General features: G+C 54.8%; 14 protein-coding genes across 14 annotated transcripts; 8 read left to right on the plus strand and 6 right to left on the minus strand.

Moving 5' to 3' along the window:
- Positions 1 to 5,235: 5,235 nt before the first annotated feature.
- Positions 5,236 to 6,178, plus strand: COL26b_001824 (uncharacterized protein; the record flags this gene model as incomplete). The annotated part of the gene is made up of 2 exons (XM_053174761.1): positions 5,236 to 5,582; positions 5,665 to 6,178. 2 exons carry the CDS (start codon positions 5,236 to 5,238, stop codon positions 6,176 to 6,178), a joined length of 861 nt encoding a protein of 286 aa, XP_053041384.1.
- Positions 6,179 to 7,867: 1,689 nt separating this feature from the next.
- Positions 7,868 to 9,237, minus strand: COL26b_001825 (uncharacterized protein; the record flags this gene model as incomplete). Its single annotated transcript, XM_053174762.1, has 3 exons — positions 7,868 to 8,664; positions 8,723 to 8,865; positions 8,930 to 9,237. The coding sequence occupies 3 exons, from the start codon at positions 9,235 to 9,237 to the stop codon at positions 7,868 to 7,870; spliced, it is 1,248 nt and encodes a 415-aa protein (XP_053041385.1).
- Positions 9,238 to 10,362: 1,125 nt separating this feature from the next.
- Positions 10,363 to 13,391, minus strand: COL26b_001826 (uncharacterized protein; the record flags this gene model as incomplete). Its single annotated transcript, XM_053174763.1, has 6 exons — positions 10,363 to 10,595; positions 10,648 to 11,466; positions 11,517 to 12,831; positions 12,889 to 13,011; positions 13,067 to 13,254; positions 13,316 to 13,391. The coding sequence occupies 6 exons, from the start codon at positions 13,389 to 13,391 to the stop codon at positions 10,363 to 10,365; spliced, it is 2,754 nt and encodes a 917-aa protein (XP_053041386.1).
- Positions 13,392 to 14,062: 671 nt separating this feature from the next.
- COL26b_001827 (uncharacterized protein) lies at positions 14,063 to 16,910 on the minus strand (the record flags this gene model as incomplete). The annotated part of the gene is made up of 3 exons (XM_053174764.1): positions 14,063 to 15,865; positions 15,945 to 16,005; positions 16,588 to 16,910. 3 exons carry the CDS (start codon positions 16,908 to 16,910, stop codon positions 14,063 to 14,065), a joined length of 2,187 nt encoding a protein of 728 aa, XP_053041387.1.
- A 2,730-nt stretch (positions 16,911 to 19,640) lies between these two features.
- On the minus strand, positions 19,641 to 21,419 carry COL26b_001828 (uncharacterized protein; the record flags this gene model as incomplete). The annotated part of the gene is made up of 3 exons (XM_053174765.1): positions 19,641 to 19,678; positions 19,798 to 21,162; positions 21,230 to 21,419. The coding sequence occupies 3 exons, from the start codon at positions 21,417 to 21,419 to the stop codon at positions 19,641 to 19,643; spliced, it is 1,593 nt and encodes a 530-aa protein (XP_053041388.1).
- Positions 21,420 to 27,516: 6,097 nt separating this feature from the next.
- COL26b_001829 (uncharacterized protein) lies at positions 27,517 to 29,571 on the plus strand (the record flags this gene model as incomplete). The annotated part of the gene is made up of 1 exon (XM_053174766.1): positions 27,517 to 29,571. One exon carries the CDS (start codon positions 27,517 to 27,519, stop codon positions 29,569 to 29,571), a length of 2,055 nt encoding a protein of 684 aa, XP_053041389.1.
- Positions 29,572 to 42,681: 13,110 nt separating this feature from the next.
- COL26b_001830 (uncharacterized protein) lies at positions 42,682 to 44,266 on the plus strand (the record flags this gene model as incomplete). Its single annotated transcript, XM_053174767.1, has 2 exons — positions 42,682 to 43,127; positions 43,198 to 44,266. The coding sequence occupies 2 exons, from the start codon at positions 42,682 to 42,684 to the stop codon at positions 44,264 to 44,266; spliced, it is 1,515 nt and encodes a 504-aa protein (XP_053041390.1).
- A 944-nt stretch (positions 44,267 to 45,210) lies between these two features.
- Positions 45,211 to 47,934, minus strand: COL26b_001831 (uncharacterized protein; the record flags this gene model as incomplete). The annotated part of the gene is made up of 5 exons (XM_053174768.1): positions 45,211 to 45,367; positions 45,441 to 46,172; positions 46,351 to 47,305; positions 47,473 to 47,565; positions 47,622 to 47,934. 5 exons carry the CDS (start codon positions 47,932 to 47,934, stop codon positions 45,211 to 45,213), a joined length of 2,250 nt encoding a protein of 749 aa, XP_053041391.1.
- An 810-nt stretch (positions 47,935 to 48,744) lies between these two features.
- COL26b_001832 (uncharacterized protein) lies at positions 48,745 to 49,342 on the minus strand (the record flags this gene model as incomplete). The annotated part of the gene is made up of 3 exons (XM_053174769.1): positions 48,745 to 48,837; positions 48,890 to 49,220; positions 49,281 to 49,342. 3 exons carry the CDS (start codon positions 49,340 to 49,342, stop codon positions 48,745 to 48,747), a joined length of 486 nt encoding a protein of 161 aa, XP_053041392.1.
- A 1,519-nt stretch (positions 49,343 to 50,861) lies between these two features.
- COL26b_001833 (uncharacterized protein) lies at positions 50,862 to 52,562 on the plus strand (the record flags this gene model as incomplete). Its single annotated transcript, XM_053174770.1, has 2 exons — positions 50,862 to 51,140; positions 51,165 to 52,562. 2 exons carry the CDS (start codon positions 50,862 to 50,864, stop codon positions 52,560 to 52,562), a joined length of 1,677 nt encoding a protein of 558 aa, XP_053041393.1.
- An 889-nt stretch (positions 52,563 to 53,451) lies between these two features.
- On the plus strand, positions 53,452 to 54,724 carry RPS4 (40S ribosomal protein S4; the record flags this gene model as incomplete). Its single annotated transcript, XM_053174771.1, has 3 exons — positions 53,452 to 53,465; positions 53,639 to 54,061; positions 54,373 to 54,724. The coding sequence occupies 3 exons, from the start codon at positions 53,452 to 53,454 to the stop codon at positions 54,722 to 54,724; spliced, it is 789 nt and encodes a 262-aa protein (XP_053041394.1).
- A 5,148-nt stretch (positions 54,725 to 59,872) lies between these two features.
- Positions 59,873 to 60,365, plus strand: COL26b_001835 (uncharacterized protein; the record flags this gene model as incomplete). The annotated part of the gene is made up of 2 exons (XM_053174772.1): positions 59,873 to 59,881; positions 59,931 to 60,365. 2 exons carry the CDS (start codon positions 59,873 to 59,875, stop codon positions 60,363 to 60,365), a joined length of 444 nt encoding a protein of 147 aa, XP_053041395.1.
- Positions 60,366 to 60,455: 90 nt separating this feature from the next.
- Positions 60,456 to 61,507, plus strand: COL26b_001836 (uncharacterized protein; the record flags this gene model as incomplete). Its single annotated transcript, XM_053174773.1, has 3 exons — positions 60,456 to 60,603; positions 60,659 to 61,057; positions 61,116 to 61,507. The coding sequence occupies 3 exons, from the start codon at positions 60,456 to 60,458 to the stop codon at positions 61,505 to 61,507; spliced, it is 939 nt and encodes a 312-aa protein (XP_053041396.1).
- A 1,373-nt stretch (positions 61,508 to 62,880) lies between these two features.
- On the plus strand, positions 62,881 to 66,635 carry COL26b_001837 (uncharacterized protein; the record flags this gene model as incomplete). Its single annotated transcript, XM_053174774.1, has 2 exons — positions 62,881 to 65,638; positions 65,698 to 66,635. The coding sequence occupies 2 exons, from the start codon at positions 62,881 to 62,883 to the stop codon at positions 66,633 to 66,635; spliced, it is 3,696 nt and encodes a 1,231-aa protein (XP_053041397.1).
- Between the last annotated feature and the right edge of the window lie 1,691 nt (positions 66,636 to 68,326).

The following is a 68,326-nucleotide window of genomic DNA, read 5'->3' on the forward strand; positions in this document are numbered from 1 at the left end:
ATCGTGGGCATGAATAGAGTTTCCAGATCCCCGTTTCAAGCGGACATTGTCAAGACCGAAGTGGCGTGGAGGCCCGTATCAGAAGTGATGGAGGATAAGGTTTGCTGAATAACCGTCGTCGGTGCTTCTACGGCGTAAAGCCAACCGCCTTTGCCAACGACAAAAATCCGCATGAAGCCTGCGATGACCGCCTCGTCAACCGCCACGAGGCTCAGTCATTTTTTATGTTAGAAGAAGTGCATGATCTGCGGCGCTTGATTGCAGAAATCCCATTTGGTCTTGTAGGGCCGGGGTTGAACGTAGTTCGGCGCCAGCCGCCAGACTTGCAGTCCAAAATCGAGTACACAGCTGTGGTCGAGAATAACCTAACAACGGTGAAGGCGGTGTTTCCGACGTGGGGTGAGTAATCGCCCAAGATCATGGGAACAAAACGGAGCGTGGTTGAACGAACCTGCAAGCGTCTGTTCAAGACCCCAGGCCTGGGGTCTCGCTCAAGGCAATGCCCAGCAGGTCAGCTGTCTCTTGCAGGCGAAGCGCCATGGACAGGGCCTTGAGGAGATCCGCATCATGTATGTGGGCATTACGGCTGATCGGAGGGCCAAGGCCCATCTACTGCTGTGATTGTGGAACTTGATCCAGGCAAATGGAGTGAGGCGAGCAGCCAGAGGATGGTCTTTCTATCGAACACAGACATAAGGTTGGGAAGGCGGCTGCTTTGCCCAATAAGGGTAGCCAAGTGCCCGAGGTTAGACGGCAGCGGCACCATGTGGCCTCAGAGGGCTCGGATGATTCGACCCAAGACGAAAGACGACGTGGAAATAAGAGAAGGAAGCTGTGCTTGCGTGCTTCTGTGCGTTGCTGGCCTTGCATGGCATTGGGTGACGGTGGTGGGCTTCGTCGGACAAGAGCTGCTAGCGAGAGGGACCGGTGGGGAATTGGCGCTCTGGGCAACTCTGGGGTATCGGATACGGCTGGCATGTTGTCTCGCAGATCAGTCTCAAGAGTGGATGTCGAAAGGATGATTGGGCCGGTGATGGCCGCCGCGAACTGCATCGAGCCGCATTTTCGCGTATTGTTTCCGATGTGGTGGTTTCCTCGGGGAAAGCTTCACCTGGCTGCTGTAAGTCTGTTTCTTCTAGAAAAGCAGCGCGGAATTTTGAGTCAGGACATGCGACGATACAGTCCAGGTCTGGAGCTTCAGCGATGAAGCGAAAACGAAGCTGTACGGAAAGGAGCGACCCAGACCCAAGATAAGACGGAGAGCAAGGGCACCGGGATCGCCGTCTGCAGCACACGGCCCTCTGGGCTCTGACGGACGAATGACAGGTCAGCAGCGGACGGCAAAGACGGCTGGGTACGGGTATTTGTTGGCCAAGTTAGCCGTGCAGCAACATAGCCAAGGATGACCGGCAAGCGGTTGGAGCTGTAGAAAGCTGTACGAGCTGCTGTCGGGTTCAAGGTCCGCCAACCGCAACCAGCAGAATGCCAAACGTTAGAGACTGTTGCAGGTTAAGATGGAGATGAAGCACCGTGGTGGTGGCGACGGTGGTGGTGCGTGTTGTTGGTGATTCATGACGTTGGTAGAACTGGATCGGAGATAGCGGCATCAGGGAGGAGCCTGTGAAGCACACCGAATGGAATGGATGGCCAGCGGATAAGTGGCCCATGGCATCGTCTGGACTTGGTAGGTAGCACGGCATCCGTCATCTCAGGGTGGTAGAAATGACGCCCATGGTCACGATGGGTGAACAAACTTCGATTATCTGAAGGGATAGGGCGTGTTGATTGCCTTTTGGATGAATATGCAGCGCGGGCATTGTCGACCGAAGTGAGCTTGAGAGGGCGTGATGCGGTTTCTGCAGGGCAGTAAGCTGGTCGATAGGACGGTAGGTTCTCTGGTCTAGATGGCCGGTTGGTTGGTTGAGCCTTGAGCTTGCGGGCAGTCCAAGTAGGTTCGGTCAGGTTGCATTCTCGCGCAGGCGACACGGCCATAGGGCAGCTTTGTTTGACTTTTTGGCTTTGAATGCATCATGGTCTGGTGGTGAGAGGATACCCCGGCCGGGGCAATGGCAGAAACGGGAAACGCAGCCGTCAGATCTGATGCTGCCGCCCGAGTGTTTGTCTGGACTTTGGTGCGGCATAGACTGATGCGCCAACAGCCCGCGGAGACGAGACTTGGAGCCACAGGTAGATGAAGCATCTGACGCTAAGGAAAAAGCAAGATGGAGATGGAGGAGGAGGTTGGTGGTCTGGGAGAGGTGAGGTGCAATCAACGTGGTGCGAGGAGAAGGAAAGACATGGAGCCTAAGATACCTACCTAGATACCCAACAAGTGTGACGCGGAAAAGGTGCAACTGTGAATTGGAAGTGTGGAGGAAGGGGGGAAGACGGGACGTGCCTACCCAGCTAACAGCTAACAGCTAACAGGCAGGTAATAAGGTAGGTACCTACCTAGGTAAGGTAGGCACGGTAAGGTAAGGAAGCAAAGAAGAGGGGCCCGGCTGCGGATAGCTTCCGGAGATGCACCACCACCACGGCGGCTCCTTCGCCGAATTGGCCCGCAGAAATTCCCCGTTCCTGCCTTGGGGGATCCGCCGACTCTGTGCGCCGGCGCGTGGTATTGACAACTGCTGGCTCTCGAGGGGAAGCAAGGAAGAAGAGAAGGTGCCTGCCTGACTTGCCTTGTCTTGCCCTGTTCATGCTGCCGACTGCATTCGCATCGCAGGGCTGATTTGATCTGTCGGCATCTCATACCGCACCTTGCCGTACCTGGCCTTCCTCACGGATACCTTTCCCAAGTAAGCCGTCTCTCTCTCTCTCCTGTCCAAACTGACTCCAGCGCATCAACCCGACTACGACTGAGGTCCACGTCCCATGCGCTGTGACGAAGCACACCTCACCTCTCCTCCAGCAAGGGAATCTGACGCTTGACAGACCTCCCGACCCGACCCCCCCGTCGAACCTTGTGTTGAGCCACCTCACTTACACACGCTCCAACGTCAACGTCTCTTGAGCTTTTTTACCCTCCAAACCATCAGGCCAGTCCTGCCCACGAGCTCCATTTCTCCCCAGGGATCTTTCATCTGTCATATTCAGAGGCCAACAAAACTGGATTTCGCCTCCCTTTGCCTCAACGACAGCAACCTTATCCCCGCCGTCCGTCCCCTGTTAGCCTTTGACGAGATACTTGCAGCTACCTTCCGCTCAACTCTATTGCTTCCATCCATACCTTGCTCACCACCACACTACTGCGGTACGGTACACTACGGCGCATTCCCCTTACCTTGGACAGCAACCAGCAGCCTCTGCTGGTTTAAGCTCGCCAACTCGCGTCTTGAGGACCGACATATTGAGTCGTATGGCCAGTGCTCTTCTGCCTTTCGTCTCTCGACCCCGACTCAGACGAGTCACGAACGACGTCAAGGAGCCCCGTCAAACTCTCCTGGGAAGTGCCCGGCCACGTGCAGCTCGCCAGTCCTCTTTTGTCTCTCGTCTGCTTCGACGCCAACGGACCGCATACTTAATATCGACCATGACTTCGACCTAGACACGACGGGCCTAGATTCCAATCCTAATAATATCATCTTTCGAACAATATCTACTTGGCGATACACGCCCCGGCAGTCTGGGAATACAAGACAGGCACACCACAGGCAAAGATCGTCCAGTCTTGTCCACTTTGCCTCGAGATCCACAACACACGGCTCCCACACGACAGACCAACCATCCCGCAGGGTGCAGCCAATCTAATCGGGCACCTACACCACAAAGATCAGTTCTCTTGACTTCCCTTGGCGGGGCCCCTGAACACCACCTACCTGTGATTTCGTCCGGACCTCGCGCTCTCGTCCTATCTTCCCATCTCCGTCAGTTCTTACGCATCCTTTTGCACGTCGACACTTACGTCGCTCGCTGCCCTATATCTGGAGACAACTGCTCTTAAGAGGGAGCTTGGTCTTGCGGGTTCCCCATCCATCCGACCCTGTCACCCCGTCTTTTCTTGCTCGTCTCCAGATCGTCTGGCACAAGCAAAAGATCCAAAACAAAACCTCGACGGCAGCGCTAGCGGCACTGAGACAAGCCCTCGAAACTTGCGCCACCGGTTTGTCGTACCAGACCCTGTCCCGCCCTGCCCTGCCTTTGCCCTGTCTGGTCTTGGGCTTGGTCCTGTCCTGTCCTGTCTTGTCTTGCCTGCAACCCGCACCACCACCACCAACAACAACTCTGCTGCAGTGTGCGGTCTGCAGCTTGTACAGCAATCCCACTGTGGGTGCTGCACCTTACATCCTGCGAGGAGACACAAACACGCACACACACACCAACGGGCCCGGCACACCCTTCTCTCTTCCTCATCATCCGTCGGTCGACTCGGCTGCTCCATCACAACAAGCGTTTAGCGTCTCCCCCCAGCTCCACGTCTCGCCCTGGGCCTGGCCCTGTCCTGGCCTGTGCATCGACGCATCCACGCCTTCCACGGGTCCTTCTGCTGCTGCTGCTGCTGCTGCTGCCCGCTGCTCCCCGTTCTCTTCGCTGTGGTCGCGGGCGGGCATCTTCGCCTACCTCTCCGTAGGTAGGGTCTCCGTACGGATCCCCTTCCTTGGAGCAATATATATTGCATAGTGGTCAAACACGCAACTGACCGCGCGCCAGCAAAAGTGAAAAAGACCCTTGAAGCAAGTCTAGACGTGTCCCAAGTGGGCTCTTTCACGGCTTTAGCAACGCCCTCCTTGCGCCCCCAAGCCCGTCCGATCCCATCGAATCCCACCAACAAACATCATTTAGGCAGTGCTCGCCCTGTCACCCTGTCACTAGAGCTGGTGCAGACTGGCGCATTTCTACCGGCACGTCGACCCTCACCATCCAGCGCCGCCCCCCTCCTTTCCCCCCTCCTGGCCTGGACCCTCATCAGCACACGCCCATCCGCTCTCTCATTTCTACCCAGCTCGTTTTCCCATTCTCGATTCCTCCTCGTTCCAAAGAGTCGCCTCTTCTCTTCCAGGACAACATCGCGCGACCATGGACTTCTCCCACCAGTACTTCGCTCAGGCGCAGCCTTACCAGTTCATGGGCATTCCGCCCTTGACGCCATCGCATTCCAACTCGGCAGGTTCAGACGATTTTAATACGACATCTCCACCCGTAAGTCAACGAATTCCTTTCCCTTCTGAACCCCGAATACCCACCGATCACTGGTGGATTGCCGCTTAGCGCACTGCGACATGCACTTACACAATCATGACCGAGCAGGATGTTTACGCCGAGTACCCCAACGACCAGCACTTCAACTCCTTTGAAAACTATGCTCCCGCCCAGTTCAACCCTCAGCATACTTCCTTTCCCGGCCCTCCTGGCCCGCCGACTCCTCCGAACCATCTGCCCGTGCAGCAACCCCAGCCGCCTCAGCAACCACCGCAGCACAATGGCATGCCCGCTCCCCCCGTCCAGCAGATCAAGCCTCAGCCTGAGGTGGTTGTCCACAAGCAGGAGCCCATGGATGACCACTCCCGTCGCGGCGGTTCCAACTCGGACGACGAGGACCTGACGCCGGCCCAGTCAAGAAGGAAGGCCCAGAACCGCGCTGCGTACGTACAACCTTTGTCGCACACCATGCATGAGCAGCTCATTTCTCACAAGCAGAGCATGCTAACATTACCATCGCAATAGTCAACGCGCATTCCGTGAGCGCAAGGAAAAGCACGTTAAGGACCTTGAAGCCAAGCTTGCGAATCTCGAGGCAGAGGCCCAGCAAAAGTCCACCGAGAACGAACGACTCAAGCGCGAGATGCAAAAGATCAGCACCGAGAACGAGATCCTCCGTGCTACATCATCAATGAACGGCCACCACAGCTCTACATCGCCGGAGCCTCGGATGACGGGGCCGATGACGTACAACCCCAAGGACTTCTACACCGACCTTCTAGCGAAGCACAACAACAAAACGCCAAGTCACCGAGTCGCGATATCATCTGAAGGAGAACGCTTGCTAGCGGCTGGTGCCACGTGGGACTTCATCATCAACCACCCGCTGTTCAAGCGGGGGTTGGTCGATGTAGGCGACGTAAGCGAGCGGCTGAAGCATCAGGCACGCTGCGATGGCCAGGGCCCGGTGTTTTCGGAGCGCTCAATTCTCGACGCCATCGAAGGCAGCGTCGCGAGCGGCAGCGACGAGCTCCTGTAGCTGCCCCCTCTCTCCCCAGTGGGGAGGCGGTCGACGAGGGTGCTTTGTCAGCACCAACAGACATAACGAGCCTTACATCCGGCCAGGTTCGGCGTTTGGGTAAACGGAGTCAATATGGGGGGTCCGCCTGCTGAAACGACAGACGATATGACGGCGAGCCCGCCGCGAGCAGGTTGGGCCTTCAAATGCATCGCTGCGATTCATGTGTCATGCTTTTTAACGGTCAATGTCTCTTTTATTTGGGGGAGCACGAGGTACGAGTCACAAAATATTTGTAGACAACTTGGCGTCTATTGTTTTATTTACACGGAGAATCTGGAAGAAACACACAATATGAGACGCCGGCGTGGCCAAGCAACACACAGTCGACGTCGCCAGGCTGGGACAAACGGAGCATGGTCGTCAATGGGGAAACGGAGGATGGGGGCGAGACGGGGCAGAGCTGCCGCAGCGGGGCGTCGCCTTTTCTCCGGTACGCTCGGAACGTTCTGGCAAATTGCATGCTTTTGGGGTTACCACTCTGGTCTGATTTGCTTCTCTTTCCCCTGCTATTTTCTTCCGGGGGTAAAACGCGGGGGGGAATAGGGGTTCGAAAGGATTCCAAGTTTGCATGCTTAGGCATCCCGCTCCTCTTTGAAGTCATCGAAAGAAAGTCTCGAAGAAATTCTACACAATTTCGGTGCCTAGCGTGGTGTTCTTCGAGTGTGATTCATGATGCTACCTCTCGTCTGGCTTTACTAGGGCACCTCGGCCGTCCTCCTGTGGCGACATGTAATTGGTGCCTTTTTTCTGGCCACAGCAGACCAAGCCTACTGCCGAGTTCTTTTGTGTCGCTAGCTGCCAATAAGACCGGTGCATATCGGTTTATCACCGCCAAGTCTATCTATGATGACTACTTTCATCGGGAGTTGTGCGTGAACAGATGCTTAGCTTGAGAAATCATATTCCGGGAGGGTAGATTAATGGTATCTCATCTACTTGCAAAACATTGCCGCAAACAAAAGACTACATATGCGACGAACAACAACAAAATCTGTGCCGGTAGCCGTATAGGGAGATGATGATGGCGCTTTGATGCAACGTCATGATCTCTCAAGTGCCTCTGACTGGCATGATGTGTCTTCGAAAGACATACTACCCGCCAATAGGTTTCCGATAATTCCCACTCGCCCCGAACTCCTGAACTTGCCGTGCCGAAGATAGGGGGGGAGAATATGAAGAATACAGAAAATAAGAAAAGAAAAGGAGAAAGCTCGCTGGAAACTCGTGGGAATCTCGCAGAAGTTGTCCGAAAGAGAGGTGCAAGGGAGAAAAACAAGACGTAACATAACGTTCCGCCAGAAACCCTCACTCCCTGTTTTTTTTCCCTTTCCCAAATGTCCACCGCCATCAAGTTGTTCGTTTCCCTTCCAGCCCAACCCCGCCGTAGTCCATGGTTCATCGTGTCGTGTTTCTCATCCATGCATTCCAAAACGTCTTCGTACTCGAGCTCGGAGGAAACTCTGCCTGCGCTTGGAGCTTCTCCTCTCCCGGGTCGAATTTCCCCCATCCAACAACAGAGGGGGAAAGCCCACACGCCAAAAGAAGCTTCCTTTCACCAGAAACCTTCTCGCTATTCAGCCCCCTTAGGCCCCACCTGCATCTAGACAAGATCTAGAGAGACAACCGCAAGCCAGCAAGAAAAGTTTCTTACTGCACCTTCTTGCCCTTCGCATCGCCGTTGGCCTCCTGCCCCTCGACCCACGGGTGCTTGATCGTGAGACACCAGATGTCGAGGTAGTCGCAGATGGTGACGATGACGTCCACCACGAAGCTGCCGTACACGCCGACGGCCATGCCGAGCATGAGGAACATGAAGGCGACCTGGTAGACGTCGTCGCCGAGGGCGCTGGGCCATCCGAAGCCGGTGCGCTCCTGCAGCAGGGGGCCGAGGGCGTCGCCGACGCCGAAGGCGAGCGGCAGGCCGAGCACGTTCCAGTAGGGGAAGTCGAGCTTGACGAGGTGGGCGGTGATCATCTGGCCGACGGAGTAGGCGTTGACGACGCCGGCGAACATGACGAAGGGGACGAGGTGGGAGTGCAGGATGGTCGGATGCAGGGCGAGGTAGGCGACGACGAGGGCCCAGATGCCGAAGAAGGGGAGGAGGCCGAGGAGCGCGCCGCGGGAGCGGTCGCCGCGGGCGCGGCGGGCGCGAATCACGTTGCGGGCGGACTCGACGGTGTTGAAGACGAGGACGAGGGCGCCTTGGACCATGTACCACTGGGTGAAGGAGAGGTCGTAGAGGGCGGCGGGGATGGAGGGCGAGGCGGGGACGCCGAGGGTGCGCAGCATGGACTGCTGCCAGAAGGAGGCGCCGCCGAGGTAGCCGGTGAGGGCGTAGACGCCGACGAGGATGAGGACGCCTTCGACGGGGCCGTTGACGATGCCGAGGGTCAGCGTCTTGGTGTGGTATTCGTCCCAGGTCTGGACGTAGAAGGTGAGGAGGGCTGGTGAGGGAATGTTAGTCTTTTTTCCTTCGTATATGTGCGGCGGGTGGTTACGTACAGGAGAAGAGGATGCCAACAGTCATCCAGCCCTGGCCCATGTTCTGCGAGGCGGCGAAGATGAGGACTTCGAGGGACGTGTTGAGGGCGTCGACGCCGTGGTCAAAGAGCTCGCCCAGCGGGCCCGACTGGTGAGTTCGGCGACTATTCGCAACAAACCCTGTTAGCTTGGATTCGCGAAAAGAAAGACATGGCAGCAGAAACTTACGCCTGAGATCCATCCACCGCGTCAAAGGTCTGGTAGAGGAACAAGCCCGCGGCCCACGAGTAGTACACCCAGCTGGGGCAGTCCTGGTCAAGCGTCGGGTTGTACCAGAGGAGCGTCAGAAGATTGGCGACAACAAACATGAAGCCCGTCAGGGTAATCAGGTTCGGCGCCATGCTCATGGGGAACATCTTGATCACCACGTTCGTGTAGAAGGGCTTCAGGATGTACTTTGACGTCAAGGAGTGGTCGACTCCGGAGTACTTGTACTCCTTGAGCGCCGGGAGGCGGTCCTGGCGCACGTAGACCATGGTTTTTGTTGTTTTTGCGTGTCTTTTCCGTAGCTAGCCTTCCTTCTGGTGAGAACCGTTGTCTCGAGGGTTGTCGTGGAGATGAGGAGTTGAAGGAGAAAACTCTCAAGGTTGTGTTGGTGGTTTTGTCCGCAAAGGGCAGGTTTCGATATGCAGGGCCAAGTGTTCCCAAAGTGGGCTGGCAGCAAGGGAAAATTTAGGCGCGAGAACACGGTGGAAGTCCCGTTCGATTCGATGGGTCCCCTCCGATACTTCTCTTTTGTTGGAGCGGTGACGACGATAGCTTCAAAACCGGGGAAACGCGGTTCGTCGAGCTGCGGGGTGCGGGTTTGCGCGCGGGCTAAAAGAAAGGCAGAGAAGGCGGGGAGATTCCAAGTGGGAGGAGACCAGAGGTAGTCGGAGACAAGAGCTTGGAGAAACAAACGTCACAAGCCGGTCAGATGCTCTTCCCGAGACCAGACACACTTGACAAGAAACTACAGACGACGACGGTATTCCTAGTTGACATGTGGTCGCGTGGGCCGCCGGCCGGGAGAGGGAAATTTTCCTGCTTGGACAGCTCACACGCGCAGCGCACACACTGCGACAGAGGAAAAAAAAACAGTCCTCACAACGTCATTTCCCGGCTCCCCGAGCCCCTGGTAAGGAGGCTAACCCGTATTCGGCTTAGGATTGGCCCGTGCCAGTTGTCAAGCCCCAGCCGTCCTGCCGCTAGACCAATCACTGAGGGCTTCGAGATCGACGACGGGATGCCCTGAGGCTTGACGACAACAGCGACTTCATTGACAGGGCTCCAATGTCATGCAGGCCTTGGAACCTCAAAGCCACACAAGGACTGTTCTCAAAAGATCAAGATAGAAATCCGTTTTATTTCCCATCACGCAAAATACACCACAACACACGAAATCTAGCAAAGTCTTCATGATGCCTTTTTCGTGTCTTCATTCTAGATATACGCGAGCCGCCAGTCCTTTTACACGCACACGCTATCATGCGCTGACCTCAGCTCCCCCTACTATGGCGGCGGCTGCGCGAGTCGGCTATAATAAAGTCCTCGTCTGTGCCGTACGTCTTGCTTGGACCTCCGACCATGTATCGACCCCCACGAACTCCAAACAAGTATATTTAAGCGACAGATGCAACAACAAGAGACGCCACACCCTCTTCTTCGCTGCGGACCGTGATCTTGGTCGTGACACCGGACTTGGACGAGTAAGCCATCCGCACATTGGCAACCACCCTGCCGCCGCCAACAGTCTTTCCAAGCAACTTGAGAGTATGTGTCGTCTGGTTGACTGGCACATCGGTACCCTCCAAAGGTTGCAGCGACAACACCTTGGCCAGCTGCTCCGTTGCCTCTGCACATATTGTTAGCTCTGTTCGTACTCTGGATGACCATGTTGAACTTACCCGCTATGCTCTTCATGCTGCTGAGCTGCAACGTCTCCTCAGCCTCCTCGCCGGCCGCGCCAACCTGCTCCCAGATGTGGTTGAAGTTGCTGGCGAATGTCGGCACAACGTAGTCGCTGCCAGCCAGATCGAACTCGGCCACCTCGTACTCGTCGTCGTAGCCAGTAGCCTCCGGCTCGTTTGTTGTAGGGTCGATCTCCTTGCTGGTGAACTTGAGAATGTTGGAGAAGCTGCTGACGGGCATGGAGCCCTCTCCGCCGACCTTCTTGAAGGCGACGTACACCTTGCCGGGCTCGTCCGTAGGGAGCTTTTCGGCTTGGATGATGAAGACCTCCTCGAGCTCCTCCTCCTCGGAAGGCGTTGCCACGACCGACACGTTCTCCAGAACGGTAGCCTGGAGAGTGTTCTTGATCTCGTACTGGAACACAATGTGCTCCTTGAAAATGTGCTTGACAACGGTGACAACGTACTCCATCTCCGACTCGGTGAGTTCGACAACAGGCGATGACTTGAGCACGCTGCCAAACTCCTTCATCTCGGGGATCTGCATCAACTCCTGGGCGTAACGCTGAGCCGCAGCGGTGGCTGACGCAGCAGCCTCCGCGCCGCTGGTGGACGTCTTCGTCGGGCCAACCTTGGGAGGCTTGAGCGACGGGGCAGTCGCCGTGAGCTTCTTGGTGCGGTCCTCGGCATCGGCCTGCTCCCGGGTGACAACGGGAATCTGGGAGATGTCGAAGGGCGTATCGAACGCAGACTTGTCCTCGGATGTGACGTACATGACGAGCTGGTGCTCGAAGTACGGAAGAGAGAACATGCTGTCTGTTCAGGGGTCAGCTTGGGTGCAGTAGCGTGGTTTATGATTGACTTACCGTTCTTGACAAACTTCTCGGAGATGGTGTCGTCCTCGTGCATGAGTCTGAGGTTGAGGGCAGCACGATCTCTGACCTCGTCGTCGACGTCGTCCAAACATCTGGTGAGGAGAACCTCGACACTGCGCTTGACCTCGGGGTCCTTCTGACCAACACCAAACTTGGCGAGAGCGGTGACGGCGGCGGCTCTGACGATGGCGTTCTCCAAAACCACTCTGTTGTAGATGTAGCGGATGTACTTGGTCGGCTGGGAGGTCTTGGGTCCTTCGAGACCGAGGAGGTGCAGAATGCGGACGGCAAGCTTAGTAAACTCGCAGTCCTCAATGAACTCACAAAGGTGAGCGAGCGCATCCTCCTTGGACTCCGGCACAAACTTGATCAGGTCAAACATGCTCTCGACAACAGCACGCTTGAACTCGTAGCCACCCTCGTCACGGAGGATGCCGCTGAGGAAAGCAAGCATGCCAGCCTGCTTGCTGGGGAACTTCAGGCACAAGGTGCGGATAGCCTCGACAATGGTGATCTTGAACTCATCGGTGATCTCAGACATGAAGCCAGAAATCTGCTTCATCAGGCGGTCGACACTGGCCTCGTTACCGGTCTTGAGCAGGGTGGTGATGGCAAAGGTGGCAATCGATCGGTTGCTGTTGGAAATCAAGAGCTCGATATCGGGGTTGCAGACGTTGACGGCGTTGGGCTTGAAGGAGGCGAAGTTGTGGAGGATGCGGAGGGCGGCGAACTTGGTGACGGCGCGGGGAGAGGTGAGGAAGAGCTGGAGAACGTGGACGGCCTGGGACACTTCGGCATCGGTGACATCGCGCATGTCGCAAATGGCCTTGGCGGCCTCGAAGTTGACCATCTCGCTCTTGTGGCGCAACCAGCCATCCAGCAGCTGCATCATGGGCTTCCTGAGCGAAGGGTCCTCCTCGGCGAGCTGGGCGGCCAGACGGACGAGCATGACGATCGCGGCGGAGCTCTTGACCGCACCTGCCGCGCCAAACTGCTGCACCATCTTCACCAGCGCCATGCGGTCGTGCATGCGCATCGAGTATAGGAGACCAATGGCGTGGTACTGGGGCATCGTTGAGTTGTTGGCGGGCAATTGGCCGCTCGAGGAGGAGAAGCCCAGGGAGAAGCCGCTCGAGGACTTGGTGGAGGCGGCAGCCTCCTGTGTCTCGCTCTGCCAGCGGCGGACGACGTCCTTGGCAATCGGAAGGAGGTGGTAGGACGATACGAGGGCGGCAGACGAAACGGAGGGGTTCTTGTCGACAATTGCGGTCTTCATCACTCGCTCAATGGACTGGACGGTGGTCGCCTGGAGCTAGTTAGCGCGTGCCATCCCTGGTATCGTGGAGCTCGGAGCTCAGCGTACATCGATAATGCGGCACAGGGCGCGGATGGCATTGGGGCGGTAGATGGCATCTGTGCTGCCTCCAGTGTCCTTCATTACGGTGCTGGTGACCATGATGATGTCCTCGGCGGAGGACGCGAGTTCCTGCGATCAAGGTGAGCCCACAAGCCATGCGTCATCCGTATTGGACTGGTCTAACCTTCACACAGAGGTGAACCGCTTGCCGAAGGCTGGCATCCTTATTCTGGAAGAGCTTCGAGATGCCAAAGAAGAGGGTCGTCGCTTCGTTCGTGGGGAACTTCTCGCCCGTGTAGAGCAGAAGGAGGATCTTGGTGAGCAGGGTCCGGCATCTTCGCGGTTGGATAGGAGAGCTGTTGAATAGGCGTGCTATCCCGCCCTTTTAGCCAGCTTGCTCGCAAACGCTCGAGCTGCAGAAATTCCAACTAACCTTCTTGGAAGACTTGGGTTCTGTCCACCTTCACCAAGCCCAAATCGGCGTCTTCGTCTTTCTTGCCGTAACTCATGATGGGCAACGGGTGTTTTGGCGGGCTGGTCTGAAGTCAGGTCTGGAGGCCAGCTTGCTACCACGTCGCCTTCAGGTGTGAAGGGGGACAGGCATTGCCCCACAAGAACATTTGGGCGGGTCACATCACGTGACTCAATTGACATCCCTGCTCTGGCCAGATTGCGACGCAACTAGGGATGTCAGCCACAGCATCAGTCCTCGCGAACGGTGGCATTTGAGTTATCTCACAAGGAAGTGTGGCTAATTCTCCATTGGACACCGTACCAAGCCATGTCGCGGGCTTATTTAGACGCCAGCTCACGCCAAGCAAACATGTCTTCCAACGCAAGGGCTCTCTCACCGGGCATCTCACGCCAACGCGGCAGGTTGAAAGATACCTAAGCTTTTGATTGTCTATCTGAGAGAATAAAGTAGAAAAGACTGGTGGCCAGCATGAGCTGCCTTGCGGTACCGCCTGAATCTAGAAGACACTACTAACAACTTCCTTCATTCCCCATTAACCTATGTTTCGATGGTGGCTGTCGTGTCTAACACCTTTGTAATACCAAGACCTGCTCCAGCCGACACCACACAAGAGGCCCCAAGTATAGAGTCCCCATCCAAGCATCCTCGCCAACGAAGCCAAGCCAGTATGCGCAATTCTGATGGTTGCCATACCCAGTCCTAGATTCAGTTTCCAAAGACCGATTGACGTCCCTTTTCGGATCTGTCGACCAGGGAAGGCGACGGGTCCTTCCACTGATGGAACTTGTCTTGGCTGATACCCGCCTCTACCTGATTCAAAAGCGCCGAGAAGGCCATGGTGATGAAGGGGTCTGCGGCCTCCTTGGTCGTCATGCTGTTAACTTGTTGAGCAGATATGTGCGGGTACTCGACCTTCTCTGCTTTGGGCTTAGGTCGACCGTCTCCAATGACTCCAACTTGACGCTTGAATTGACGGAACTCGGCGTCTCTCATAACGGACTCCATGCTTTTACCGAGCTCGCCAGTGCCCGCGTAGAACAGACGGTTGACACGTTCGTTTCGTGCCTCCAGCGCTTGGTCTGAGATCTGGCTCGTTCCTGCCTTCCAAACTGGGCGAGGAGGCCAGTACTTCTCATATGGCGCATTGCCGGTGCGTCTGTTGCCGCCAACGTTGAAGCTGCGGTTACCGTGACCAAACGGCATGAAGTCTGCGGGCTGCTGGAAGCCTTTATTCTCGTTGGTGGCCTTGTCATCATTCGTCAAAGCGTCGAGCATCTTCTCCAGGTCCACAGCAGACGTCTGTCTTCCGAACGAGTCCAACCAGTCGTCCTTATCAGGCGTCGAGTCGAGAAGAAGCGCAGGCAGACTGTGGATCAAATGATCAGGGGTCGCCGGGCCAGGGTTCTGAATGATATCATGGGCCTTGTGTAGACCGGGAGGGCCAGCGTAAAAGTCGGAAGCTGTCTCCTCACCAGAAAATTCAGATTTGGGACCATCCTGGAGAGCTTTCATAGCGGACTCGAATGTCGGCGTGCGGTATTGGCGCTGGCCAGGAGGGCCGGCAGTCAACGGCAAAGGAGCGCCAGGACCGGTTGCCAGGCTAGACTTGTACGCTCCAACTTGAGTGCCTCTCTGAGGGAGGGCATTGTACTGCCTGAAAGGGCCAGCGATGTCATTGCCGACGGGTGCAGATCTCCAACCACCAGCAGAGTCTGAAGTATGCTTGTTGAAGTCAACGTGCACCCTAAGGACATCGGTAGGATCAAGCTTGGCATTGTGGAACGGACCCGGAGAGTGCGAGCCGTCGTTGCCCATGTCGGACATGTCTCCGTAGGAATATCCACTGAAAGCGGGAGTAGTGGAGCGGCTGGCGTTGGTTCCAATGGAAGGGGCGGGAGTGACGCCCGGACGAGCCCGAAGAAGCGCCTTCTGAGCTCTCTTCTGGTTAGGGTTGGGATACGAAGCCAGATTCTGAAGAGACTTGACGGTCATACCCTTGAAGGGATTCTCTCCCAGGGCGTCGTCATCCTCCTCGTCACTGGAGTCGTGGTCGTTGACTTGCTTGTCCGAGATAGGGGTGGGCAGGGCAACCTCCATCGGGGAAGCCAGCTGGGTGGTGGTGGTGGTGGCCATGTTGAAAGAAGATACGCGAGATGTAGAAAGGCTTCGGATATCCAGATCAATCGGAGACTCGCGGCTGTGATCAGTGCTGGGGCTAACAGCGCGGTCGTAGTTTTGCTGAAGGGGCGAGTATTTGGGGATTTGGTTGGGAAGAGGACTGATAGGTGTTGTGCAGAGAGGCTGAGGCTTCATCAAGGACAGGCTGGAAAGAGCTGACTTGGGGAAGAGAGACAGTTCGGAGGCAGGACCTCCTGGGGGAGGCCACTTGACAGACCTGGCGCGACGAACGGGAGGCTGGAGCGGCTGGGCGTTGTTGGGGTTGTAGATGGTACCGGCAGTGGTGTAGGTCTGTCTGGGAACATCCTGATGGAAGGTGCTGGCAGATTGCTGGGTAAATTTAATTGCGCTCGTCTTGGGCGAGGAAGAAGATAGATGGTCCATTCTGAAAATCAGGGCTTCCGCATACTTTGGCGTCATCCAATTCGTATCCCTGGTAAGAATGCGTGCCGGCCAAGACGACTCTGTTGCTTCAATCAGGAAATTGGTCTAGACGAAGATGGTGGTGCGAGGGAGGAAGGGATGAGAGAATGTGAAGGTGAAGGTGACGACCGGTGAGAGGATTGGGTGGGATGGAGGAAGAAGGAGGTTAGACGAATTTTATCGTGGGGAGGATGAAAAAATCGGAAGTGGTGGAGGGCAAGCTCGAGATGGAAAGAACGGAAGGAAGGTGAGAGCGCTTTCTACGGATGGAAAGAGCGACGCGTCGTGGGTGAGGCCGGCGGGTGGTGAGGCAGGGTAGGAAGGCAGGCACCTGGACGTCGAGGAAGGAGCTCGCAGCACCTTCCTACTATCGAAGATGGCCACCAAACTCTACTCCAGCATCAATATCGGACCGGAAAGAGAAATCAGATGCCCGATATTCTTCTCCCAAGGTCGTGGTTGATCTTGCCTTCCGTCTCAGCCTGCCACACAGACCACGACAAAGGTCGAGATGTTGATGAAGGAAGGAGAGAACCCACACGGTGTCGAGGACAGCAAGGGGAAACATCGGCAAGGCCACGTTCGCTCTCAAAGGTCCGATAAGAAGAAAGATGAACAATAAAACTCACCACAAAGAAGTCGAAGCCTGGATGCAAGATCGCAGGATTTCGACTGGATCTCCCAGCACCTCCGTGTCGATGCCCTTGGAGAAGCTCCTGACTCTGCCAATGTCGACGCCACCACCGTTAGAAACGTGCTCCTCGAGGCGTGGAAGCACCAGCGGCGCAGAGTCGAACACCCAGAGATGGTATCGGTGCATCTCGCCAACGACGTAGACGACATCGTCGCTTTTGCGGACGGGGAAGATGAACAGAATAAAGTGTCGATGCGACTCCAGACCCAATCTACCGATCAACTTCTCCGGAGATCGAGAAATACCAGTGGCATACATGTTGGCGGCTGAACAAATCTGCAGATGAAAAATCGACGGTAGATGGTAGTGGTTCGTCGAAACTTCTCAATGAGACAATGAAGATACCTCGAGCAACATCCAAATCTTTCCATGTCAGGGGCGTCATCGTCATCTCTTATATCCCCGGTATCAACGCCAACTCGCCCTCCTTTGATGCTCCTCTAAAAACAACACCAACAAACCGACCAACACAGCAAAAATGCCAATCTCATGCAGGCATGCAGCACGCACCATCAAAAACCCTAACCAAGCCTCTCAAAAGGACCATACCTACGAACCGGTCCAACATCTCCAACGGCACAGACCGCGCGCTTCCCGCAGCGATCCAAACCCGCCATCTTTCCCCGGAAGAGCTACCACCAAGCGCAATCTGCCATCTGGTTACAGAACAACCCCGGGAGCGCGCCCCCTTTCTTCCCGTTTCAACACGGAACTAACGACAAGAAACCTCGTTCCCCAGTCCATACGAGAGCCTTCATTTCAAACAGAATCCGCCCCCGTTGGAAAACCGCCCCCCAAAAAGCACGCCACAGATCCAGTCGACGACATACTTCAAGCCAAGAACCCAATCACATCCAAGCACCTCCAGCGTCCTCATCTCCAAAAGGGCAATGGCTAGAGCTAGGTATCCAGCTTACAAACCCCATCGCCCTAAGGCAAGCCATGTTTGCCTCTGCTCCCGCCAACAGCATCATCCGTCTACCCTGGACCCGCCCAAGCTCCCTTCCCAAAGCCGGTGGCATCAAACTTTTCGCTTACAACTACCCATTTACAGATCTCCACCTTCCCCAGAAAGGGCAATGCGAAGGCCCTTAGTACCAACATCTGAAGCTCCCTTCAGCTCCCACTGAACCACCTCAACACCAAGTCCATTGTCATGCTCCCCACAAAGCCTCCGAACAATGCCAGCCTCACTTGTTTCACCAGCCGAGATATCAACGTTGACAGCTGCCTCCCGAAACTCAATCTCCAGCTGGTCTTCTCCATCACCAGCCGTCTTCGTCCGTAAACCTTCAACATGGCCTGATATCCCACCCAACTAGCAGCCCTACGCCGCGGAGAAGGCGACATCTCACAAACCATAGATCGAGGCGCTAAGAGGCCTAACTACCGAGTAGGTCCGTATGTATGTCAGCTCAGCTAACCTTGCGGCCCGCCAAGCCTCTGGGATCGGGACTCGGGGCCACGGCAACGTTACCCCATGCGGAGTGGAGAACGACCTTACGGAGAGAGGCAGCTGTCGTGGGAAGATCGACAACGCTGAAGAGTCAAGTCCAGACGTCCAGTGACCGAGAGGCAGACGCCACCGTACGATACTGCTGCTGCCTCGGTCAGAGTAGGGTTAAGGTTCTCACGTCTAGTGGAATGACAGGCACTAGCGCCAAGCTTCACGGACAGCACGGGGGAGGGAGCACGGTGCATGGTTCGGATGAATTCTACACTTCTCATTGTGTTATGCCTCCACCACACACACCTTGGCCTATGTTGTTGCTACGCCGTCGCGCCGTTTCGATGCGATGAGGGCCCCCCTAGTCTCGCACTCTGGAGCAAGGTATCCATCCGTGACCTTCTCCGTCACATGCAAGAAACCCAATGGGCCCAGAGAAACCAAGCCAAGCCAACGATCCTGAAACCTCCACTTTCTGTGTTTCTTCCCACCCCTTTGCGACCACGCCCTATAGCCTCTCGTAACATGAAAACAGAGAGGTCGAAGAAAGACGGCCACGACCAGATAGCTTACACATGCACAAACAATGATTCTATCGTGTCCCACATGCTATCGTTTCAGGATCGATTAGCTCAAAAGGCCCAACACAAGGGCGCTGGAGGTCGATGGGCCAGGTCACCGCCTGACCCAACATCCAAATGACGAAAAAAAAAAGGAGGTCATTGTTTTGAAAGGTACCGACTCAAAAGGAAAAAGGGGTTTTTGATCGTTAATGCTTGAGGACGAGGACTCCAATGTATCCGCTGTTCGAGATGCAAAGAAGCACTTGCCAGAAGAGAAATGCCCGTTTTGAAAAGAGAAACCACGAGCCCGATGTGTATGTACTGGGCGGACGAGAACAGAATGATGTGGCTGGGGTATCGGCTGAAGGACATGAATGTATGGACATCATGAGTCCTGTGCTGAGACTCAAAAATGTGGCTCGTGTTGTTGCAAGGGAGGGTGACGAATTGAAGTGCCAAGCATCCCGTGAATGGTGTATATACGTGGCGAGTTAACTCGACTGTTGGGGAGAACGTAACCGATTATGGTCGAGTGAGGGGAGCGATTAAAGTCCCGTCGGGTAGGCGCTGCCGGATATCATGCCAGGACCTCCCGGTCTTGATGGAGGACCAAGACGTTTTCCAGGCAGCTCGAAGTCGGGGTTGTTGTTCAGCAGCATATCTTGCCGTCGCTGCTGAGGCGGCCGCCGGGGCGGGCCCTGGCCATAAGGGGCTGGGGGGTTCCATCTCGGGTTTATGCCCCGTTGGGATATTGATGTGAAATTGGACCGATCAGACTCGGCGCCAGGACTGCGCGCACCGGCACCTTCATGAGTGTCTAAATCATACATATTGGGCACGGATAGAGGTACCTGAAGGGCAGGTGGAGGGCCTGCTCTGCCGGCGGGGGCGGGGGCCGGTGCGTCCGCGAAGCGCGGATCAACATCCTCGTAGTAGTCGCTTGCTGTGGGCTGGGCAGGGGAGCTACGTCCGGGCATCTCAGCACGCGAGAGCGGGGAGGCGTTTCTTGATGGGGGCTGGTTTTGGTTCCATGCGGCACGAGGAGGGACGTATGCGCTTGGAAGAACGTTAGTAGGAGCTTTTAGGTGATCACACAAAGAAACGTACTCATCCTGGCTGTACCTGCTTGTCTCACTCATGTAGGTGTCATGCCTCTGAGGATTAGACCTGTTACCACCGCCTTGTTGCAGTCCGACCATGCCGGCAATGTCAGCATCACTATCTCTGAACTGCCCGAAGCCCGGAGGCGGCTGGGCAGGGCTGCCTGTTCTCGCGTCCATCTCGACAGCTTGGCCAACCATCGGGGCTGGCGCGTCGCCAGGCAGAGGCGGGGGTGACTCAGCCCTCGGTAGGCTGTTCCGATCAGGGTTGTATGCCTCATATCCTTGTTGTTGGGGGATACTCGGGAGAGATGGGTTTGTGTTGGTCGCAGTGTAGCTTGGCGCCGATTCTGAACCGCTGCGTCCGTAAGGACCGGGAGCGGGGGCGCCATAAGCATTGGCCGGGCTAGGTCTCCGGTCGTAAGGTCCTGCATTATTCTGGTAGCCTGGTGGGGGAGGTCGTCCGCCTCTCATGCCACCAGGGCCGTAGCCTCCACGGGGCGGTGGTCCGTACCCACCCCTACCACCCGGAGGAGGGCCGTAGCCTCCGCGTCCCGGGGGCCCGTAGCCACCTCTTCCAGGCGGAGGGCCGTAGCCATTGTATCCGCCTCTGCCTCCGCCGCGTCCTCTGGGTCCTCCAGGAGGCATACCACCTCTGCCCCGCATACGTTCTTGCGAAGGCCCTCTTCTAGGACCGTAGCCATCGGGTCCAGGCATGGGGTTTCCGTAAGGATCTCTGTTGATAGGGGGAGCAGAGCCGGATCTTGAGGGGGGAGCGTTGGCGTAACCATCAACGCCCATCATGTTGCCCTGGTTCCTGTCGACCGGGCTCCGGGCTGTGAGAGGAATTCGCTCATCGCTGACTTGGTCGTCCTTCTTCTGTGAATCGAAAGACGCAAAGGTGGGCATTTTGTCGATGCCGTTTCCACCAGTGACGACGGGAACAGTCGGCTGAGAAGCAACAGAAGTGGCGGTCTTGGTTTGAGCTTCGCGATTGTAATAGTTCTCACCACTCATTTCAGCATTTTCGGCGATCCTCTTCTTTCTCGCTTTCCTGGTGACCAGCATACGCCGCATGGCGCAGGAGACCAAGCCGCTCATGCCCACCAGTATAGTGGCGGCAAGAACGATGTAGGAGCCCCAGGCCATGTGAGGCACGAAGAGGAGGACATCGACGAGGAAGGCCAAGAGGCAGATGAGAAAGTCGATGAAGGAGAAGATGAAGACAACGAGAAGGTAGCGAGCGGAGTGAGATGGTGAGTGAAGGTGAGCGACGGCAGCCATGATGAACATGATGAGTGTCGTCAGGGCGGCGATAGGATGCACGATCAGAATGGCGGAAAGAGTGTTTCGGGCCGAGTCCGGGAGGTCAAAGGCGCCCGACTTTTGAAACAGTCCAGCTGCAGATGAAGTCAGCAACGATTCTCATGGCACGATAATGAGATTCTTGTTAGTGTGTCGTCTTACAAGTGTCATATCCGATTTCGATGCCGGTGCATGAGCCGTCGGCCTTGCAAACGCCGAAAACTCCAAAGTTGACGCCCTGAAAGCTGCCGAGCGGGATAGCCTTGATGATGGGGGTCGACAGAGTTGACAGCAGCATCAGGGCGAAGGCCGCTAGCAGCAGCAGCGACATGGGGGTTGCCGGCCGCAACATGATTGCGGTCGATGGTCGAAGAAACCTGCTTCCAAAACGGTAGACGGAAAGCCGGCGTCGTCAAGACGCGGCGAGAAGGGTGTAGATACGCCCGGGAAAGAGTCGGGCGTTGGTGGTGAGGTTCGAGGTTCGAGGTTCGGGTAGGCTAGTAGAGGATTGAAGCGTCGCGCGGCATCGTCTATGCGTAGGTGGAGTTGAATTGAGTTGTTGAAGGATGCGACATGAATGAGAGTGACGAAAAGATGGATCGACGCGTTTGTGGATTTGGGATCAAATCGTTTCCTGCCTCTTGCTGTCCTTTCTCCTCGGTCCTGTTCCTAGCTCTTTGTTCCCGAAAGTTTCCTCGTCAAGTCCAACGGCGGTCGTGGTGGTTCCTGAAACAGTGTCGCAAGTGGCCGTAAAGTGCAGAAAGACGGCTCAGAATCGAAAATGCAACGGGTCGTGAAAAATCGAATAGTCGGAGTAGTCGGTGAGGAGCGAAAGGGTCGAGGATTCGAGGATTCGGAGCGTGCGAAGTGTTGCTTGCGTCGTCCTGTTCGACCTGAAGAGGAAGAGAAGGAGAAGGGAAATTCGACAGGCACGATCTGGGGGAGAAGGACGATGTGGGCAAGCGGGTGGGCGAGCGGGCGGTTGTGTGGAGGGAGCGAAGGAATCAAGGTGGGTCAATAGGCGTGGGTGCAGCGCAAGTGGGCAGTTTTGGGTGACCACTGGACCGGGCAGGGGGGCCAAGAGGAACAGGGGGGTGTGGGCAGGCCTGGGATAGGGAGTGAGCGCTGATTGATGATGGAAGTCCCGTCAGTGTCGCTTTGCGTTGCGCGTTGTGGCTGGGGCGGGCGGCGTTGGAGGGGGCAAGACACGCTGCAAGACATTGAAGAGAGCCCAGTGCCGATAAGGTGCTGGGCACCTGGACGAAGGAAGCACAGCAATCCAGCGCCTCCAGTTTGGACTTGAACTGCGTGCCGTGCCCCTGGCTCTGAGTGACGCCTCGGTACCATCCAGGTACGTACCTCTTCAGGTATCCTCAGGGGTCCAGTCTGAAGTGAGCGGCATCGAACTCTGTGGGAGCGAGAGGACGGGACCTCCACTGATTGCTATGATGCTGTTGCGCTGCTGAAGCACAGAAATAGATACGTACCAACTAAGGTGTTTGGCGGTGCACAGCCCACCAGTGTTGGGCAGACAGACTGGTTGACTAGCAGAGCAGACAAGACAGGACAGGACAGGCAGACTGGCATATTGGGTGTGCGTGGGTTGCAGCGGCTCGAGATGCACTTGCATGGACCTGTCCAAGTTGACAACCTGAGATTGAGTGTGTCGCTCTCGCTCTCGATGTCCAAGTACATCGTCCAGGCTGGCCCAAAATCAATCAATATCTCTGCCCCCGCCGCCGACGTGCAGCGCAAGTGTCATTACTGACTACTTTACTTGGTAATGTACCTAAGGTACTACACCTACCTAACCGAAGGCAGGTATCTGCAGATGCATCGACTGGCATTCGTCAGAGGGGGTGGGTGGGCAGCCGCAGGTGAAGGTGAAGGCAGGTAGGTACTTAGTAGCTTACCGTTTTTGGGGGTGGCCAGAGGTTCCTTCCGTGGGAATTCTTTGTTCCTCCCACCACATTGCGTCGTTGCCCAAGACACCAACATCGGCCGCGTCTGCGTGGCTTTTCCCAAAACGTTCTCTATTCCGGCCTCAACGAACAATGCCCTTGTTCTTCCGCGTGCCCCTCGCCCGACCATTGACCACAACAACCCAGCCAGCATTGCACTGCACTGCACTGCTAGCACTGAGCAGTCCAGACCGAGTCTTGCCTCCAGACGGGACCCTGGTTCTCTGTCTTCCCTCCTTTTGCGCTGCCAACCAATGACACAACGGTGCGAAGCATGGTGTCCCTGCCTCACCCTCAAGACCGCCCCTATCCCGGCTCGCCACCACCACTCCGCCTTCATTCAAATGCTAACATCGTTGCCAGAAACACTGCTGCAATCCAGGAAATGCCGTGAGCAAACCGCTGCAGCCTTGCAGGTCATTCGAGCACCCACACGCGCGTTGTCATTGTCAGTGTCAGCACAGAATGCCAGTCCGCAGCAATGGGTATGAGCGCCAATCGCAGAATATCAAATATCGACCGTGTCATTCCTAATCTCCCAGATAATCACCGATATCACCCCGACAGAAAGAATGCCCGTGAAAAAAACTCAATGGATCCCCGTCTAGTCAGGAACGCTTGCACTAGCTGTGCATCTGAGAATCCGCAATCGCGTGCTTACTGCGGGCCCGGCCATCTTGCCTATCCGCTATCGTTGGTACTTATACAGAGCAGCACTGGCACTTTTCAAACCACCGCCTCTGCTACATCGCTGGTCGATTGAAGCTTCGACTATTTTACTATCGATCCCACCTTGTCTCAATTTAGCAGGTCCTCACCCAAGGCCCGCGAACCTGTTGGTCTGGATCCAGTAAAGCTTAAGATGAGGAGTGGGATGCCTGATGGATGCGCCATGCACACCAAAAGCCCCATCCTCCTCTTCCTCCCCTCTGCGATCCCCTCTTCGCCAAAGACACCCCTGCTTTCAATCCACCAATCATATCTCGACTCGCTTCAACACGGCCAGCCAGCTTCGCTCATTTATCGAATACTGCAGCCATTGTCTCGATAGGATCGATTGAGACCAGAATCTGGTGCTGCTTTCCACTCGCGGTGGTTGAGTCTGGTGCTTCCAAGACGAAAAGCGGCCTTCTTCAGAACCAGGTGTGGCGTTCGAGGACGACCGTGAACGGCGACTTGACGCAAAGGCATAATAACGAGTATTAACCCCATGTCGGACTGGGGCAGCGGAAACTCTCTCGACTCCTGTGTTCCAGGGGTCTTCGCAGCGCCGTTGTCGGTCACATCTCTCCACCGCAATTACGGACATCCACCCGGCGATCGATAAGTCCCAAGCGACTATTGTTGCGACTTGAGAACCGTCGACGGGGCCTGCGTAGCAGATACATGCAAGCTTTTCCGGCTGTCTGGCACCAGAGGCCGCGAATGCTCATTTCAATATGCTATTCTTCCCGTGCCGCGTGCCGTTGTTATCGCGCCGTCCTCCCGGCGGATAGCCGCAAGAAACGCGACTGCAAAATCCACGAGAAACACTACGCAGTTGCATCAGGGTGCATCGCTTAGCTTGTCCCCCAGTGCCATCCACATGCCGGTATCAGCAGTGGCTAGGCCCAGCCGTCTGAGAGACGTCAGTAGAGGCCCCGATACCGACAACGACAGCGCCGACAACGCCGGACGGCTCTCAGCTTTTGTTGAAACTGGGCGGCTCCGCTGACAAAGAGTACCAGACCCCGCCAGCATCAGTGCATTGCTGGACACTACATCACAAACCTGGTCTATTTCTGGTCGTCCCAAGCCGTAGCCGTGCCCTTGCAAGTCACCAGGACGAAGACGAAAGCACGAAACCTGTCAGAGAACTAGGGTTGACTTTGGGCCGCCTTTGTCGACACCAGACGGGCAATAAACCAGAGCCTCTCCCGCTCTTGCGAGCAGCTCAGCCGGCGACGGTCTTGAAGACCAATGGCTGCTGAAGTTTCGTTATTGTGGCTGTGAGCGGTGAAAGTGGACCATGTCGTGAGCCCTTGATGTGTGATTCTGAGGCAGATTGCTGTCTGCTTTGCTGACTACAATGCAGTGCGGAGGTTTTTGCGACATGGGCGCTTCGCCGTCTCAGGTTCTGAGGCGACCACCAGGTTGTTCGCCCTGCGTCTCCCACAAGCTTCCATGTCAAAACCACTCAAAATCCAGTCGGACCAAAACTTCAGTCCACCGCGGAACACAGCAGCCCATGCCGGCCGCCATATAGCCCGTCACATATCAAGCTACAAGCGAGGGCATCATGGGAAACCGCCAAAGTATATCTACGTTCGGCGTTGAGCTCTCGGCTTTTGTGCACCTCCTTTGTCATTACGGAGGTTGTCCCCCTGGTCCGACCCGGTATTTTCGACCCAACGGCTATCGGCGCCAATGTCATCCGTAACAATGATCGGCGAGCGGACTGAAATCGCTCGAGGCCATCGCATGTGAGCATTGCAAGGACAGCACAAGTCTCTGCCAGAGACAGTTCTAGAACTCGCAACCGTTGTGGTGTCAAGCTTCTTGGCTGCGCAACCAAGTGATGCTTGTTCTCCTCTATTCCTGGGCTCCAGTCCATATATTTGGAGACTTGACAAAACGAGGCCAAGTGCGCTAAACAGCAGCCAAGACCTACAGCTTCAGTCTCCCGATGGCGCCGCCAAGCCACCATCTTGTTCAGTTTTGCTCGGAGAATCAATTGGCCATGGACGGCAAACGAGGCGGCTGTGCTGAACATCAAGACATGTCTCGTTCTGTTGTTCTTCTGAGACTGCTTCACAGTCGGACTGTTGCATTGATAATTCAACATAGGGTCACCTTGAACATTCAGATGCTGGTGTATTCCCAGTCAGAGCCCGATGGTGGTGCCCATCCTATTTCCCAGGTAGGAACATCTGGAACTGAGCTGCTAATCACGGAAACTCCCACCCAACCCACTGGAAGTTTTATGATTGTGTTTAATCATATTTGAGCCACGCGAACTTTGCACATCTGGAAGGTGTGCAAGGACGCCAGGTTCATGCAGTCCATCACCCGCGTCCGGAGACCCTTTACAGCTGCTCTCAGACGTCACATCTGTCGATGCTATGCGTCATGGTCACGAGGGAAGCTTTCCCGAAGGTCGCCGAAACCTCTGATGGTGTGCTGCCTCGGAAGGCGGTCAAGCAGCCCAACAAGCAGGCACCCTCCTCGGGGCATCAGACGAAGGGAAAGGGGCTGCTTACCTACTTGCCAGAAGCAAGCCGTGGGCGGGAACGGCCGCCGCTTAACTGTAAGTGTACAAGGCGGCGTCCGTCATAGCACAGAGGTTGATGGTGGTGTCGCCGCCGCAGCCACTGCAGCGTCAAGCTTTCCTTCAAATCGGCCCACAACCTCAGTTTTGTTTCACTTAACCTCAGGCACCGGACGCCGTCGATCCTCAATGCCTCAGAGCCTGGACTTCAGACGGAGCCTGACTAACCCTGCAGCCAGATGTCCGGCTTGCCCTGTCGTCAAGGTATGCGCGACTGGCGAACACAATGCGTGCGCATCAAGTTGGAACATGTGGATACCAAGGGGAAGCGATGTATATGCTCGTCTGCCCAGGGTCTGGTAAGAATTTGCGAATATGACGAAGCGAGAGGTTTTAGGAGGCTTTGGAACTACTGGTGGGAGTACGCGTGGAATGATCAACATGCTCCTTTAAATGTTTATATGTTCGATTTGGCGGTCTTATGTCTCGGAAGCCAGTAGCTCATTTATCGCAAGCAGATCTCCGGGGCCGCCGGACTCGGGCCGCCGCGTCCTGGATCCGGACCGGTTCGGACATAACATGAGCAGGAGCTCCAGATTCTACCGCTTCGGATGGGACAATACCCAGTGGATTTAAATCAAAATTACAGCCAAAGTGAGAAATTCATTGAAAGGAATAAAATTTCTGCCATAGTGAGGCATCTGAAACCAGTCTGAACGGAATCATGAATGCAACCTCTTGGCTCTACCAAACATGGCAACTTGGCTCGTGACTCTTCAAAAGAACCACCAGCACCCAACAAAATGAGCCTGAGATGCTGAGCCTCCAGTATGTAACCTGCCGACCAAATCCCATACACACGTGGTCCTACATGTCCTCGGAAAGAAGACTGTGAAGTCCAAAGAACAGCCCCGATGTGGGCACTGGCCAGTCGGCCCCGGGCGACTCGGTGGGCTTCCGGGGATAAGCGGATAAAGCGGGCTCGAGTCGGTACTCAATTCGCCGACGGAAATTTCCACCACCACTGTGGCACCTGTTATCGTCATTGATCTGCCTACCTGTTCCCAGCCATCACAGATCCGGCACTGGCCGGCCGCGAACACCCTCTTTCCCCCAAGCTTACTTTTTTCTTTCCCGTTCCCTTTCCTTCACCCCGCGCAACAAACGACAGAGGTCAAGGATATGGGAGCTTGCAACTTCCTCCTCCCTCAATACCTCGCCCAAGCATGATGCGCCAAAGCATGGCCGCCCTCTCCGCGAGGCCAGCGGCGTCCCGCTGCCTCCAAGTCTCCCCCGCGGCGCGCATCCTCAACCCATCCATCCGCTTGCGCCCCTCCACGACGACACGACCACAACCACCCGGCACAACAGCATCAGCAGCGTCACGACGCCCAATCCACTCGACATCCCGCAGCGGATCCCGCTATGAACCCCTCCGCCCGCCGTCCCCCGCCTCCCTCGGCGCCCCGAAGCGCGCCCGCACATACCCCAAGGGCCGCAAATGGACCCGCCGCCTGCTCGTCCTCTCCGCCGCCGTCGGCACCGTCTACCTCCTCGACTCCCACATCTACGCCTCCGGCCTCGGCCGCTCCCTCCGCACCTTCGGCACCGGCCTCCTCGTCGCCCTCGACTACAAGCTCAACTTCCGCCCCGTCCCGCTCACCGGCGGCTCCGTCCAGGACCTGCACCGCCGCAACGCCGAGCGCCTGTTCGACCTGCTCCGGCACAACGGCGGGCTGTACCTCAAGATCGGCCAGGCCATCGCCATGCAGAGCGCCGTGCTGCCGCCCGAGTTCCAGAAGATGTTCGCGCGCATGTTCGACGACGCGCCGCAGGGCGAGTGGTCCGACGTCGAGGCCGTCATCCGCGAGGACTTTGGCGGGCGCTCCGTTGAGGAGGTCTTCGGCGTCAGCTTCCGCGGGGAAGAAGGCAAGGGCCTGATGGAGCGCCGCGCGAGAGCCAGCGCCAGCGTCGCGCAGGTGCACTGGGCGCGGCTGCCGGACGGCCGGGAGGTGGCGATCAAGATCCAGAAGCGCGAGATCGCGAAGCAGATCTCGTGGGACCTGTGGGCGTTCAAGACGGTCGCGTGGATCTACAGCCGGTGGTTCGACCTGCCGCTGTACAGCCTCGTGCCCTTCATCACGGAGCGGCTCGAGCTCGAGACGGACTTTGAGAACGAGGCCAAGAACTCGGAGACGATGCGCGCGCTGATCGACGGCGAGCGCAGCCTGCGCGGCCGCGTGTACGTGCCGAAAGTGTATCCGGAGCTGTCGACGAAGCGCGTCATGACGACGGAGTGGATCGAGGGCGTGCGGCTGTGGGACAAGCAGGGCATCAACGGCCGCTGGCTCGGCGGGTACGGGAACGGGTCGCCGGGCGTCAAGGGCGCGACGACACTCGATGCCCCCGACGCGGCGGCCGTGCGGCGGGAGCTCCGCGAGCGGCCTTACCGGGAGCAGCTGAAGCCCGAGCGCGGGGAGTGGCGGGGCCGGCGCGGGCGCGGCGGGCTGGGGCTGAGCAGCAAGGAGGTGATGACGACGATGGTGGACCTGTTCTCGGCGCAGATCTTCAAATGGGGCGTGGTGCACTGCGACCCGCACCCGGGCAACATCTTCATCCGGCGGCTGCCGAGCGGGCGGGCGGAGCTGGTGCTCATCGACCACGGGCTGTACGTGTACATGAGCCCGGCGTTCCGGCACCAGTACGGCGTGTTCTGGAAAGCGCTGATGACGTTCGACAACAAGACGATCGAGCAGGTGACGGAGGCGTGGGGGATCAAGGCGGCGGACCTGTTTGCGAGCGCGACGCTGATGCGGCCGTACGAGGGCGGGGACGAGCGCACGCGCAACGGCATCATGAAGGAGCTCGAGGGCAAGACGCCGGCGGAGCGGCACTACGAGATGCAGCAGCGGATGAAGCAGGGTATCCGGGATATGCTGGCCGACGAGGAGAAGTGGCCGAAGGAGCTGATTTTCATCGGGAGGAACATGCGCATCGTGCAGGGGAATAATCAGTACCTCGGCAGTCCCGTGAACCGCGTCAAGATGATGGGCCAGTGGGCGTCGCGGAGCCTGTACGAGGACCCGAACCTGCCGTGGGCGAGGAGGGTCGGCAACGCGTGGAGGCATTTCGTGTTCAAGGGGGTACTGGCGCTGACGGACGTCGCGTTTTACTTTTTCAAGATCAGGCAGTGGCTAGGTTTTGGTGGAGGCATGGAGGATGAGATGGAGAAGAGGATGAAGGATATCGCGCAAGATTTCGGTGTTGAACTGCAGCATGAGGTGTTTGAGGGGTAGAAGGCGATAGATGTTGTTGGCCGATAGACGTTTTGTCTAGAGAAGAGAGGAGGTTAAGTGTTTTGTTATAGACTTTTTCCGCCGGTGTAGAGGCGCGGGTTTCGGTAAACGGGGAGACCTAGAGGAAAAGATACCACTCATGACTTCACTGAAAGGGTTCATGTCATTTGAAGGACGTCTTTCGATTATTTTACGATGCTACTTGTCTGGGCTTCTTGCTCTTCGGCGAGAGTCCAGGATGGCCTCCAAAGCTTGGTTGCCCTATATAAAAAGCCTGTCAACACGTGTCGACCAAAAGCTGAGCCGAGCAATAATTGCCCCTTTGTCATTGTGCGTGGTTTAACAGACTACATGGCTCACTGGATGTGGGGTTTATCCCGCTACGCGAGGCAATCATTAGAGCTCAACCCCGGTGACATATGAGCTGAACATGTCTCAGATTGAATACTTGTGAGACGAGGGAAATGTAAGAGAGCGGTGATGTCGAAATAGAAGAGGTCTGACGAGTTTACGGCCCGCACCGAGGAGCACAGCAGTTTATCCAGGGATCGTCGCCATGTCGAAGAATTGGGCCTTGAGTGTCTCTGTTACTTGATCTGTAAGGTTATTTTGGCTTCAGGAGACAGCGCCTTTATATCTTGTGAAGAAGACTTGTAAACATCACTTGGGAGAATATACTGCTATGCAGATTCAGTGTCCGTTAGGGGTTTATTATCGAGGACGTAGAAATCAGATTGGATTGCTGCGCATTTGTTGCGAGACTTGGGTTCTGTACTGCGTGCTGAATCACGGTTTCCAGAGTCACGAGCGCCAAGCTGAGGGGCACCGTTGATGCCGTATAAATTTCGCTTTTTGACACTTAGTACCGATGCGAGTAAATATGCGAATATCGTAGTTCGCACTACGAGGTTCGCATTGTCGAGCTGTTTCTGCCCCTAAAGAGAGGCTGACATGCCGTGCGCAGTCAGCCGTCTTATCCAACGTCGCCGATACAATAAAGCAGATTTGCTATCGTCAGCTGAGTATTCCTTATTACATTACTCTTCGAAAGAGAAGGGCGGAGGACTATGGGTAATACCTCTGGGGTGGTAATTTCGTGAGACTTTCTGCTGACGTCCAGTCCTGGATCAACAACAGATCTCCTCCGGGTCGGAATGCTTGGCATCATGGATTACATCAGATACTATCTTGCTGAGGCTCTATGGTCGTGGGGCATGGAGCCGACTAATATAGGCCCGCAATACAATCTCACGGACAACTCAGAATAACAGCACGGATGCCCGACAACAAACCCGGCTGACAACCACTCCAAGACGAGGAGGATTCTACTAGATTTCTGTACCGCAGTAAGTTGAGGACTTGGAGTCGCAGCAATGAATGCCTACATCTTGAAAACCTACCTCTCTTTCAAGTTAATCATGATGTTCTCTACACATGAGTTTTCATTCACAATGATATATTGTTGTCAAATCTGTTGAAGGCCATGGTGGTTTACTGAAGTAGCAGCTCAGGTAAGGCCTGGTTGATACAACACCTTGATGGACACCGTAGCCTTCAGTTCTCACGATTTTGCGTGGTGTTCATCATCGTCTCCTAGAGTGTACCTCCGTTGAGTATTCTATGGCGGAGCAAGCTTCGCAGTCTTTACCTGTGGTTTGAGAAAGACGTATATGACTGATGTTTTCAGTCCTTCATGCTGAAGTTGAGCCTTCCTCAAAGTAATGAACTACAATCCCTGGGATATTTGCCTCTGTGTTGTTAGGATTCTGTCAGAATCGAAAGTAAGCCTCGTCTTATATACTACACATATACGATGATACTCTCAGAGTGTGATTCCACCCTCGGCGGTCCCACGTCCACATCCGGCCACCTAGTCATCTGAGAATGCCCAAACGCGTTGAGTAAGTCGGTGTATAAAATGGAAAAAATGGAAATTTTGACTTAGAATCAATAGCAATTGTCGTCTCCCTTTCAGAAGTCCAAGCCAATTCGCAAATTTGCCGTTATAGTAAGGGCAGATGCACAATACTTCGTGTGCAACAGTGTGTGCTGTCTATGACCATCGTCTGCTTCATCTGATAAGTATTCGAACAGAATACTGTACAAATTACAGCTGAATATGCCGCTGACTGCCAGTAGCCACTTGCGTTCGGCGACATGTGGACTACCCGCCAACAAGCAACTTCTGAGCCTGTTGGGACCTAGGCAAGAATATCGCGAATCTCGTCCTCTCGCGCGAACAGACCTTCTTTGCCCTTCTTACCACAGATATTTTCCGTGTTTCTCTCACGTTTTCCATAACCGCTGGCTTCTATGTCTTTTATAATGATACAAGGTCCTTTTGCTGCTGTGGTAAAGTAGCAATCGTCATATTCCGTACCTAGTCTCACTGGTGAGATGAAGTGGAATAACCCAGCTATCTTATTATAAATGAATCTGCAACATCATGAATATCACGCCTATATTCAGACAATACATTCTTGCTCAAGTTAACATAGACATAAAAATGTTGCTATTATGTCAACTTAGACTGACCATCAGAAGAATCAAAGCGCGGTGAACCTATTGGTCAGCATGCTGATTTAAGCCTGGTAGTTCTCACGCACATCACATTATGTTTCAACATCACAGACCAAATCACAGCCTTCCTACATTTCAATGCCACATCTCTTGAGAATACAACTGTGTGCGTGGACCTAATAGGCAAGGCGACCTGAGGAACATCAACAAAGGCCATTTTCGATTGCTCATCACTTAGTACTCAGCCTGCAAAATGCCATCAACATGTCTTAGCAGCGCGTCCAGTCTACCAGTTTCTTGGATTATTTTTTGTTAACCAGCTCATTTGCGGTTGGGAAAGCGTCTGTGACAAAGACCCATCAGTCTTTTAAATAAACCGCGCCGGCATGTGAATGCTCGTTGACCACTTCATACTCCCACCATTGCTACTCTAAGACACAAAGCAATTCTAGAAGCCAGAGTCAAGAGTTTAAGGAACTTGTGAACTGGGTGTGTGACAGATGATGTACCTCACTGCGCAGGTGATCTCAATACCTTCACGATATTCAAAACCTAGCTTCGTTAGTATTCTCGCCTCAATATCTGCAGGATGATATGAGATACAGAGGATGTATAAGATAATAGACTACAACCTTTCATTTTAGATTGAAGAAATCTGATCTTTCGGTCAGTAGGTAAGTTGGTTCACTCATCATTAATACACTATGAAGACAAGAAATCTAAGTAGCTGCTGTGTTTAATTGTTGCTGGTCTTTTCTTAATTGTAACGCCTCAGCAGATATACCCTTCGTAGCCTAGAATGTCAGCAGATCACCTTTATTCTGAGGAGGAAGAGGCTCTTAGATAAAAGGCTCAGCAAGTTATAGAGGTTCTTGAGCAACAGCAGAAACGACAATTTGTCCTCCACCTAGAAACGCTTCAGGCGAATGCCCCTTTAGGCTCTCTAACCTCTAAGGTGTTCTTTGGCACAGCTACATCAGTAAGTTTTGCCTGTAAGATGTTATCATCAGCTCCGTCCGGCGATTAACCTACATTAATACCTTGGGATTAAGAGCGATTAAGCTTCTTGGCTAAGATGACTACGACAACAACAGTGGAAAGCGTTCAGATGACTGCTATCATGTTCTGTAATAAGCTCAGTGTCGTACTAGTTGAAGTGAAGTTATTAGATTTGAGAATCTCTGAATATAATAACGGACTGCCGTGTTTTATACGCTGCAGCCTAGGTATCCTACATGAAGCGTATCTATGGATATTCGAGTATTGTTGGTATATTCTACCTGCCCTTGGTCTGACTTTTTGTAGTAGAAAACAGCTCTAAGAGCTACGCAATATGAAAATCAGCCAGCAACGGAGCGGCAAATGACGCTTCTCATACAACACTTCTTTCAACCCCAGACGCTAATGATTTCTACCCCCGTTTCGCAGGCTCTAGCAATAACGCCACCAGTGATTTTGATCCCCAGCTTCCGCTTGACAGCGTTTATCGGCATCCAGTACCTCTTGCAAGAGTTTCTGTCAATGAAGTATTCGCCCAGTTGACATGCGAGTGTCTTTGATGCATGACATCTGGCGGAAGGCCTACCCCGACAAGAACAGTATCATGAGGGCCGAAGATTCATAAGGAATTTAAGTCATATGTTTGCCTATTACAGCAGCAACATTCTGGGCTGCCGAATCTGTATAATATTCATTCAACAAACAGAGCTGCAGAATATACTGATGTGTCTCTTTGACGTTCCAAAGCAGGTGACGAATGCTTATTTAGATCCCAACAGATTTCACATCACTGATCAACCAGTAAATCAAGCTCTTTGTCGATCCAACGTACAAGATCGTCTCTCGGAGCCTTTCGGTTCCTACGGCCAGCATCGACAACAAATCCGCACAAGTGCAAGCGACAAGTGTGCACATGCTATAAACAACAGACTTGGAAGTGTTCCACACCACACAATCGATGGACGAGACAGATCCACGGCGCCTTGGTAGCTGCGAATAGCCGCATTGATTGTTTTCAGTAGCTGCCATTAGTGCGTTGAAACCCTGGGTATTCCGAGCTTACACATAAATTGCTGGCCATCCAAATCTATTACCGGAAGTCAATTGCATTTATCTACATTATTCATGTCCCAGCGTTGAGACTATGATGGCTTTCTCGCGTTTCTCGCACACTATGACGAATCGGGTCGAGATATTTAATCAACATCCTAGGCCGAAATCTCCCATGGCAAATTTCCCATGCAATGTGGCGTTTGTTTGATAATGCGACTGTAGTCTTTGCGCAATCCAGTCTTTAAGCCCAAACCAAGGACCCCGAATCGAGAAGCCCTTGTCGTCAAGTCACGTACCACAATTGCGGTAGATCGACTTCCCTCTGCCCGAGAGTATGCTGGTTGAATACCATAATGACAAAGGTAAGAAAGTCTCATTAGAGAGCTGGGAATCTGCGGCTCTCAGACGTGTCAGGTACTTTGCGAGCAATTGTTCTCGATTCTTACCGAGTTCAGGTACCCACCATTATAGAGGCATCAGGCTCCATTGCTCGCCCATAGACGACCTGTGCCGGCAAGGCTTGTTGAAATACTAGCATCTACGGCTCTATACCTCAGACATAGAGTAATTGAGAGGCCTTCAAGGACAGGTCCAGTACTTATCTCTAGAACGCAATGGGTCGTGTCCATTTTCGCCGCTGGAAGGCAATGTAGCGGGCTTTGTCTGTCGAATCCCAATCGCGTGTACTGCCAGGTTGCGCCTCACCACTCTGAGCATCTTAGCCATGTTTACATACGTATTTTACATACGTAGCACAACCCATGAGCCCGAAAAAGGGCTTTGACTTTCACTTACTCAGTCTGGAATACATGCAAAGTAACGATACACGAGAGTAGCGAACCCAGGTTGGAAAGCAGTTGTCACAGGCCCGGGCGATAGATGGTGCTATGAGAAGATTGCGTAAAGTATCCCGAGAGTCCTCTGGGCAGGAATAATTTGCATCTACCATAACAATTGCCCAAGAAATCACTTAGTTCAGAATGACAAGATATCAGCCTCGGTCAAACCTCCTGGTCCAGCACGCTGCCAGGCGCAATATCGCATCGAAGACTGGCAAAAGTCGGCACATCACCTTACACGATGAGTGATGTTTTGTATAAATACTTCCTAAGATACCTTACATTGGGAAGCCCATGGACACTGCGACCACTCGTCTCCAATGTCTACCGGGAGGCACTGCGAGATGGACTTTGGTCTTGGGCAATTCCGTAGCCCCCGATGGCAGCTTCTCAATATATTCAATGTGTAAAGTGACGCTATAGCTCGGTATCTTGAGAGTAGTATCAGCGCATAGGCTGACCATGGATGGGATGACGGAAGACGTAAGGTGGCTCGAAGAATCCTTAGAGGAGGCGTTGCGCCAACGGCTCGAGACATTGAAGCTGTCCGCCTTTCACAACGCGACTTATGGTTGGGGGTGATTTTGCAGAATTACATGTTGGAAAGGAGATTGCTTCTATTAAATGAAAAAATGAACACGATGCGTGAAATCGCACATCACTAGCCGAGAGAGCCTGCCGTTCTCACTTCGAAATGTGTTGCTCATGCCGGACAATGGGAACTGCCTCATTCGGTTGTATAAAAAGATGGAAGTTTGGCACAGGATCGATGCGGGCACAATCTGGAAGGCATGGACCCCCACGGAATCCGAATATGGCATTCTTCCATTGCTCTACTGTGAGCCTTGGCCCTCTCAACACGACCAACCGAAGCATACTAGGCCAATCTAGTCAGGTTTTCTTTCGCCGTCGAGCAACTTTTCTAGTCGTTGATGATACGCCCCTGTATACAATGCACTTCATTCCGACGAGGTGGAAGGCCCACAGTTGGTGAAGTACACCAGCAGCCTACGTCGAAGGCGCAAGACGATCACCAGTCCCGACTATATCAAGTTTGCCACAGGAGGGAAACAGCACTGTCGACAACAATTTCTCTTCTGGTTGTGTCTGATCGAGGTCTTTCATACTAGCCCACGTACCCCTGATTGGTTAAGCCAGACCGGGACGCACTCCGGACGGTGGCTTCAAAGCTCATCATCCTCTGGACTCTGTCCGCATTGGAGTATTCAACCTAAACCAACGCATGCGGCACTATTCCACAGAGACCTTGAGAGCAATGACTTGGGCTTGCTGGCTTGTCGCCGCTCAGGAAACTGGTCAGTCTGCGTTTCCAGAGACACATGTTATTGCATCATGCTGGGTCCATCAATTAATCATACAACAAATACAAGTGATGTGTGTAATGCCAGCACAGTCTACTAAGTGTTGTTAGAGCCGTCAGATTACTCAGCCAAACGAAGGAAAATCCTACAGCAAGGAGAAGAACTGGGAGGTTGACAAGACCCTTTTGAGCAATGCAGGGATCGAGATCTCAGAACCCTGAAGGGTCCAAGAGAGGCTCAAGTATTGGCAATAAGTACGCCGTACCCGAAAGGCAGAATCAGCCATCGGACTCGGCCGCATCATCGGGCCTCTTCAACCAGCCACAAACTCTCACTCTCACTTCAGCTTGCTGTCGAGGACAAGCATGTTGTTACTATCGGCTCGTTGGGCCCCTTTGCGACTCTCCCTACTCCCCGAGCTCCCAACAACAACCACACACAAAGCTGACTAGGACACCATTCTTCTTACCCCTGGCGTGAGCAAGGGAGAGGGAGAACACACGCATGTTCTTTCAAACAACCCCCCGCGCCCCGTTGCCGAACCCCGTCGGTTTCCTCCGGGTTGGGGACACATAAGGCTGAAGCGAACAGTGAACACCACCACCACCACCAGCCATTACCAGTCCGGAAACCTTGAGCGCCCCTATCCGAGTCGAGTCGGGGGCGAGCCAGGTTTCTCTACAAGCTGGGTGAGCCTGGCTGTTTATAAATTGTGCAATGGTGTAAATTGCCCGGAACGTGTCATGTTTGCTGTCAAGTCGTAGGTGTGTGTGAGGGTGTTATGCGAGTTGAGGGCTCCCGGAAAAGAGCCCCCAAACACCTAGGACAGGCAGCTGACAAACGGCAGAAGCTCTGTCATGAGTAAGACGTATTGAACCTCCTCTGGACATCGCTTGTACAAATGTCCGGTCCCTACTGCGAGTAGACGCTACTGGCAACCAAAGGGACGAGCCGACAGCGCTGTGACTACCAGATATACATATATCCGACTACCTCAGTCGGATTAACTCGAAAGCTACATGCAAGACGAAGGCGCAAGCGGGAGATGCAGAAGCCAGCGGGCCGAATTGGTGAAGGGGGGCGGCGGCGGCGGCAGCCCGAGCGAGAGGAGCAGGGCGTCTGGGCACAGAACTCCTGGGGTTCGGAAACTGTTTCCGCGATATTGCGGCTCACGGGATGTTCCCGGGCATTTGTTTAATGGAGGACTGCGCTCTGGGGTGGCTTCACTTGATCAAACCTTCGGGTCATTGGCTCCGAAGTGAGTGTGCTGTGCAGTCAAAAGGGGGTAATAACAAGAGGCAATATGGCAATGTATTCTCGCATTTGGCCGTAATGTCTTGAATTGCATGAAGTTGAGTTAAGCTTGGGAGGTTTGGGCTAGGGGGGTTTAGCGAAGGAGAGGGTGATGTCCTGCCCTACGGATACCTCGTGTGATCGTGGGCTTTGTGTTCTCGGGAGGGAATGTCTCTCTCGTCTGCGCCACTTGTGCGAGACAAACACAACGTTGTTCTTCTTGTCTCACACAACGATCTCGGGAGTTGGAGGTAGTGAGGCAACGGTGTGGTCGGCTGTTCAGCAGGAGGGCAAGCTAAAATGCGATGCGGAAATGAGAGAAGGAAAAGAAGGAATTTTTGGACCCCTGGAATTTTGGGAGTGGTGCTGGGCTGTCTGATGGTGAAGGTGGTGGTCGTAGCGGGTTTGCCTTGTTGCACGGTGCTAGAAGGTAATTTGGAGCATGTCGATCGATCTCGGACAATTTGAGAGGAATTTCTTTGGATGAGATGGCATGAAGGAGCGCGTGGTTAATGTGAAACAGCGCCCATTTCGGCGTCGGGGGTTCCACTGACCCCATCGAGTTCGCCAAAGGGCTTGAGGGACGGGGAGGGGACGGGGAGGGGACGGGAGGGACGTTGATGGGGTCCATGGAGCGAGATGGAGCGAGATTATCTTGGCCTGCCTGCAAGTTGCAGTGCTCGCAGAGGCCGTGATCGTATGAAGACGGAAGTGAGAATTGAGATGTTTTAAAATTTTGAGAGGAGCGTCATATGTCTGTGCTGCTTTGGCGAGAGGACGTATCCGTACTTTGAGAGGGAAAAAAAAGAGACGCGAGTCTGAGGTTGACAGCGGCAGTTGTGGGTAGCAATGATCGACGATGAATCTAGACTCAGTCAGAGTTGTCGGTTTCCTCTCGTCATTGGCGGCATGACGACGATATTTTGCGCGTGTGGATGGCCTGGGACAGCACTGGGCACACCTTCGAAAGCCGCTTGCCGCTTGCGGGAGCAAAGACGTTTCCATCCGTGCCACGGGTCCTGCAGCCTGGAATCTAAACCAACCCACCGCACACGACTCTTTTTTTTTTTTTCTTTTTTTTTTTCTTTTTTTTTTTTTTTTTTTTTTTTTTTTTTTTTTTCCCTTTCTTTCTTCGTGTGCCAGGGCAAGGTGCCGGGTAAGGATACACAATGACAAGAGATTGGTGTTTGCCGGGTGTGTTTGTGTTAGTATCTTATGCTCCGGAGCACCGATGATGTAGGAAGCCGCACACGAGATGCCAAGACGTGGGCCGCCGGCTGGTCGATGACGGACGAGAGTCTGTTCCCCGACGAGGGCCGCTGAGGGTGTCCGAAAGATGCAGATAATTGAACGTTGAGGAAGGAAAAGAAAAAAGTATCGTGAGCGGCACGCGTGACAGACGCGCGGGAATTGGAAGAAGATGACGGGCTCTCACACAGTCGGCGGCAGATGATTGGATCAGGAGAATGGATGGGGGATAGGAGATGCGGGTAGGCAGGCAAGACAAGGGAGGTGGAGGTGACCGTGGGAAACTTGGCTCGAAATTCCTGGATGCAATTTTAAGGGGTGGCCGCTTACTGGGAAATCCCGTTCTTGCTGAGTTTGTCCCGCGGTTGCATTCAGGGAAGGTCCCTCTCTCGAAAGAGGCTGTCTCGTCCAGGTGCTGTTACATCTGAGCCTCCCCAAACCTGTGCTCAGGGGGAAGGAAGGACGGAAGGGGAGCAATGGAAGGTCCAGAAGGAAAGGTAGGTAGGTAGGAAAGAGCAGATAAGCCAGATAGGCACCCTCTCGTTTTTGTGCCTCAAGCCTTCCACACTATTGATACTGGGAATAACTTGATCATGGTGCTCAGTCAGATGACGTGTAAATGCTGATGAGGGAAATCGAAGCAGCAACAACACAGAGCGACCAGCGCCAACGCCCTCGCCGTCTTTCCCAGCCTGGTCCAGGGGAAGGATTCTTGTAGCGGGGCGAAGTTGGCGTTGCGTTGGTAGCGGCTCATGCATGAACACGGTGTTGGGACTTGGGGGCAGCACTTGGTGATAGCCCGCCTTCTCTCGTCATTAGCCTTGATTTCCCAAAGCTCGACTGGCGCAATACACCGCCATGTGGCCTGGGGGAGCTTAAGCCGGCTTCTCGCGTCTGGTGAACAGCAGCTACCTTACCCGCGTGCGAATACGCGAGCCGTTGGTGTTGGAGTCCGGGCACTTACTTGCCTGGTCGATAGCTAGCAGCAGCCACCAGGGCAGAAGCAGCAGCTAGATAAGAAACCAACCAGACAGTTCAAACGGTGTTTCTGGGGGACCTCCATCATCTCAGTGCTTGGGCTGCGTCGGGCGGCCCCAATGGCGTTATTAGCTGCCCATTAGTGCGCCTGGTTGGAGAATGTCTCTGGGGGCCCTGGGCTAGCGAGCTGCTGGAGTCACGACTGCGTTACAGGCCATGCGGAGCGAGAGAGAGTGAGCAGAGTGAGGAGAGTGAAGAGCCCTGGTCTGGTTTGGCGAGGTCGTCGTCTCTTCTGTGTCGTCTCTCGCTGGAGCCGGAGACGGTACCTGGGCCCCGACCCAGCCTAGCGCGGCCCCGTCTGTACCTGCGTCGGGGGAATTTCTGGCTGCAGGGTGTTGCGCTACCCGTCGGCCAACCAATCACATGACAAGAATGGCAGGACTTCAGTGCGCACCCTGCGTGGCCGGTTGGTGCTGTCCAGTGTCCATCGTCCATCGGCGAAGCCCCTCTCGATTCTCAAATTGGACGGGACATTGGATCCAGCATGGGGTGAAGGGGACGAGGAGGGAGGAGGAGGGACGATGGGGGACGCCTGACATGCTGGATGGAGCAGGAGCTTCGTCTTCTGGGAACGGGCAGGTCCTGTTCTCGTCTGTTGCGTCGCACTCGCGGTGGTTCTCTGTCTGTCTGCCTGACTCTGCTTGTGTCGTCCGTCTTGCTCCTGTTGCTCTTTTCGCGCCTGTTGCCTTGATTCACTTTACACCCGTTCCAACTCAGTGCACACCTTGACATCTCTCAAAAACAGAGCGGGAAGCATCGCATTGCTGCTGCTGTCGGCGCAAACCCAAGTCGGCAATTTCATTGGTCTGCAATCGCATCGCGCAGCGCCCTGCACTGACCTCATCCTGTCCCCATCCATCGCACCTGCTCCTCCACTGGCATAATTACACTCGTCTCGTCGCGGGTCCCTCCACTTGCTCTCTCAGTCAGTCTCTCCTCGAACACCCCCCAATTCTCCATCTGCGCGCATCTGCACTGGCCATCCCGCCCTCACCCTCACCCTCACTCTCACTCACTCACTTTAGACACTGCGCCTGCTTGCTCTTCTCGACGCCATTCTTGCTCCAGGCTGCTCGCTCGCTCTTCACATTTCACAACCCACGCCGACCTTTACTCCCTGCACACCTGTACCTGCACTGGACTGGACTGGAGTGGCTTGCCCTAGGTACTCTCGAACCGGGCCTACCAACACGCTACCAACCTGCCTTAACTCTCGCTAACGCTTGCACTTGTGTGCCCGCCTCATCCATACGTAAGGTCCATACCTACCCATCCGTACCTTACCTTACCGCACCTTGGTACCTGGCCTGCCTTCACCCTACGTACGGATACCACGACCTCACCAGCTGCATTCGACCCGCCTCGCCTGCTTCTCGTCTCGTCCCGCCGGGTCCACGTTCTTCGCAATTCCCATCTCTTAATTACGCCTCATCCCCTCCACGGATCTCTCTCACTTTCGACCCTTTTTTTGGTCTCTTGGAATTGGAAGCTCTCGGCCAGGTCTCAGAATCCTGCGGCCCCCTCGTTCCATTCGTCCTGTCTGTCTGCTCAGTAGACCGCAGACCAGACTCACACACGCGGGTCACGGACTCCGACCCTCCTCTCCACGCGCGGCCACGCCTCTTCGTCCGATCTCCTGCCATCGCCGCGCGACTGGAAACCCTCGCTCCGTTCGACCATCCGTCCGACGTTTGGCCAGTCGTCTGTCTCTGCACTGCACCGCACCGCGCTCCCCGCCATTGCCATTGCAGCATTGCACATCCACCTTAATCGCAGGAGCCGACGCTTGCTTCTTCTGCCGCCGCCAATTCCACGAGAATAGCACCATTTGCTTTCAAACTGCCTAAGCTCCAGCTCTGAAGCTCGGCATCCTACTGGTAAGTCCTTATAACGGCGCCATTCCCATCCCATCGTCATCACTTCCCGCTTCCTGCCCCTATTCGCTGCTTGTCCGCCCCTCCTTGCGACTTGCGACCTGCGTCCCGCGACCCCTCTGCAGGCGGCAGATCTCCTGCCTCGACCTCTGCCGTCAATCGCGGCCAACCACGGCAGGACCACCACTGGGGAACGCATACGTCCCCAGAATTCCTTCTCGGAGCCGGCCCGGGCATTGGTTCCCGCCTGTGTCTCTGTTTCTGTCTCTGGTCTGACCTGACCCGACCAGAGCATTGGCAGAGGCATTGCTTTCGCGCTGTCTCCCAAACTCCTGCCGGCTGCCATTTCCCTGTCACCTTTTCGCAGGCGCCGCCCGGCGAGACACTTGCTCGACTCGACACGCTGCTGCTGTTCCCGCTGCGCTGCTGTCTGCGGTTGGTCGAGGAAGAGCGTTCGCAGTGTTTGGGCGTCAAGCAATTGCCTTCTATCCGGGTATTGGTAGCTAACCTGATTTCATCAGCTCTTTTCCCACACATCGTCCCATTCTCTTCGGTCATTGACCCCTTTCCACCCTTTCCAGGGGAGCCCCGATTGCCTCCCCCTTTCACCTACAAACCCCCAACGAAACCAAACCACGAGTTTGGTGACTGACGTCGACCTGGATTTTCTCCTCGGCGACATATTGCTATTCACCAAATCACACGACTCGAAGTTCGGCGCTTTTCAACGCCCGTTGGTACGAGCGGTCCACATTCGCCGCCTCCACGCAATCGAACGATCAAGCGCGACAAAAAGTGCTGCTGGTAGTGTTAGTCGCATGCCAGTCGCCCACTCCGTTTGCGGCTCCCGACGCTGAAACAAATATTTTATGCTGAGCACCCTGGATACCAATGAGCCAACAGCCCCGTCGCAGTAGTCTCGGTATGCTTCTCAGACGCTCCAAGTCCGGCGACCTGGGGAAGGGCGGTAAGAAGGCCCAAGCCCTCAGGGAGCAGCAGGAACGCGAACTCGAACGCCAGCGTCAAGCTGCCATCTCCAAAATCCCACCCAAGCTGCCCGAGTTCTACAAGGGCAATGACCAGCTCTCCAACTCCATCCCCTCAGACCTTCGTGCCGACGAAGCCTCGATCATGTCTGACCATACCATTGGCACCGCCTATTCCACTCGTCCTTCGATGGATCCCGGCTTCAGCGCGGGAGGGTATGTTCCTCCCGTACCACCTGTGCCCACGAGCAACCCCGCCTACGATCCTTACGCTCGTACCGAGAGTATGACGCACCGCGGTCGCTACAGTTACGCCAGCAGCGCCGTCAGCACTGTCAACAGCCCTAGAAGGGTTCGGAGAAGAAAGGATCCCACACCCTTCAAGTAAGCCGCACCCGATCTGAGACAATCCTCCCTCGATCTGAAGACACCGGAAGCTAACCATATCTTCTAGCATTCTCGTCATTGGCACTCGCGGCGCTGGCAAGACTTCATTCCTTGAGTTCCTGAAGACTGCTCTGGCTCTGCCGCCCAAGAAACGATCCCGTCGAACCGAGACCGAGGAAGACTCGACTCCCAGGGCTGCCGCTTCGGGCAATTACATCCCCCACTACCTTGAGAGTGAAATCGACGGCGAACGTGTTGGCCTGACAATCTGGGACTCGGAAGGTCTCGAAAAGAATGTGGTTGACCTTCAGCTTAGAGAGATGTCAGCATTCCTGGAGAGCAAGTTCGAAGAGACTTTTACCGAGGAGATGAAGGTCATTCGATCGCCTGGTGTACAGGATACCCACATTCATGCTGTCTTCATGGTTCTCGACCCAGCTCGTCTGGACCGCAATCTTGCTGCTGTGAAGACTGTGCCTAATGGCCACAACGGCAAGTACGCACCGCCGGCGAACATCACCGGTGGCCTGGATGAGGACCTCGACCTCCAAGTTCTCCGCACCCTCCAGGGCAAGACGACTGTCATTCCCGTCATTTCCAAGGCCGATACCATTACTACCAAGCACATGAATGTCCTCAAGAAGACGGTCTGGGACACGATCAAGAAGGCTGGAATGGACCCCCTCGAACCCCTTGGCCTGGATGAGGATGACGACTCTACTAAGATTGACGAGGAAGATGAGGGCGAGGATGGCTACGAGCACAGCAACAACGGCGACGAGGACCTTCCGATCCAGGGCGGTGATGGCGAGGCACCGTCTTCTCCCTCATCAAAACGACTGTCGGGATCGTCTATCCGCCAGCACAAGGCGAAGCAAGATTCGAAGGAGGACGAGATTCCTTTCCTCCCTCTTTCCATCATCAGCCCCGACTTATACGAGCCCGAGGTTATGGGGCGTCAATTCCCCTGGGGCTTTGCGGACCCCTACAATGAGGAGCACTGCGACTTTACGAGACTCAAGGATGCCGTCTTCAGTGAATGGAGAGCCGAGCTCCGTGAGGCCAGCAGGGAGCAATGGTACGAGGGTTGGCGTACATCTCGACTCAAGAACAGCCCCAACTCTCGTCGACGATAGACTGCTTTACAAGAGCAACGTAAAATCCGCTACGCCACTTCAACTTCCGATACCCTTTACTTCAGTATTCCAGCTGCTCATGGCTGGGACCACATATTTTCTACACTTGTTGAGATTTGAGAGCACCGCGCAGCATACCCCCTTTGTCCTGTCTTTCCTCTGTCACATACTCTTACGAACTTCTCTGGTTGGAAGGCCGCCGAAACTATGGCATCACGACGGCATTCCAGCCCTGGACTCACATGACGACACCACCTCGATATCCACCGACTCCTTTCACTGCGATTCCGTTCAGCCAAATCAACGTACAAGCGCGCTACCTGTTAGCTCTCTGGTCTTTGGTATGGGAAACGGTCATCTCTTGGGCTTTTGTTGCTGCACCACATAGAGGAACGAGATCCGGTTTTTTGTACGTTTGGCACCGAAAAATACCTTTACGCCGCCGCCCTAAAGGCGTGCGATGATGTCTAGTTTCTACCCAACTTTTCTTTCGACTTCGCTTCTTTTACGACTTTCAAGACCGGTGAAGGGGTAGTAGACTGAACCAAGGTGGTGGTGGTTGTAATCAGTCAGATTGGTTTTTTGTGGTGTGGAGATGGAGCAAATGCCTGCGATGACCGGGACGGCGAGACACAGACGTGATGGGCCCCGTTCACCCTAGAGAGGTCGGTTGATATTCTTAGGGCAGTCTTGATAGGGACCGGATTTCTATTCACGGAATTTTTTATTTGTCACAATATGGCAGCCTCGTGAACAAGTGATGAAGTGTATTGTTTGTGCGCGACACACGCCTGATGATCCAATACCACCACTCACCTCAACGCCATCAATACACTCGACTGAAAAAAACAAACATGATGCATATTTTGGTAGTTTTGACACTGTTCCAGCCCTGCTGACATGATCCAATCACCAATGCATGCGCACATACAACACCGACTACGCTACTCGTCAGGAATAAATGTCGTGTTGTGAACCACACCGTCAGGCGTGGTGTCCTCCTCCCGCCGGTCAGGGTTCTTGCCGCGCGCAATGAGCGCGGCCCGCTCCTTTTTGCCGAGGGCGATGCTGTTGAAGCCCGGGTATAATGCGAAGTCGGCCCTGTTGTGTTTCTGCCGTATTAGTATGCTTTCTTTCTATGGTGTAAGGCAAGGGAGGGGCTGAAGTAACGTACTTTAGCAGGTCGACCTTGAGGTTCCTCGCCTTGTCGCGGATGGCCTGCTGGTCGCGCCGGATCTCGAAGACGCAGTCCTCCGTGTCCTCGGGGCCGGGGTCGGGCTGCCTGCCGCGGCGGTAGTCGGGGTCCTGGCGCCTGGCGATGACGGCCCATTTGCACTCGTGCACCTCGATGAGGCGGATGAGGCGGCGGGTGTCGGTGTCGGACCAGGGCTGGCGCTGCGGGGCGCCGGCGGCGCGGGAGGGCGGCAGGCGGTTCGATTCGCGGATCTGGGAGAAGGACATCTCACCGCTGAGGAGGGAGGTGGAGGCCGCAGAGGACGGGGGAGGGGCGCCGCTGCTGGTGCTTCCGTTCGGGGAGGGAGGGGCGGCTGCTGGGTTGGTGCTGGGGGAGGGAGTTGGACGGGAGGAGGAGGCGGAGGATGAGGGCTGCGGTTGCGGGTGGGAAGGGAGGCGCTGGCGTTTCTGGGGACGGGAGGCTGGCGGGGGCATGTTTTGTCTGTCGAGGTCGAGCTGGGCTCTGCGGGAGGGGTCTGGAGAGCGGGTGTCGTTCTCGAAGGGGTCTTCGGGGTCTTGGGTTGCGGACGGGCGTTTGGTGCCGTTCACGGGGGTGAAGCCGCTGGACCGCGTGGCCGAGGTGCTTGGTCCGGCGGCGGCGGCGGAAGAGGGGGGCGGCTTGCCCCGGGCTATGGCGAGGATGTCGTCTCCATCTGCGGATAGATCGTCGGGGCTGGATGCGGGTGGTTGGCGGGACGGAGGAGGTTGAGGGGCTGACGTTGACGCGGTGGATTGGGGTGCTTGGCGGCGGAGCATGGCCAAATGCTGGACGACTGTTTTCGACATGATGTTCTCGTGACTTTTGAATGTTAGCTGGTGGGATACTCAATGGAAGGGAGGGAGGGACATACACGTCCTTGCGGACAAATTCCTGCTGGGAGGATGAGGCGAGGGATTCGGAAGGAGAAGAGGATCTGATAGTTGACCCGATCGCCGGCTCCCGCAGGAAATCCTGTGCCTGTCCGATGATGTCGGCGGTCCATTGCATCAGGTCGACGGAGAGGCCGGTCCCGTCCTCGGTCATGAAAGGGAACGCGTCCTCCAGCATGTGGATTGCCTCCACAACCGTCTTCTCCTCGATCAGCTGCGCGATGCTTCTAGCGCGCTGTGATACCAGGGGGGACTCGACGCCGCCGCAGACGGGTTGGTATGGCCCGTGACGGAGCGCTTCCTCGCCGTCCACGCCTTCGTCGACCGCGCAGAAGAGGTCAGATGCAATGTTGGCGGGGCTGACGGGGTGATCGGTGAGGTCTCTCAGCTGGGCGATGAACTTCTGGACACGGATGTCGAGAGTCAGCTCGATCACTTCGTTGGTGATGAGCTCATACGGATCGTCGGGGATGGAGATGAGGAAGGGGGCGGGAAAGTCCTGATCAAGCCGTTCGAAGACGCGGGCGCAGATGTCGAGCAGGTCGCCGGTGCCCTGGACGGTCTTGATGAGCTCATTCTGGAGGGAAGTCGCGTTCGTCGCGGCAAGGATGACCCGTCCGCGCGACTGGAGCTTCTCGGGCAATGCGGACAGGACGTCGGGTAGGTCGATGAGGAACTCGTTGTCCCAGTTGGTGAAGAGGGTCTGCATGCTGGCCCAGTTCTGGCGCTGGATCTTAAGCAGCTGGTTCCAGGTCTTCTTGTCCGGCTTTGGCTCGAGGAGGTACTTGGCGAGGTCGTTCGTGGTGCTCCAAAGGGGGTCGAGGGCATTTTCTCGAAGTTCCGCCGTCTCGTCGCGGCTGATGTTGTGGTTGCTCCCTTGGGTCCCGCGACCTTCGTCTGGCGCGTCTTCCTCGTCATCCTCCCTTACCGGGCTTCCTGGTAGACCTGCGGTTTCTGGTCAACATGTTGACATGACAAGGGCAAAAAATTGAAATACCTCCACGACCGAATAGAGGCGCTGACGAGCCGAATGGCCTAGGGACGCCTGGATTGCATGAGCACTGCGCTGTGAAGGATGAGTGCGGATTGCAGGGATAACACACTTGAGTGACGTGTGTACTGTGCTGTTGCGCCGTAAGGGTTGGCGAATCTCTGGACACCAGACACGCTCTGAGAACCAATGATTGAAGCAATGTCTGTCCTATCGTCAGCGTTCATCCAGATGTTTTGCTCGATTTTCAGGGTGACCAACCACTTTCGCTCTGAGGCGGCGGGCTGATGGACTTGACGAGGTTTCCTCTCGGCGCATTGAACCGTGCAATCGATTCGCCCTTGGCGATTTCCTCCTCCTCTGACCCTGCCCCTTCATCCTCCTCTTCGTCTTCTTCGTCGTCGCCCGGATCGCTCGACGGCACCGCGACTTGTTTGCCCTTGGCCCTGGGCCTGGCCGGCAATTCGCGTTCCATGTTATCGTTGGAGCCCCCGCGGCGACGCGCCAGGCGTGCAGACCGGCCAGACTCGGCCGGCTGGTCGCTGGCGCCGCGATTTGCCCTCGTCAGCACCATTTTATGATGAGCAGCGGCCCGTTATGGAAATATCGTGAAGAGAACGCGTCATTCGAGGGGGTGGAGAGCTGGTGGTGTAGTGTGAACAAACTCTCATTCGCTTAACCCTAACCCTGGCGAGTAAGGCGCCTCCCGCGTACGAACGCCCGTCCAATGGAGAGGTGGTGCCCAGGAATGATGCAACTGCCTTAGGTATCCACTTTTAATTCAGAGGGAGCTGTGAGGTGCATTCATTAAAGTTGAACCACTGCCCCCAACCTTTGCATGTTGCTTTGAGCTTGATAAAGATTGATTGGATGGAATCACACTTCATGACTGTATTTCCTTTTCAAAATCGGGATTGATGCACTCAAAGCTAAGATCGACTTCATCTTGCGCGGGGTACGGAGTTGGGCTAATTGACCCTCGTCCCTTCTGCAAGTGCCTTGTAGGTTCTGGATGGCACCTCAGGGTACTACCCAGGTACACAGCACTCGGCGTACCTGGCTTGAACTCTGATTGATACACTCGCAGCTTCTAGATGTACAGCCATTGGTAGTGGTAGAACTATGCGAACTGGAAAAGAGCCGATGTCAATGCAAGCAATCAGCCTGGAATTTCCCTTCTCGCCACCTGAGTAATCTCTGATTCCTATCCCAAGGTTTCACAAAGGCGAGTATCAGGATTAGACAAAAGGCAGAGGATCAGCTGGATCGACAGGTAACGTCGCCTCCGTAGGGGACATTAGCCCGGATGACCAGCTCTCAGCAGAGACTGAGACATCTTACAGATCATTTGAATATCGGCGAACGCCCAAAGTGTGCGAGAATCTCATTCCCGCTTCTTTGATGAGCTGTTGGTGTCCTCTACATCTGCCCCGAACCACCCCATGAGATAGGCCGAGCGGGTCAGACACAGGAATGCCTACACTTGTTAGCGCTGCACGTTCGCCGGCCGAGGCTATTCAGGGTCTTACCGTCACTCCCACGTTGCCCCAAGTCATAGAATTCCAACTTGCAACGTCGATGAATCTCTGCAGGCCCAGAACATGATAGCACACGTAGATGTGGCCGAGATCGGCTATCCACAGAGCGACGAGATAACTGCGCACCACCTTCAGCTCGCTGGTGGAATTGAGGACAGCCAAGCCGACCATGGCCATGAGAAGATAGATGTTGCCCAGCTGTAGGGCGACGAGGCGGCTGTGATCTGTGGCCGGGGTCGGCGGACTGGTGGTCGCGACCGAAGCAATCTGCTCGGATATGAACCAATCCGGGTCAATGACGGCTCCAAGGAAGCCGGCGGCGCTTGAGACATTCACATCAGCTGATGGGGCGCCTCAACTTGTCGAGAAGGATCGTACGCACAGCGAGATGGGCTCGAAGACGGTGAAAACCAGTCTGGGGAAGGTCGGGAGTGCGGAGGCCATGTTGGCGGCTCAAACGGGGACCCGGGGGTTGACGCTGTCGCGAGCTGGTGGAGCTGCTTTGAAGATGCAGTGCAACTCGAACGATGGAAGGTCGGCGGTTTTGGGGGCAGATGCAGACAGGAATCAAAAGTTCCGGTTAGGGTAGGGTAGGGAAATGGGATCGGAGGGAGAGAAGGCAAGTCGGTTGATTGGGTAGAGATGTTGTCAGAGGTTCGATCATAGGTACGCCGAGGCGGTTGAGAATCGAGCTGTTCGACGGCTGGCTGAAGAGCACGTCGGAGAGAGACACTCAGAGGCGAGGGTGGAGCGGGGAGGCGGAAACAACGGAGACAGGGGACCGGTCTGGTGTTTCCCGTGCCTCCGGCGTCCCCTTGGGACTCTTAGCTCCTCCATGTCCGAGTGCTGAGGCAGCGAACCTTGCCCTGAGGAGGTGGGTTGCGGTTGCGTGCGTGGGAAAAGGTGTGCACGGGGAAGCATCCAGTCAGTGTTCGTTCTGCTCATTAATGAGTGTCAGGACGCCACAACCACCACCACCAGCGCCAGCATGAGGTCCCTTGCTTCCATCGCCTTACCTTGGGCACCTACCACTCACCACCCGCCTGATGCTACCTTGCTAGAGGCACCTCACGCATACCTTGGGCTAGTGCTCACTGCCCAAGGAGCTTAGGGCAGCTTGGAGTCGTATTGAAGCCATTGGGATTGGTTTCTTCGGCCAACCTCGAGGCAACAGGCCTGGAGATGAGAGGCTGCAGTCCGCAGTCAAAAGTAGAATGCGTTGACTTGTCTGCGGGTGTTGGGCATGCGATGCGCCTACCGTAGGTAGGCACCTCTAAGGATTGGGTGCCTACAAGGTGCCCTGCCGGCCTATCTATTTAATGAAGTGAGGCAAGGTACAAGTACCTATGGTGGCCTGTGACAGTCCAATGATAGACCAAAAGTATCAAAGTTGTTCAGCGCACCCGGTTTTGTTCCCTGCCGTAGCAGGAAATACCGTGTTTCCAACCACGCTAGCCTGGTTCGCCGTTGCTTTGGTGGAGAATCTTCACGTGGGACCTCACATCCGGCGACACTGAGTGGGTGGACTCGGTGCCTTGCTCCTCTCTGGGAAGTGGAGGTCTACCGCTGCACCTGCTTTGCAATGTCTCTGGGAGTGCCCTGCAGCAGGGTGTGAGCTAGCTCTGCTCGTCCGTCCGTACTGCTGCCAGACGGACGTGGAATGCTGCAGGCGTTTTTTTAGTACCTTACCTTACTCCGCCATCGCCTTGGCCAGTCAAAAGTCGAGCCGTGCAAGGCAAAGAGAAGGCAAGGCCTCGAATACCATCCCACCACTCCGCGTCTGCTCTCGCGACCATTCTCACCATCTTGCCCCGTCTGCCATCATTGCCATCACACACCCTGACTGCTGGTCCTCCTCTTTCCGTCCCCACCGCCGCGCTCTGCCTTTCCCTCTTCTCTTCGCCAGTGTTGTTTCCTACATCAATCTTTAACCAAATGCCCACTCCGACTCCTTTCGCCCACGATGGCCTTCATCGAGCCACGCCTCATCCACCTGCTCAACGATTCGACTACTCCTCAGCTTGCTCGCGCTGATCTGCCGCCGCTTCGCCTGGCATACTCTCGTCCCTCCGAGCGACCGTTCCCCCTCGAGCCCGATACATCCCACCGTGAAGATAAGCCCAAGGCACCTCTCGCCACGAGCCATGGAGCCCCGCTCGCACCTTCGAGAGGGCCCGACGATGCCTTCGCCGCGAGAGATTTGAGAAAGGAAGACGATGGAGCAACCGATCGAGGGGGGACTGTTAGCAGCACCGCATATATGCAGCTCAGGCTGCTCGTCGGTGAAGATCGAGACACGACAGACTCATCCTTTTCCCTCAGCAAGATCCTCGACGAAGTACCCGACAATAGCAAAGATGACACATCCAACAAGAAGAGACACCGGAACATCGCCACTAAGGACGACTTCGTTCAGCTGCCTCAACCGGTGAAGAAGCAAAAGCCCATCCAACCTCAGGTCATGCCGGCTATGCCGCCCATCATCAATGGCCTTCATGAACCTCCACCAGACGCTGCTCTGTTTCCTCCCATTGCCTCCAACGACTTTAACGAACCCGAGAGCAACCAGCTCAAGCCCCTACGAGATTACGCGCCCGTCACCGAAGAGAAAGAAACCGAGAAGCCCCCGGACCCTGAACCGACTCCTACAAAGGCCTCGAAAGCCGGCAGTGGTAAGACGAGGAAGAAGGCTATGAAGCCCAGACGCAAATGGTCCGAGGCAGAGACAAACCACTTGCTTCTAGGCGTCAATCGACACGGCGTAGGCAAGTGGACTGATATACTCGCGGATCCGGACTTCAACTTCAACGACCGAACTGCGGGAGACTTGAAAGATCGGTTCCGCACGTGCTGCCCGAACGAGCTTCGACGGACAAACAGCGACACCAAGATTGCGACGGCTGCAATGCCTACGACTCCAACTGAGCCCAAGGCAAAGGCCAAGACTGGCCTGCTCTCTGAGAACATCCTTATCGCGCAGGAAGAGCCTGTTGTCGCCGAGCAATCGCAGGCACAGGCCGCTTTGCTCGACGCGGACGGCATCCCCAAGGCGAAGAAAAGCCGGGCGCACCGCAAGAAGCTTGAGGACTTGGCTGAGCTGGGAATCCATGGCCCTTTCAAGAAGTCTCATCGACGGGAACGACGGCCATTCACCGACCAAGACGATAAACAAATACTAGAGGGTCTGGACAAGTACGGACCCGCATGGACCAAGATCCAGCGGGATTCTCGCTTCAGTCTGTCAGGACGACAGCCGACGGACCTTCGGGATAGAGTGCGGAATAAGTACCCAAGTGTATACCAAAAGATTGAAAAGGGACTGTTCCAAATCAAAGACGGCAGGGGTGGTGATACGCTGGAGCCCACGGTCAGCATGAGCATCAGCAACACCTTGCAGCCCAACAGACCGCCTCCAATGGAAGCGGCCTTGAATAGGACCAACTCGAAGGAGGATCTGCCCAGATGGCCTCTATCGATGCTCGACAATGGAGAATCGCCGGCGGTACAACAGGCCTTCGACTTTGGCGAAACGACAACCGCGGCTTTCATGGGCAGCGCGGGTGAAATGGACATCTCCCGCCTGCTATTGGACGACTCTCAGGTCGACAACTTGCCCATGAGGCAGTATGCCGCCGAGATGGCACCCGAGCCCATGTCACCTTGATCTACCCTTTTGTTGAAGGAGCCGACAACACGTATCTCGAGGCCGAACGCCCACGTCGCTTCACTGCCCTTCAGCAGCTCTCCATACATAACATACGGCAAGGCTCCTATGCCTTGCGAACTCATCCGATGCTCTTCAGAGCCAAGAGGCCCGTGTTTGCCGGGCCTCGTTGATTTAGATATTAAAAGTGCTGCGTATTATTTGTTTGCGTGGAGTAGGGGAACGAGGCGCTCTGCTGCCTCTACGGTCATTTCTGAACGGGTGCTTATACCAAACTGGACTTTCCGTTATAGCGATATGGAGATTCGGCGCATAATCAGATACCTCACGGTCAAGGATGGGAAAATGGAATGGACACGGTTAGAAGGATTACAGTCGTTTCTGCAAAAGAACGAGGAGACCCGAGAAGCCTAGTACGGCCTCGGGCTTCCAGGACTGTCGGATAGAGTGTGTGAATCTGTGTGCTAGAAAGCATCAGTCGCTAGATGGATGTATCAGAATGCAGCAGCTTGAGCGCACGCTAGTATCCTGTGATGTCTTCGTTGGATCCATATTCGCCGACATGATTCGGTCCGTCCCCTTTGAAGCAGCCATTGGCCGGCCCTCCACAATTTGATGGACGGCGGCGGGACAGTAGCAACTGCCCCACAAGCAGGTTGAAATCGAGCAGCTCTGGTCAAAGTGCAGCACAGACCACCCGCCTCGCTTGACTGTATTATCTAAGGCCCCCACTTTGGCAGCGTAGGGTTCGAAAAACCTAGCCTCACAGAATTTTTGGATCGAGCGACCTGCTACTCCACGTCCCGGCTGCGAATTTGAGATTATCCTTGACTTCAACTTCACACCCACCGACCAGATACCCCCATAGACTAATCGGCAGTCAGACAAGATGGGCAAGGGACTGTAAGTTGCTCTCGCACTCAATTTACCCTGGACGATTCGAATTCGAAATGCTTCTCGTCGTTCCTGTTGTTTGCGAAAACAGCAGCGGCGAAGGGATGGCAATTTTCGAAACGACAAGATGAATCGAAAAAACAACATCGCCAACCGTGAACCAAAACTGACAATGCCTCCAGCAAGAAGCACCAGAAGCGCCTTAGCGCGCCCTCCCACTGGCTTCTCGACAAGCTGTCGGGAACCTACGCCCCGCGCCCCTCGGCCGGTCCTCACAAGCTGCGCGACTGCCTGCCCCTGATCGTCTTCCTGCGCAACCGCCTCAAGTACGCCCTCAACTACCGCGAGACCCGCTCCATCATGATGCAGCGCCTCATCAAGGTCGACCACAAGGTCCGCACCGACATCACCTTCCCCGCCGGCTTCATGGACGTCATCACCATCGAGAAGACGGGCGAGAACTTCCGCCTCATCTACGACACCAAGGGCCGCTTCACCGTCCACCGCATCCAGGCCGAGGAGGCCGAGTACAAGCTCGGCAAGGTCAAGCGCGTCCAGCTCGGCCGCGGCGGAATCCCATTCTTGGTCACGCACGATGCCAGAACGTGAGTGTTGCTCTCAATGTTCCGTAAGACATCATTCAGCCGTTGGATCAAGCTTTGGTCGATTCGTCAAAATCCATATGTCAAACATGCGTCTCTCTGCTCTTGTTGGGTGTATATCCTTAGCGTTCTCCTTTCACAAGGGACGACTTCACTTGCTAGTCAAGGAAGGCAGGAACCAACGTCAAAAAAGAAGGAAAGAAACAACATTGGCCGCGATTTGTCGAAACGAACACCACACCAAAATTTTACATCCGACGGCTGGTAATGTCTCATCCTACCCCAACTGTTGGCTAACCAATGTCTGTTCACAGCATCCGCTACCCTGACCCCCTCATCAAGGTCAACGACACCGTCAAGATTGACCTCAAGACTGGCAAGATCCAGGACTTCATCAAGTTCGACACTGGCTCCATCGCCATGGTCACCGGTGGTCGCAACATGGGTCGTGTCGGTGTCATCACCCACCGTGAGCGCCACGACGGAGGTTTCAACATCGTCCACATCAAGGACGCCATTGACAACACCTTCGCCACCCGTGAGTCCAACGTCTTCGTCATCGGCTCCGAGAAGCCCTGGATCTCCCTGCCCAAGGGCAAGGGTGTCAAGCTCACCATCGCCGAGGAGCGCGACCGCCGCCGCGCCCAGGCCCTGGCTGGCAACTAAATTCCTCCTCACTCTTCTGTCTCCAGCAAAGTGGGTATGTGAGTTGAGTCCTGCCGCGCGCCTGCTCCTGTCGTAGTCCTGAAGGACACGACGCTGGTTGGCCGCAACAACACTTTTTCGTGATGTCTTTGCTCCAAAAAAGGACGAAACGGTTTATTTGGGTCGGGCAAATGGGATTGATGAATCAAAAAAACGGAGTCTAGGGCTGATTTTAGAGTTGTCGGCTTTTTGACGTCCCCGGCAGATAGCTGTACTACGGCCAATACCAATCCATTGAAGGTCACTCTTCCGCCCAAGTTACTTTTGAGTTCCCTTCCATGGCCCGTGATGTTTTGCTATCGTGAATGTCTATGCTCTCTGACTTTGCCGTCTCGTCGGTTCACTTCGCAGCAGATTGTATTCAGTTAGGCAGATGATTGCGTCGACAAACTAGCGGGGGTCTGAGGGATACCAGCGACCTGAAGCTGCCAATACAAATCACCAGCTAGAGTGGCAATGAGGCCATTCCATCTGAGCACTTCTGTACTTTGGACCTTCGTAGAAGGTGCCCGGCTCGTCACTTTTATCAACGAGGCTCCTCTTCACCGCTCACCGTGGTCTATTCAGGCCGCTGTACACGAAGGCAAGCCGCACAGATCCAGCCTCACCGCAGCTCGCCGCCGTCACATCGCCCCAGCAAGGCCCCCTCGATTCGGATCCACGGATAGAGAGATACTTCGCAACATGAGTCGGAGGAACAAGGCCAAAGTGCAAAGGGTCTCGTGCCTCGCTGCATGCTCTACATGACGCAGTCTTACTCGGCAGCACGAAAATTGACACGGCTTCCCTGCGAATTCGAGTCTTGGGGACGCGGGGGACTTTTGGGGGGGGCGGGCGTTGTCAGTCTTACCATTACGTACAACGCACCATGTTCGCAATCGAACGGAACGCTTCGTAGCTGGGGATTCAAGAGGCTGAGAATCGAGGCACTCAGTGTTCGACGAGGCGAAGCCAGAACGTCCGGCTCGTGTAACGCCAAAGTTGATTTGTGACGGTGATTTCAGCGGCATCTCAGGCGAGGTACATCGGTTCCTGGAGAAGCCACCCTGGGTCGAATTCTGAGCGAACCGTTGGTCAAACGCGCGTTCTGGAGGGAGCGATGGTGGGTGCTGAGATATTCGAGAAACGAAGGAGAGGCTTCTCCCGCCAGAGGGATCTACACACGCTGCCAGCCATGAGCTTTGAGGGTTGTCTCGTCAGCTCTCGTCACACCCCTGTTTGGCTCCGGCGTGGCGTACAGTTTGTGTGCAAATCTTCTTCCGTGCTATGATATAGCATCAGACAGCCGTAGACGAAGCGAGTCTGGCAAGTTTCGCTTTTGACGTTCAGCACGAAAGTTGTGATCCCGGTGCCGCGAGCTTGAGTTCGGGTGGAACACCCCGCCTTTGTGACCCCAAACCCCGCTGTATGACCGGCGCTGTCAAACTCCCCCAGCAATCGAAACCGCGGAGACCCCAACCTGTCGTGCCACGATAACTTTGACGACAACAGCACTCGTCTTTGGAGACGGAAGTCGGGTTTGATGTCCAGTACCCCGTAACATTATTGGGTTCAAGCGGAGAATCCCATCTGCCCAAGGGATGGATATCTTCCCACGGCACAATGTGCCGTAGTCAAGGCAAGCAGCGCCTCTAAGGCACAGGACTGCGGGTGGTATCTTGCACCATGCAATAATCCTCGCCAATATCCGTCGACGTATTGCTCGGAATTCTGCCTCCGCCACCGCCAGATCCATTGGCAATATGCGGTCATCCGTATTATTTGATTTGTCTTTCCGAACCTTTCTTTTCCTGCCCAGACCGCAACGAAGCTGCAGCCCCAGGACTGCAACAGGCAGCGTTCTAGAATATTGAAGCGGAGGGCAACTGTTAGCGCTACATTCTTTCGGACCCGTAGAGAACGAGCTCCTGCAGGGCTCGAATCCTCAAGTGGGGAGTGTCTGTCCTCTCAGGAACCGTTTGTTAAAATATGGCTAAGCAATGTCAAAGCAGGGTCCGCTGTTGACACAGGAGAAAGCGTGGTAGTTGGCGGATAATAAGGCTTGCCATAAATACACTGGGGTTTCTCTGCTCATGCGAAATGAGGCTAGACAAGTAAGCGTTGGAAGCCAGGTTGATGAAGCTTGCTTGCCGGCTTCTCGATTTCATGGAAATGCTGAAGTACTTCAAATCGACAAACAATTGCGGCTTTCCCGCCTGGGCCATCCGACTTCCGATGCAAGCCCCTGAAGTTGTGCCCAACAAGCAGACCGATCATCGATGGAAGGTTGCAAGTAGAGCAGGGGTTGCAGCGTGGGACTACGCCCCTAGTGATGCATCGAAAATCCTTTGGGAAGGTTGCGGGAGGGCTGAGCGCCCGCAGGTCTGCTCAACAATAGGTGCATTTGATGATGCGTCTCTTACGAGGCAGGGGAGCACGTCCTCGTGTTCGTCTATTGCCGTGATTCATAGAAAGGTCACCGGTCTCCGAAAGCCACTCACCGGCCATTGTTTATGCTGTCATCCCAAAGTCACGATTGGTTCTCTAGTTGACTTTGCGACCAAGACGACCAGCTAAGATGACATAAGCCTCGCAGACATCCCTGACGACTATTGACATAGGTGGTAAGCAAGTCAAACGCTGTGAGCGGTTCAACTTGGAGGGGATGAGAGTCCTGTACGGCCATTGCAGTTTTCAGCTGCTCAGAAGCATCCTGTTCAAACAGCGCTGTGGCTGTCTTCGCCTCGGTAAACCTCCGTGCCGGCCCAAATATCGGAAGCGGATTCCCGGCTGCATCCATGGGTGGGACAGCTGGGAGTAAGTTGCTTGCTCTATCAATGTCCACGAAAGAGCCTCGCAAGCATGGCCTAGTGTCTGCCTTCGTCCTGTGATCCACCATAGAAGTGCGACTTCGCAGCGGTGCGCAGGAACATGCAGTGACACCCACCAGAGAATGAAAGGGCCGTCAGCTCCCAGCCGGGATGCGGCACTGACTGCTCTCTAGAAGCACCGGAGGTTAACGGGCCTGCGTCTTCGGCGTCCACCGCAGTCCTTTTACCCCTCAAGCAGGCTCCACCGCGGACTCTACACCGACAGGGCCGATGCGCGGGGGTTCGTCAGAATTCAAGGCTCTTTTTTGACCCTGTTGCCCTGCAAGGTTGAACTCCGTGGTCATGGGGATAGCTAGAAATTTTACCACCCTCGTCGCTTCGCTGGCTGAACGTGGGGGACACGCTTCTAGCTTGAGCACTAGATCTTCAGGCTCTTCGTCCGTCTCACTGTCGTACAAGACGGGTGTCGGTCAATGTTCTTGCAAGTCTTAGAACTGTTAGCCGAAGCCCTCCAAGTTTTCGCTCGGCAGCCAATTGCACAACAGGTCTTCCGGTTTGATTATGTCGCTTTGTAGCCCAAACAAAACGGTGGGATGTAGTTGGTAATCAGACTTCATATTGACAACTCCAGAAGGTTGTCGCTGCCCCCCATCCACCTTTCCCAAGCCACCCCACGAAACGGGGGTCACACTTGCATCACAACCTGGTGTCGGTCTCTTGTGATGACGTGAAAACCTCCCGTCTCGGCAGGTGCTCATGCCCTCTTTGCCGTTCAATCTGATGGCCAGCGTCTCTTTTCCGCGTCAACTCCGATGCCCCTGCTTCTGCTACCCGACATGCTGGGTTGGTGTGGCCATAAGTGATGAGGACGAGAGTGGTGGTTGGTAATACAAGGCAGCCAAGCGTCCAAGTTGAGCTGGGCCACCCATCGCCGTCACCGTTCCGAAGCCCGGGCAAATGTTCCCATCACCGAAAGAGTCGACGGTCTCTTGTTTCAGCTTCGGCCTCTTCCCCGCTTGAAATCGGTTGTGCCCCAGATTCAAGACCGATGTCGTCCCTTTTGCTGTGTCTCCAGCAGCAAGACAGCTCCAGTGCTCCACCTGGAGAACTTAGCTGGTCTGGTCTTAGTCGCCAAGGTACTGCGAAGTACCATCGTGAGGTAGCCCGGCATCCCACCCCGCTGACGACTCAGACCTACGACCTTGGCTGTTCGTCGGCTTAGCTTCTCGTCATCGTAGCCCTCCTGCTTTTTGGTTTCTTGACTGGTTTGGCCAACATCGCTATGCTCCAGTGATCTGATTGGATGCCAGGAGACCGTCTGTCCACCCATAGCCTCTGGCTTGGATGCACCTCGTTCCTAATGTGGGAAGTAGTACGCCCAGATACTTGCGGTTGGGTCACGCTCTGGATTCCTCCCACGAAGAAACGCCCAAAACATCGTTATTAAAGATGTTCGGCCCCATGAGCATCCACCTTATCCACTTGCCCCAACTCTTAGCCGCTTAGCTTCCTCTGTGGACGATTGCGACATAGCTCGAGATTTGAATCTTGCAGTGGTTGATTGTCCTCTTCTTGGGATATAAGTGTGCCCTTTCCCACTCATGTGTGTTCACGATCTCGAACGTCTTTGTCACGGATTCGTTTCGCGCCGACCCTTTGATCTCGTCAGCATCACTCGACTCTCTTGAGACTGGATGCCTTCCTTTTCCCGACAGTGGCTTCGAAGAATTCATATCTATTCCTTGCCGAACAAGTCGAGAGTCGCTGTCCTTGAATTCGATCGTTCAACTCCCGTTTCATTGAAGTAGAGCAGAAAAACAGAGGAAAATCCAACGCCGACACAAGCCATTCGCCGACGCAACCCACACCGTGGTCAAGCCCTGTCGTTTCTGACAGCATCGACCCCTGGCCACTTCATTGGACCAATAGCGACTCACAATCTTGACAATTCGGATTTATCTCCTTGCAGCCCATGTCGGCAAAATACTCTGCGAGGCCCCTCCTTAGCCACGGCTTGAGGGGCCAACTGGTGGGATCCACCTTCCGAGCCGGCCGGAGGTTCTCCGTGACGACCGCCCGGAAGAGCACTCAAGGTGGCAACTCCGAAAGCTCAAGCGCGAATTCGCATGCTGGTTGGAATGGAAAGTCTGTTTGGGGTGTGGCTTTGGCTGCCGGCGCCGCTGGATGGGGTCTTGCCAGTTCAAGAAAAGAAAGCCCCTTGTCGTCCAACTTTCTCCCTCTCGCGGATGGCTCGCTGCTTGGCGGTATCGGACCTATCAAGTATGCGAGTATGGCCGAAATGGAGCAGGTAGGTTCTCCGTATGCATACGTGTTCCATCATCCTGACAATGTGCCAGGCCCTGAAGGAAATTCGCCAAGAACTGGGAGGCGATGACATTATTTCGACTGATCCTGAGGACTTGCATGCTCACGGCTACTCTGAATGGTCGACGACCAACCCCGATGGTCTTCCTGTGGCAGTCGCGTACCCGCGATCAACGGAACAGGTCTCGACGATTGCACGCGTGTGTTTCAAGTACAACGTCCCTATCATCCCTTATTCTGGTGGTTCCAGTTTGGAAGGCAACTTCTCAGCTCCGTATGGCGGAATCAGCGTCGACTTTGCCTTCATGGATAGAATTCTCTCTTTCAACAAGGAAGATATGGATATTGTTGTCCAGCCAAGTATTGGATGGCAGGATTTGAATGAGAAGCTGGCGAAAATGGAGAGTGGTCTCTTCTTCCCCATTGATCCGGGTAAGGATTGTGCCGATGTATGCGATTCGTTATAACTGCTGACGAAAACTTTAGGTCCAAGTGCGAAGATTGGAGGAATGATCGGTACCAATTGCTCGGGAACAAATGCGGTTAGATACGGAACCATGAAGGATTGGGTCATCAACCTGACCGTCGTTTTGTCCGACGGCACCGTGGTCAAGACTCGAAGACGGCCAAGAAAATCATCCGCCGGCTACAATCTCAACGGGCTCATCGTTGGGTCTGAAGGAACGCTTGGTATTGTTACCGAAGGTGAGTACTTAGAAGCCCCCTCGACGACTTGAACAGACAACTGATGCAGCTTCAGCCACTCTCAAGCTCACAGTCGTACCGGAGGATTTCTCTGTGGCAGTTGTAACATTCCCAAGCATTCGAGATGCAGCGGCTGCTGCGGCCGAGGTAATGCGAAATGGCATTCCTGTCGCTGCCATGGAGATCATGGACGAAGTCCAGATGAAGGTCGTCAACCTGGGAGGTGCTACAGCTCCTCGGGTATGGAAGGAGCTTCCGACTCTGTTCTTCAAGTTCTCTGGTACCAAGGCTGGTGTAAAGGAAAATATCGGCCTGGTGCAGGATATCACCAAGAACCACAAGGGCGGAAACTTCGAGTTCGCCAACGATGCACTTGAGCAGAAGCTTCTCTGGTCGGCTAGGAAAGAATCGCTCTGGTCAATGCTGGCGCTTCGTAAAGACGGAGAGGAAGTCTGTGAGTAGTTTTCAGCGTGTTTCCATTTGCCGATGCGGCGCAGACTAACATTTTGCAGGGAGTACGGACGTCGCAGTGCCCTTCAGTCGGTTGGCCGATTTGATCGAGGTTAGCAAAAAGGAGATGGACGAGATGGGATTGTTCGCCAGTATCCTTGGCCATATCGGCGACGGAAACTTCCACGAAAGCATTATCTATAACCGCACGATCCCCGAGGAGAGAGAAAAGGTTGAGAAGTGTGTCAAGAACATGGTCAAGCGCGCGATCGAAATGGAGGGAACATGTACCGGCGAGCACTCCATTGGTTGGGGTAAGAAGGATTCGCTTCTTCTTGAGGTTGGTCCTGACACGCTCGACGTGATGAAATCCATCAAGAAGGCGCTTGACCCGAAATGGATTTTGAACCCTGGTAAGATCATGGACATTCCCGAGGGGTCCAAGACGATCTGATGTTGTGGATGGTCGCTCCTTGGGGTGGGCTTTTGTAGTATGGCCGATGACGTGTTTGCATCGCATTGTCTTCAGTTGGTTTGGTAAAAACAGGATGGAGTGACTTGCGCCGTTGGCTACAAGATTTGGAATAGTCAGCTTCCATCAAAACACTTAGCGAGTTCGAGACACCTGACAAACTTGGTAACTCCGGTTGAGCTGGTTGGATGCTACATACTCAAGTTTGAACAATTTCCATAGAGAGGGGATAAAATCAATAAAATCCAGGTCAGTAACAGCCTTGATTGTAGTATCTCGTTCGTGACGCATCAGAAGTGATGATCTCCATTCTCGAGCTGGCATATACAGAGAGAGTGTATGTTGGTGTGAAGATTGATGATGGGATTAATACAGGTGTGGATTCCGATTCGGGAGCCTGCAGACTTTGCGTTGTTCCTGACTTTTCGCGTCGACCCATCAAGAAGCTTTATGTGGCAGGCGGGTAGTTGCAGTTGAGGTAAAAGAATCTTCTCGACTTCACCTCAAAGAAGAAAATCAAGAAGACAACGCCTTCAGGTGATTGATTGTCTACCTGCCTTCTTGAAGAAGGAAACAACGCAACTTCCGACACACCTTCCAGGCTAGCCCTCTGTCCGCCTCACCTTTTTCAATATTTCTTCTCTGCCTCTCACCTTCGACCTAACCCATATCTCTGCATCAATCCCAAACAACTTCACCACCATCAATGTCTCTCCCGACCTAGATTCTCTCACAACATCATGAGTTCTGACATCGCAGATGCCATGTCGCGATCAAACTCTGCTCCGGGGTCTCCGGCGTCCGAAGTGCCCCTAGGGATTACGCAGGAGAGCCAACAGGAAGGAGAGCAGCGCGAGAAGGCAAGCTTGGGTACAGTTTTGAAGACGCTTTCGTCAACGAGACAGACCACGCCCAACAATTTTCGTTCAGGTGCGTACAAATATCTCTATCTTGGTCTAGTCAGTCGAAGTTGTCGTGAATAGGACCTTCCGCAACCGCTCCCCCGAGCTGCAAGACTTCTTCTCCGCAAAATACCTTTGCACTCTTCTCAGCCGTCACTGGCACTTCCCTTTCCCGGGCTTCCTGCCTCATGGGGAAGACCTTAACAAGTTCATCATCTCGACGTGTCCCTTGCTACTGCCCGATTGTTTTGCTTCAATTTGCTGACAGACTACATAGGTACTCGTCGAATCGATACGAAAACCGAGCCTACCATCTCAAGCAGTCAACGTCTCGACATAAATACCAATCCCTGGAGGACCTGGCCGGAGCTCACGCTCAAGATTCACAGACTGCCTTCCGCTGCCACGCTGGCAGACCTGCACAAGTCATTCTCACGACATGGCAACATCACCATGCTAGAGATCGGCGAGAACAAGGACGGCTATCACAATGGCTTCGCAAAGGTTCGCTTCGAGCCGCCGCCCGAAACGAATTTCTGGTCTTCCATCAACTACAACATCAAGTTCGGTGCTGGACAAAGGGCGCGAATCACTCTCGCCCTTTTCGTGCCGAAGCTCAAGTTCGACGACCTGACACCGAGTCCTGCCAACCCAAAAGTTCAACTGAGAACGAGAACGGTCTTGAAAGTGCAGCAGATGGACTTTGGTTCGCTTCTCCAGGAAACTGACATGATGGTCCACAAGTCTGTCAATGACAATGTCAAAATTGATGTGGATCTTGGAAGAAAGCAGCTCACCGTTACGTTTGACATTCCGAAGAGAGCTCATCAGCATGTCGAAGCAGTCGTCAGTGTAGTTGGTGCTCAAGACGTGGAGGACGACAATTTCCATCGCTACCGCTGCAACATCGCCTTTGCTCGCATAACGAAACTCTTTCGGACCAAGACTGAAGAGGGTGCTACTGCCTTGGTCATTCCTCTCGAGCTTCCTCCTATTTACAGAACAAAAAGAGACGACAAGAGTCTTGCCGCAATGGCAGAAGGAAGGCTGTTTTGGGGCACTCTGGATATGTGGGAGCGTCGGACGATCATTTTGAAAGACAATCGCCTGCCTTCGAACTTCCCTGTCACCTTGCAGACAGACTTTGACGACCCGGGCTACATCAACATTGGTCGATGGACAACTTTGAGATTCATTGTCGGCGATGAAGATAACTCCTTGGACGAGGCTCTGGAGGCTCTTCATGCATACAACATCGAGGCAACTTTGAGCAACTTCAAGTTCACTCCGCATAGGCCGGCTCTGCTCGCTACCCTATACAGAGCTTCAAAGACCCAGGGGAAGGAAGAAGGCACCTCCACCGGTCTGTCTCTGCAGTCTCTTGCATCCTCATTGGAGTCACCGCCAGCCTTGGACTTCCAAGTCCACTATCAGTTGGAGGTTTGCATTTCTCGAGGCATCATCTGTGAATACGCTATCACCCGAGAGTTCCTGGAGCGATTAGCAGCTGTCAACAAGGACCGTGCGAAATGGACTCTCGAATATTTTGCAGATCGAGAGAAGAGAGTATGGGATCTGAACGACATCTTTGAGGATGAGGAGGCGAATCTTCACTTCCCCAACCCCTTGATGCCTCGCTACTGCACCACAATCCGGAAGGTTGTCGTGACTCCCACAACAGTATACTACAGCTCTCCTGGCGTCGAGTCCTCCAACAGAGTTCTCCGAAAGTTCAGCGAAGATCAAGACCGATTCCTCCGAGTACAGTTCACTGACGAACTTTACTACGGTAAGATCTACAGCGACTCGGGCGAAGAGCTTTTCAGCAGGGTCTACCGTACTTTGGCCAAGGGCATCACCATTGGAAGTCGACACTACGAATTTTTGGCATTCGGAAATTCTCAAATTAGAGAATGCGCGGTCTACTTCTTTTGCCCAACGGACCATAGATCCTGCGACTATATTCGGGACTGGATGGGTGACTTCGGTCACATCAAGAATGTTGCGAAATACGCTGCACGGATCGGGCAGTGCTTCTCTACCACGCGCGAGATCCCAGGAACCACCGTTGCCAACATTGTTCCCATTGAAGACGTCGAACGCAACGGCTTCTGTTTCAGCGACGGCGTCGGCAAAATTTCGCAGCTGCTGGCGCACATTGTCGTTGTAGAGATGAGCAGCGATGACGCCTGCATCAGCGTCCCTTCCGCATTTCAATTCCGAATGGGCGGTTGCAAAGGCATGCTGGCAGTCTGGCCCGATGCCAAAAGGCAGGAGGTTCACATTCGGCCATCTCAAGAGAAGTTCAAGGCAACATTCAATGGTCTTGAGATTATAAAGTACGCACAGCATTCGATTGCGACCTTGAATCGCCAGACAATCACTGTTTTGACATCCCTTGGTGTTCGAGCGGAGACGATCCTGAAGCTTGCGGAACGGCAGATCAAGAACTACCAGAAAGCAATGAACGATCGAGTTGCGGCCGCTAGCCTTTTGGGTCATTATATCGATGAAAACTTGACGTCATTGACAATCAAAGATCTCGTTGGTTGGGGGTTCATGGACCCGGAGATTCAGGAGCCATTTGTGCTGACAATCCTGGATCTTTGGAGAATCTGGTCCATGAAGCTGCTCAAGGAAAAGGCCCGTGTCATTGTGGAGGAGAGTGCTTTCCTTCTAGGCTGCTTGGATGAGACAGGTTCTCTACGAGGTTACTCGACCGCTACCGAAGGGAAGAAGACCAACAACATCGAGGATCTGCCTCAGGTCTTCTTGCAGGTCGAAAGCCCTAGCGGCAGTGGAAAGTTCACATGTGTCACGGGGCTTTGTATCGTTGGACGCAACCCATCACTTCATCCAGGCGATCTTAGGGTGGTGGAGGCAGTTGACGTCCCCCAGCTGCACCACCTTAGAAATGTCGTGGTTTTCCCACGAAACGGCGACCGCGATGTTCCGAGCATGATGTCAGGAGGTGATCTGGATGGCGATGACTTCTTCGTGATGTGGAACCAAGACCTCATTCCAAAAGATTGGCACCAACCGCCGATGAACTATACTCAGCCTACACCGGCAGTACTTCGTCGAGATGTTCAAGTCAAGGATCTCAGAACATTCTTTGTTCGGTACATGCAGAACGACAGTCTCGCCTTGATTGCTACTGCACACTTGGCCCACGCTGACAAGTCTTTGCTTGGCGTCAAGGATCAGAAATGTGAGTTTATCTGGGATGAAACGGACCTAAAGGATTGTAGGAGTACTAACACAATACAGGTCTTCAGCTTGCAGCTCTACACTCCAAGGCTGTCGACTACGTCAAGACTGGTGACCCTGCAAAGCTCCCTCCCGCACTGAATCCAAAGGAACGCCCTCATTTCCTGGGCAGCAGAGGCCAGACCTACCACTCATCGACCGCTCTCGGTAAATTGTACGACATGATCCAAGACGTGGGTTTCAACCCCCTCTACGAGAAGAGATTCGACAACAGAGTTCTGAACCGCTTCCATCTTACTGAAGACTTGCTCTCCAAGGCGCGAGCGGTCAAGGTCCAGTATGATATGGCAATGCGGCGTCTCATGGGTCAGCGCGACATTGATACCGAGTTCGAGATTTGGACCGGTTTCGCCTTGTCCAAGCCGCGCGTCGGCAGTGACTACAAGCAGCAGGAAGAGATAGGCCGAGAATCCTCATTGCTGAAGCATCGTTTCCGCGAAATTTGCTATCAGGAGGCCGGCGGTAGTCGGGTGTTCGACAACATCGGCCCATTCGTGGCGGCCATGTATAAAGTGACCCAGGACGAGGTCAATGCAGCACTGGCAGGGGAGTACGAAGACGAGGAGCACAAGCGTCAGTCGATGCCCCTGATCAGCTTCCCCTGGATCTTTCATTGGATCATGGGCCGTATTGCCACGGGCAAAGTCAAGACCACACCCACCATCAACCCAGAAGCAGCGCCGATTACGAAGAAGACCTACCACGCTCCCCATGGGACCGTTGAGGCGGAGCCAGCGACGCAGATTGAGGACGGAAGAGAGGTCCACCGGGGTGAAATGCTCAGGTTGTTTGACAACAGCCCCACGGACAGGAACAGCGACGAGGTCTCAGTGTCATCCAAGACCGAAGACGCCACCGGTGGGGAAGAGGTACATGTCGAGGATGAAGACAACCCCATGGATCGTATGGCCGCACTGATGAGCGGCGCTAGAGGCTGAACGCGGGCGCGATAACGGGAGCTTTTTCTGCTGCGACACGGCGTTCGACAGGTCATTCCCGTCGTCTCTCGCTGTTCATCATGGACATGGATAGAGCAGCGATTTCGGAGCTTGAGAAAGGGTAGAGGGCTAGTAGACTTGGGTGTTTGGTTGGGCCCTGATGGCCGGAAGCGCGAGTGCGCACACAGTCCGTCAGGCATCAGTCACTTTCCATTTACGAGACACATGGACATGGCATAATAGATTTCACTTCATGACGCAGACGTCGCCTGTTGCTGATGCCGCTGTGACCTTGGGACGTGCCCAAGGACGTCTCCGAACCGAAGGGTCCACGTCGTGTTGCTGCGAGAAGGAATAGACGGCATGGCCAAGAGGATGTGGCAGCGCAGCAAAGGCCTGCTCTCCGGACCGTTTTCTATTCGGGGCACTCGGGGAGGCAGCCCGGACGCAGCCGGCTGAGGCTTCTACATGCAAAATATACACATTTTCTTTCACACAAGTGTACACGAATGACATAGACACATGTGCAGACTGCAGACTACCTTAGACGAGAAACACCCCTCAAGAGGGCCGCAGGACGCAGGACGCAGGCACGAGAAAAGGGGTGCATGCCGCTGAGTTCATCCACTGCAAAAGTTCGCGCGGCGCCATGCAAAAGGAACAACCCGTAGATCAGCAGCGGGCAGTAGGAACAGCAACGGCAACGGCAGAAAAATCTTCTTCCTATCAGAAAACTAGTCAAGGTGGAAGGCTTTTTCCCCTCCTCAAAGTCAGCCGCATCGCTTGGGGAAGATGTCTACATGGCACACATGGCGACATAGGCGAGTTGCGAGTGACACACAATGATGGGTAGTGTGCATTTTGTTCGGGGAGAGGGGAGGGGGGGTTTTAGGACCCCTTGAAAATTGCTACCTGTCCCGGCAATATCTGTCTCGATGAATTGGCGGCTGGGACTTTGTTCGTGAGCAGTTGCGAACGAGCACGAACAAGCCCTCTTGCTCCTCATCCCCGGCACAACTCACACACACACACACACCACACCTCTTGTCGTTCCCGGAACGAAAACAAGGACGAAAGAGAAAGGGCCAGGGGAAAGAATTCCCGCTCGGTCCCTTTCGAACACGTCGAACACGTCGATCAACGGCAACCTAATCGGGCACGGGATGCATACACAGAGATCACTTGACGCCTTCCCGATGTCGAACAAGAAGAGAGGTCCCGTTATTTTCTCCATACGATTCAGCAGCAGCAGAATATTTGACCAAATAAGAGGGGAAAGGAACAAGCGGACGAGGAGGAGTAGATTGTAGATGGGCGGGGGGGAGGGGTGCGGCTGCACATGGCACGATCCCGCGGCGGTTGGTGGATTGGTGGTTTTCTGAACAGGTACAAAATGGAAGTATGTAATGGTCTCGTAGGCATTGATCTGTCATCCTGCGCGCGTGGCTTGCCTTTCGGAGCAAAGTACCCTCTCTCTCTCCCGGGGACGAAATACCAACGCAGTGGATGCACCATCCGCTACGCCCGCGCGATCTCGTTCCTCTTGGCTCCACGTCCGAGCGGGAAAAGGAGGGGTGCGACCCGGCATTGGGTTGTTTTCGTTTGCGTTCATGTTTGTGTATGTGTGAGTGTGGGTGTGGCCGTGAGGGCTGCGGCGTGTTCACTTCCTGACGCAGAGATCGGTCCTCAAC

Source organism: Colletotrichum chrysophilum (assembly GCF_026319265.1).
Source record: "Colletotrichum chrysophilum strain AFK26 chromosome Unknown scaffold_8, whole genome shotgun sequence".
Classification (NCBI taxonomy): Eukaryota; Fungi; Ascomycota; class Sordariomycetes; order Glomerellales; family Glomerellaceae; genus Colletotrichum; species Colletotrichum chrysophilum.